Source organism: Pinus tabuliformis, chromosome J (genome assembly GCF_031772625.1).
Source record: "Pinus tabuliformis cultivar Carrire ecotype Pingquan chromosome J, CPIR1, whole genome shotgun sequence".
NCBI lineage: Eukaryota > Viridiplantae > Streptophyta > Pinopsida > Pinales > Pinaceae > Pinus > Pinus tabuliformis.
Window position 1 is genome coordinate 403,865,129 of NC_142295.1, and position 72,089 is coordinate 403,937,217.

The window sequence follows — 72,089 nt, forward strand, 5'->3', positions numbered from 1 at the left end:
AAGCAGAAGGGAAACTCGATCAAGAAGAAGAAGCTCCTACATTTATCTGTTGTGCAAAATTATACTTCCCTCTGAATCCCTTCATGTTCAAGAAGGAAATATATCCCTTCTCTTCTCAATCAATTTACTACTCTTAATGGAAACTCTTCTATGTTCGCCTTCCACTATCTGCACCACACTCTCCTAAGTGTTTCTTTTCTTTTATGAAAAGTCATTCTTTACCCATCCATTCGTAAAGCTTCGAGGAGAGATGGGCACCATCCTACCCCCTCACCACTCTTATCTAATCTCATAATTGTTTTCAAGTGGTGGTAGCCCGATTGGGCCAGAACTTACTCCAACCACAACTTCCAAGGAAATTTTGTGGCTTTTCAAACAAGCTATCTCCCTTTTCCCATATAATCATAGATCTATGTAATCCTCTCCTCAAGCGATCATCTAAGTTTACATTTAATTTTTGAGTTTGTAGTCTAGTTGCTCAAGTCAACTATGACTCTTACACTAGTAGTACACAACCATGTATACAAAATACAAGGGTAATGACCAAGGGATGTTACAAGCACATTTCTTTGATTTTGAATTTGAACCACAAATTTCCTAGGAGATTGAGGTAATTGTGGAAGTGTACAACAACAAAATCCATTGATTATGGAAAAATTTGGGAGGGGCATAGACCCGTGATGGAAAAAGGGTTTGAGACATTAATGGAGGGGGAATTTTTCCATTTGCACATGGAGAGATATGCCCACAAGGAATAGAGACACACTGGTACTTCAACAAGTGAAATCCATGAGTGGAATGTTGTCATTCTTTAGTGAAATGATGGTTGAAGCATTTCGAGTGATTAGAGTATGTTGATAAAAGTTCCAATCATGGATTGGAATGATGTTGGTGTGTCTTTGGATCCTTAAAAATGGATTTTTCTTGTCAAATGCTTACAAAATAACTCTTGACTCTTGCTAGGAAAAGTGGGCTACAATTTGATATGTGTTGGTTGAACATGACAAGAAAGATGTGGGGAAATCATCAAGGGATTGTAGAACATTGAAAGGATTCCCTTATTTTCTTTTCCAACCAAGTTGAGAGGTATCTGAATATCGTAAAGGCATACATTTAGTTTGGAAAGGAGATTTCCGACTTTATTTTACATGTGAAAGAGAGTTGCTTTCAACTAGCTTGTTACCAATGAGTTATCAATTTCCCCTTATGATATCATGGCCTAGATAGTGAATGGCCATTTATATAAAGTTGATGTGCAACTAAGACTATGGTTGTGTGAAAAAAACTCATTTCCAAGTTAGTTTTCAACTTGAAAAACTTAAAATAAGTGTTCCTTTTGTTCATATGATTATTTTTCATTTGCTCCTTTAATTCATGGATAAAATTAGAGATGAAATTTTTTTCATATGAATATGACACATAAACATATTTATGCAAAGATCGAAAGTGATATTTAAGTTTCATATCTCTTTGAAATAATGTATATTAATGTGATTTTACAAAATCTTTTGGGAGTAATTGATTTTTGAAGTGGAGAAATTAAATAACATAATCCTCTTATAATCATGCAAAAATATTTGCATAAATTTTGGTTCGAAATGATGTAACACATCCCTTAATGCCCAAATAAGGCTACAGGGTATTTATATCTAACCTCTTAGGTTACTTTAAGGAAGTGCAGATGTCAAATTTTAGCTTCCTTCAACCACCTCAAATGTCATTTCTGAGATTGACATTGTCATATGCTTGTTGATATATTTCTAACAATATAAATTTCATCTCATTCTGAGGTTTGGGCACAATTTTTTTCCCACTAAAATAGTTTCCTTCCATTTTCCATGTCAACATCTATATAGATCCATGTGGTAGACATGTGACGGAACCTACCCATGTGTCATCACGTATTGGTCCATGTCTATAGCCATATCAGCTAGTTGAACCCATTGTGGTCATGTCAACTCCCCTATCCACCAACGAAACATCATCAAGTAACTCTTAGGTTGTTAATTAAAGGAACCCAAACTTTGTGTCATTTTATATTTCTATTTATTAGACCCTTATGTCATTGAGACTCGTAGTGATTTCATATTTTCTTGGATTAACACTCGACGACCTATTCCAATGATTAATCGTCAATTAATAAAAACGTTGTTTCCACATCCTCTGTCACTTTTGTCTACCATGCCCTAGTCCCCCAGACATCAAAATCTCATCTCTAAATTAAATGATACATAATAACATGATTTGATGATAGATTATCATTGGAAAAAGGCAAACCTCTTATCATTTATCATTCGATCTATCAGGCTACTAGGCTCTTCCCCACCAAGACATACCACATTATATCACTTAGGGTTTAGTTGATATCTAACATCTAACATATCTACAAGTTAATAGCGAAGTCATTAGGCCACTAGGCCCCTAGAAAAAACTAAACAAGTTACCAACTCCTAATACGCATTGGTTTAATATCTTGAAATCCACATTACATGATATCTTGAGTGCCACCTAGTTGCCAACTTAGAACCATGTTAGTACTACCATTCCACTTTTGGTTTATTTGTCACTCGGACATTACCATAACATTGCTGCACACTTTGATCCCTATCATTTTTTCAAGTGCTCATTGGCTAGCCACGTTAGTTCCATGTCGATATGTCAGCTCAATGTAACCTGCTTTATGCTGTGTAACATCATCACACATTAACATGCCACATGGGATCCAGTTCAACAATACATCTGTGCACCATGTCTGATGTCGGTCCACATGTCATGTCAACCACCATGAGGCTGACACATAACCCCTTGATAATGCTCTTTACACCACATATCTCCATCTCACAAGTCTATGTATGCTAATCTAATATGCTGGCAGGAAACCAACCCCTTGAATCCCCAATAAGAATACACTTATTAACTCATGATTTTGTTTCCACTCAACTCAATAATGGGTCATTAACTAATGTAGCCCAACTTTCTATTGGGTGTGGAGTCTCACTGTATTCCTAATTCATAAGTCTTGTTTCAGCGATGATTGGATCATATTCCATAACAGGGAAGGAACACCCTTTTAACCCCCCAGGCAAAACCCTCGAAAAAAAAATGTAGAGAAAAATTGCCTTGTAAAATATTGTAATTTCGTAGTCAATCTGGGCTATTCATTAGGTGGAATATATGACATTAGAATTTATGTTAATTTACGGTTTTTTCCTTAGAAGGAAACCCTCAGTTTATATGATGGAATTGTATCACAACTATGTATTATTTTGTGAAAGAAAGAGAGGAGATTGCATGAGAGAAAAGAGGAAGTTACTGTGGATGTGCTATAGGTTGTATCCCTTTGGTTTTCTGGATAATATAAAAGGAAGGGTTAGTTGTTTCTATGTGGATGTAGCCCAAATTGGGTGAACCATGTATATTTGTGTCTCTCTTGTTTTATGTTTTTTTTTTGTTTGTGTTTCCACAATATTTTATGTGTTTCATTGCTCTGTTATTCAATTTCTAACACTTCCCATCAATTGTCATTCTACTTACTAGGTTATCAAGTCCTTGGCCATCAAGACACACAAAATTCCTCCAATGAGTTTGTCTCGATATGCCGATAGGATGCCATTCTCATATCTTGGTATTCGATATCTGATCACTTGATGCCTGATATGTTGGTACTTCCTAATAGTTGATAGTCAATAGTTGATAAGTGAATAGCATGTCATATATTGATGGGGTCAAGGGTCTACCTTCCCATTTACTAAAAAACTTATTAGGTTCCATCAATATTAGGATATTTTCTCCAACTATTTCCTACAGAATCTGTTGAAACCTTACTATTGAATGATGGGGAAGATCCTTGTTAACCGATGCATGTTTTTAGGGACTAGTTAATGCCAGGTGTTTGAGCTATCACTAATATGATGTCTCTTAATATTGGCAGCTTGATACCTGATAAATCCCAATTTTCAGATAGCTCTTGGTCATGACCCTTATGTCATCCATTTGATCAGGGGCTAAGAAAATCTTCCAATCCATAAATTTCCAAAATTTCAATGGAATTGACTTCTAGCCCAAATCAACAATCTAATAGTCCAAGATTGATAATATAGAATTTTGGGAATGTACTTTCCTCCAACAATGATATGTGATATCAGATCAAGGGTTTGGGATAGTGATTGGGTGTAGAAGTACTAGATATCTTGACACCCAATAACACATCTTCTAGGATTAGGCTCCTTCTTCTAAGCTCTAGGTCACACACTGTTGTATCTGCCATGTGACCAAGGACTAGGGATGAAACCTTCAAATCCCAAAAATTTTAAACATTTCAAAGACAAAAGTGGGGTGGGAGTTTAGTACCTAAATTTCTATTTAGCCAGAAGAAAATTCTATTTAGCGTGAATCAAAAGGAGTTAATCAACAAATTTATCCCAAGAAATCACAAATGTAGAGGGGATCCTTAACCTATCTTGAGAGTTAAAAATGAAACTGTGATAGGACAATGTACTGCCAGAAATACTTTTGAATTACAAATATCTCCACCAACCATGAAAACACTCAAACACTTCATCCTCACTGTGAGTAAAAAATCAAATTCTCAAGTAATACCAAAGAGGTTGTTGTTCACAGTCTGCCACATTTGAGGCATGCTGACTTTTTCTCCCAAAGCAGGGAAACCTTAGAACTTGTCATTATTCCCAACAGGTACACATCATAGCTACTAAATCGTCCAGCTATCCTAGCAAAGCCTGAATACATTCAACCACAGGCCACCTTATTCTCTATAACAGACTCCCAACTAGCTCAAGAGTTCTTTAATGGAATCTTTAACACTTTGCATCAAATTCTCTATGAAGACAACTTCATTCTAGGTATTCACCTAGTAATCCATGCTTTCAATCTTGCATCTAGGTCTAAATCATAAGAAGGACCTTCTAATACTTATAACTATCACAGAGCTTCTTTGGCATATCTAGAACAAACCAATATTATCGATTAAACCCACTGAGACTTCCTCACGACCAACCATCAGTCATGGCTATCCAAGCAACTAAGCATATTAATTTCCCTTGTATTCTCATCCCTACCTCTTACTTGATTATAATATTTAATAGCCAGGAAGATTGACAATAACTAGGATTAAAGGTTCATCAATCCTATTAATGATTTTGAACAACACATCATAAATCACATAGAGATATTCAAGGAGGAATGTGAATATCACATAGGCATCATAGACCCTAAAATAGACTTGTCGTCTCATATCACAAACAAGCAACACAAAGGCCATGATATCCATCCAATAGAAAAGTTCATAGACATTGAGTTTATCAAAATCATTTACTTATTTGATTATGATCAAATGCTACTTGCAACTGATGAAGGGCGTGATGTGTTCCACCTCATCATAGGCTTAGCTACACTATAATATTTTTCGCAATTGGTTGCACTGAATTGGACCATGAAGCTAGGAGGGAAGTTTTATTCAATGGTACTGGCCACATTCATGAAGTCCATTCTCCTTCATCTAGAAAATTTCACTATTTCTATTCCCATTTGTCTATCTTTTTCTTTATTCTTGGACTCCCACAAGTGCTAATCTCTAGTTTTCTCTCTGATTCTCTCTCTCTCTCTCTCTCTCTGGTATTTCACTTTTCACGAGTTTTTCTTCATTCCCCTCTCTTTGAATGCTCATTTCCATGAATGTTCCTTCTCGATTTCTCATGTTTCACACACACACCCATGCTTCTTCCTTTGAATGTTCATTCTCTTTGTTGCACATGAATGCTTCCTACACAATTTTTCATCCTTTCTTCTCTTTCATGGGTTAGCTTCTTTGACAGATTTCCTGTCAATGTTGTCCTTTAGTTATATCATAAGAATTTGTTCATACATTAGAATTCTTCTAGTGGTACATTGTCCATATCTTGGATAAGATAGTTGGGGTACATCTCCACTACTTCCATAAATATGGAAGTTATTTCCACACCTTCCCACCAAATATTTTCTTGCAAAAAAGTTTGATAATTTCACAAGTCATGATCCTTTGGCACAATTAGTAATTCATTGGCATTGATTAATTCTCCAAATACCCTTTTTTGGCCTCCTTCCCTCATGGCTTCTCATGGTCTGTATTAATGCTTCACCTCTTTGTCAACTAGTATTAAATTATAATTATAATTATTCGAGGTCTTTCGCCCATTTAATTTACATGCCCATAGAGGTATCAATAACATAATTAATTGCAATTTGTGTTGGAGTTATTACAATCCCCCTTTCTTAAAGGAACATCGTCTTCAGCGTTCACACCCTTTCAGATGTTATCTTCAATAACATTACACCATTTCAGGTGCTTTATTTCACCGCAACAATGTTCTACAATGATTCCTTTGTTGCACCATCAACATAGTCCTTTTCATTTATAGACCTTTGGCATTCCTACAACAATTATCAATGAATATGTGGATTAAAATCTATCTATATGCATAAGCATTTGCCTAAATTATCACAAACCTGGATAAGATAATTATTCAAACAAAACACTTATCTATATAGTTACCCTTCATCTCATTAGACTTCCAGAGGTTATAAGTTCAATGCATTATTTGCATTGGACACACATATCACACTCTTGATCTTGTGAGTCTGTGATATCCTCTTCCCAATGTTACTCGTTTGCATGTAATTAAAATGGAACCAAAAGATTAAGATTCTTTCTAAAATCAATTCATTTCATCGTGAAAAATAATATTTAAATACATGAAAAACATTATGGAGAATAAAAAACTACTCAACATGTTATTACAATAAACTATATGGTTATAAGGATTTTATTTTAATATTTCATATAAACCAAAAAAAGAGAATTACATTGCACATTGCTATCCAAAAAAGGAGAAATATTAGCTTATTGTAAATTGATCATGATAGTAGAAGGTTGTAATAGTTTCCCTATAAAATTTGTTTATGAGTGTTTAAGTTTGTTTATTAAAAATCATTAGTGTCAAAAGCAGGCCTTGAGCAACATTGTAGATAACTCCAATGAAGTTAGGTCCTTCTAATCATTTTATAGATTCCTAAAGGTTTGTAATAGGAACATTCCCTACTCAACATCCCCAAGCGAATGGAGTCTTCATTTCTAGTTTTCATCTATGGTGGACACATGAGGATTATTTTAGATCTTCAACTATAATGAAATCAATAATTATATTTAGAAAATAAATTTAAAGGGAAACGAATAGAAAAATGTAAAATAAAATAAAATATGATGAGAGTGCCTAAACACATAAAAAGAGAAACAATATTAACTTGAATGTAATAAAAATATATAATATAGAATAAATTCTTTTAGTGGTGCACTATCCATACCATGGATAAGATTGTTGGGTACATCTTTACTATTTCCATAAGTATAGAAGTTATTTCCACACCTTCCCACCAAATATTTCTTTTGGAAAAAGTTCGATAATCTCAAAACTCATGAGAGCTCATGATCCTCTCGCATAATTACTAATTCATTGGCAATGATAAATTTTTCAAATCCTCTTTAAAAGCTTCCCTCTTTCCTTGTAACTTCTCATAGTTTATGTCAAAACTTCACCTATTTATCAATTACTATAAAATTATAATTACAATTATTCTATATATTTTACTTATTTAATTTACATGTATAAATAACATAATTAATTACAATCACAATATCAAATATTAAAGTTATTACAATCTCCTCCCATTCAAAAAAAACATTGTCCTCATGTTCACACCCTTTCAAGTGTCATCTTCAAGTTAGGGCTTGTTTGAGAAATTGATTGCTAAGAAAGATCACAACGAGCTAATGATGATTTACCACAGGATGCTTCTAACCTATCAATTGAGAAATTGGTTAATAAGAAAAATCGTGACTAGCAAATGACACTTTACCACAAGCTCTTTCTAACATATTAATTGACAAATTAATTACTAAGTAAAATCGCAACTCGCAAATGATGGTTTACCATGAGTTAGTTCTAACTTGTTAGTAAAGTGACAAAACCTCAAATGCACGGGACATGTGAACATTCAAGTTTCAACATCTCCATCATTAAGGCCTTTGGAGTTTTCTGGAGTTCTTGCATATTTACTAATGAAGGTCTTTAATTCCATTTATGTGCTCTTCTATGCCCCCTCTAGATTTAGTTTTGAACTCCCTAGCCATGCTCATGCAGGTTAGATATTTTAGGGGATTGTGAATCACCAAGGATGATTATATTTGAAATTCATATTTAATATATATATATAAAATAAAAGGTTTTATTTTTTTATAAAAATATTAGTTATATTTATTTTAGTATAAAACTTTTAGAATTTTAATTTAATTAATAATAATTATGAAGTGGATAGTAATCATTTCAAAATATTTTTAGTAATTGTTAGAGATCAAATATTGGCGTTTATTATATACATATTGTTTTTTATTTTAGTGAAAAAGCTTAAACATTAATTAGTTTTGAATTATTTAAATAGATCATATGAAGTTTATTAAAATTTTGAAAAAAAAAATTATATATTAAATTAGACATTTTGAAAATTTAAAAATAATAATTAATTTCCAAAAATGTAATAATGATTGTTATTACAATTTTATCAATAAATTAAAATGGTTATCAATTCAACAATAAATAACTATGTAAATAAAATAATGCAGTTTTAGTATTTATATTTTTCATTGTTGAAAGCATTTTTCTATATGCAATTTGATTTTTTTATTGTTTTTACTTTAATTTAGTTATCATTCACTTTTTGCATAAAACACAGGTACTAAGCCTATTAGGCTTGGTTGAAAAGTAGTTATACATTGTGCTCTGAATTAAAAAAAATTAATTTAAAAAAATTGGCATATAAAGAGATGATTTTTTTGAAATGAGGTATTAGTAAACTATGATATTGACTAATGGTATTGTAACAAAGTCCATTTACAAGTTAAAAATCTCTATTACGAAATGAAGTAAACTAGCATTTGCACCAGATGTTGCAAAGGAAACGTCGTAAGGCATAAATTGAAGAACACAAATACAACACAAGAATACTTTGATAAAGAATAAAAATATATTGAACACTCAAATCAATGCCCCATTAACTGGAACCACTTAGTAGACATATCTATCAACATTAGGATTATACACAATGATCAAGAAATTTCCCATATACAAACAGCACCTTCCACAACAACATTTTGTCACATCCACATTTTAAAAATATATTGAACGCTCAAATCAATGCCCCATTAACTGGAACCACTTAGTAGACATATTTATCAACATTAGGATTATACACAATGACCAAGAAATTTCCCATATACAAACAACACCTTCCACAACAACCTTTTGTCACATCCACATTTTAAAAAATGCCTTGGAACATGATTGGAATCTCCCATATTGTCTTTTTCATTATGCAGATAAATCTTCCATATTGCTATTTTCATCATGAATATTGTTAGTTCATTGTTGTAAAGTGTTAGTGTGTTAAATTCAATACTATAAGTTCGACAAGTGAAAAACATTCCTCAATTAGCATAATATGTATTTTTCTCTCACCATGTATTTTTCAGTCATGCATTACAAAACTTCCATCAAAGAGCACAAGTAACAGATTAACATGTATTTTCCCTTCATTATTTTCATCATAGAGCCAAGAAATATACGCCTTATCTATAAAGTAACAAAAACATTTTGAAATAAGTTTAATATTTCAAGCGAGTGTCTAACCTATAAAGTAACAAAAACTTTTTGAAATAAATTTAATATTTTAAGCAATTGACTAACCTAATTTAATAATTGAAAAATTCTCAAAGATGAATTATACTCCATAATAAGAGAGCCAACATTGGAGCCCATACTTTCACTAAAACCAAAAGAAACACAACCACTTGTTAAGAAGAAATTCAAGTAATAATAAAACAAAAATAATAAACATTAAAGTATAAAATGGTATTTCCAACACACAAGTATAAATATACATGCTCTATGTCCATTGTTAGATTAAATGGGTGTGGAGAAAATTAGTAGAGAACCCAAAATTGTATTTCTAATTAGGAGAGGGGTGGAGAAATGCTTTAAATGCGAGTTGTTGTCATTCTAATGAAACCCTTTGCAAAGGGGATGTTAAGATTCTGAGAGAGAAGCTAGGCTTGGTAGAGAACACCTTCCTTGTGAAGACAGAATGTTAGTGTTTGGTTGCTCAGAGTTGTTCTCCTAAAAAAAGGGGCGGATGAGATTTCAAGAGGAGGGGCAGATGAGTTTTGAAGATTTGTAGGATTACTTATAGATCTATGAAAATTCCTTCCATATAGATGCTTGGCATCTTCTATTTCTGACCAATGTAAGTTTATGACATATTATATGAAAGTTGTGACCGATACCTCTCACATTGTGAGCCATTTATGATGGGAGATTCACATGCTAAGTAGGGAACATCTCTTGAGGAACGATTATTTGTTATATTGGCTATTGTTTCCTTTGACAAAGAGATATTTTTGTAATTTATGTTTCCTTTCTTGTCAAGTCAAGTTGGGAGAGCATTGTAGTTAGGCTTATATATAGCTAGAATGAGTAGAGTGAATCTACCTGGTAATAGCCTTGGGCCATTTCTGTGTCTCTGGCTCCATCCATGGATCATTGGTTCAGGTTGGCTAATCCTATGATAGCAGAACAGAAAACAACATTTTTCGGCATGTGTAAGAGAATCAGGCGAATTCAAAAATATTAAATGTAAATATAGGGGCTCTGTTAGGATAGTTCAAGTACATTTTCGAGATCATAAATTGACTTAAATATGACTTTTATATGCAGTGATACAGTTATAAGAGCCATACATATAATCTGACTAATAGACCAGCTATTCATACAATCCCCACCAGTCATGGAGCGGCTGTCTAGCATGGTTGCTGCCATTAGTAAAGGATATTGGAGTTTCCTCCAGCAATCTAAAAATTAAAAACTAAACATTTCATGCTGGTTAGCTTTACTGATATATTCATGACTGATCATCTTTGATGGGTGTGCCTTCTGCGGATAACCTGAGACTATCAAGCAATGCATTCCTTCCACTCAGAATAACATGAAAGAAGTCATTAACCTATTTAGAGAGAGGATCTAACCCCTGGGCAAGCAATTGTGCACTTTGTTGTAATTCCTATATAGCAATTCTGATATGTTCCACTTTCTCTGTTCCATCGACAATGTTAGCAGAAGATAATTTCTCAACTATAGGGTGAACATTTTCAATCGTCGCATCGAACAATTCTAATTCTTTCAAAACTAGATCTCGGTTGTTGGCAAAACATCTCTTGATTTCGTCATTGATCCCTCACTGCAAACTCATGAATGTTGTCGACCACAAAAACTGATCAGGAATATGCAATTCAATCAATGGGCCAGAGTGCCCAGCGAGAGCAAAGGCCACCACACTGCAGAGAAATATAGTTGTTGTCTTCACTCCATACATCGCTCTCAAGAAAACACTACCCTTTGACAATGACTTTACCTTTCCAAACTCAAGGCTTTTGCTCATATGTTGTAATATCACAATGCAATTTTCAATCCTACTATTCCTTTGGGTGTTTGCACCATTTTTCCCCTTCGAATCCATTTTTTCCTTCAACTCTTGGAGAGAACCTTTGACACAGAAGAGCTTGTCATTAGACCAAACGCCATCTAAAAAGTCCAGCAAATGCAAAGCATAATGAACAAGAAGCTGGAAATATTCAAGCTTTGAAATTTCGACATTTAATGCAAGGAAAATGTCTAAAAGCTTTACAGTGTCATCCAGGTATTCGTCCATCCATTACTCATCCCATTCTACTGTAAGGAAATTGGAGATCTGTAATAAGGGACTTGAGGTCCGCGTGTGTAGTAGATAAAACCGCCATGGCTTGCTGCATCCATGATAGATTTATCGTGTTTTTCAGAATCTTTGGCTCGAGTTGCTTTAATCTTCTTGTTAAGGAAATCCCAAAGGCATTCAATATCTCATTAAACTTTGAAGACTGATCAGACAATCGATTAGAAGCAACCATTCTGAAAGGATTTCCAAAGTTTAGGAACAGAGAATGGCCATCATGTGGGTGACTCATTGCTGAAGCAGTTCACAAACCAAATGACGAAAACAGGGGAAACGCTTGATAACAGAAACAAAATAGGAAGACAACCAAGAGCTTGCAAAGAAAGTGTGTGGCATTAATTTTTTAGGTGCAAGACACGGAAGCTCGTCCCACGATATTATCACTCGCAAAGATAGGCAGCACAACCTATGAAGCTCGAAACCTTATTCCACAGTTTTACACTGTTTTCTTATTGGTTCGCCGAGGGTTGTGTCCAAAGGCTCCCTGGCACAGAGGTTGCGTTGGATGTGTTGAGGTGTTATGTCGATACCCTACCAAACACGCACTGACGTATGGGATCTGTTAAGGTATTTCTGAACAAGAAAATCTGATTAATTCTCTCCTACTCAATGAAAGCTTATATACCAGCATCTAAAGACAAGTAAAATGGGTGAAGTAGAATTACAACCCATTTAGAAAACGAGATGAGAAAGAATTCCAAGGATGACAAGATCAACCGATGTTTTTAAAAGATGCAAAAGCCTACAAGCACATTATCCCCGAGTCTCTATACAAAACGTCATTGAGGAATGAAAATGACAATATTCACCAATTTATTTTCAAGAAAAATCCTAACTGCCTCAACACAAGGAAATGCCACAAAATTTGCATCATCCAAAACCAGCAAAGAAAAAGACAGCTGGAGCAGCCAACCTCTGTGAAGGAGGATTTTTTTAAAGCTGTTGCGAAAGGCAACTACAAGCATACTATCCCCGACTCTCTATACGACTTAAATAAACTGACTTAAACTGATTTTTTTCGAGATCATAAACTGGAAAAGCCCTTAAACTTTTCGAGTTCCATACCTAAACCAAGAAAATGAAAAACCCTAAGAAACCCTAAACCAAGAAACATTTCATGCTGGTCAGCTTTACTGATAAATTCATGATTGATCATCTCTGATGGGTGTGCCTTATGCGGATAACCTGAGACTATCAAGCAATGCATTCCTTCAACTCAGAATAACATGAAAGAAGTCATTAACCTATTTAGAGAGAATGATTCCTTTGACAGAGAGATATTTTTGTACTTTCTGTTTCCTTTCTTGTCAAGTCAAGTTGGGAGAGCATTGTAGTTAGGCTTATATATAGTTAGAATGAGTAGAGTGAATCTACCTGGTAACAGCCTTGGGCCATTTATGTGTCTCTAGCTCCGTCCATGGATCGTTGGTTTAGGTTGGCTGATCCTATGATAGCATAATAGAAAACAACATTTTTCGGCATGTGTAAGAGAATCAGGGGATTTCAAAAACATTAAAGGTAAATATAGCGGCTCTGTTAGGATAGTTCAAGTACATTTTCAAGATCATAAACTGACTTAAATATGAATTTTATATGCAGTGATATGGTTACAAGAGCCATACATATAATCTGACTAATAGACCAGATATTCATACAATCCCCACCAGTCATGGAGCAGCTTTCTAGCATGGTTGCTGCCATTAGTAAAGGATATTGGAGTTCCCTCCAGCAATCTAAAAGATAAAAACTAAACATTTCATGTTGGTCAGCTTTACTGATATATTCATGACTGATCATCTCTAATGGGTGTGCCTTCTGCGGATAACCTGAGACTATCAAGCAATGCATTCCTTCCACTCAGAATAACATGAAAGAAGTCATTAACCTGTTTAGAGAGAGGATCTAACCCCTGGGCAAGCAATTGTGCACTTTGTTGTATTTCCTATATAGAAATTCTGATATGTTCCACTTTCTCTGTTCCATCGAAAATGTTAGCAGAAGATAATTTCTAAACTATAGGGTGAACATTTTCAATCACTGCATCCAACAATTCTAGCTCTTTCAAAACTCGATCTCGGCCGTTGGAAAAACATCTCTTGATTTCGTCATTAATCCCTCGCTGCAAACTCATGAATGTTGTGGACCACAAAAATTGATCAGGAATATGCAATTCAATCAATGGGCCAGAGTGCCCAACGAGAGCAGAAGCCACCACACTGCAGAGAAATATAGTTGTTGCCTTCACTCCATACATCGCTCTCAAGAAAACACTACCCTTTGACGATGACTTTACCTTCCCAAACTGAAGGCTTGTCGATACCCTACCAAACACGCACTGACGTATGGGATCTGTTAAGGTATTTCTGAGCAAGAAAATCTGATTAATTCTCTCCGACTAAATGAAAGCTTATATACCTGTGTCCAAAGACAAGTAAAATGGGTGAAGTAGAATTACAGCCCATTCAGAAAACGAGATGAGAAAGAATTCCAGGGATGACAAGATCAACCGATGTTTTTAAAAGATGCAAAAGCCTACAAGCATATTATCCCCGAGTCTCTATACAAAACGTCATCGAGGAACGAAAATGACAATATTCACCAATTTATTTTCAAGAAAAATCCTAACTGCCTCAACACAAGGAAACACCACAAAATTTACATCATCCAAAATCAGCAAAGAAAAAAACAGTTGGAGCAGTCAACCTCTGTGAAGGAGGATTTTTTTAAAGGTGTTGCGAAAGGCAACTACAAGCATACTATCCCCGACTCTCTATACGACTTAAATAAACTGACTTAAACTGATTTTTTTCGAGATCATAAACTGGAAAAGCCCTCAAACTTTTTGAGTTCCATACCTAAACCAAGAAAATGAAAAACCCTAAGAAACCCTAAACCAAGAAAATGAAAAACCCTAAGAAACCCAAAACCAAGAAACATTTCATGCTAGTTAGCTTTACTAATATATTCATGATTGATCATCTCTGATGGGTGTGCCTTCTGCGGATAACCTGAGACTATCAAGCAATGCATTCCTTCCACTCAGAATAACATGAAGTCATTAACCTGTTTAGAGAGAGGATCTAACCCCTGGGCAAGCAATTGTGCACTTTGTTGTAATTCCAATGTAGCAATTCTGATATGTTCCACTTTCTCTGTTCCATCGACAATGTCAGCAGAAGATAATTTCTCAACTATAGGGTGAACATTTTCAATCGCTGCATCGAACAATTCTAACTCGATCTCGGTCGTTGGCAAAACATCTCTTGATTTCGTCATTAATCCCTCGCTGCAAACTCATGAATGTTGTGGACCACAAAAACTGATCAGGAATATGCAATTCAATCAATGGGCCAGAGTGCCCAGCAAGAGCAGAAGCCACCACACTACAGAGAAATATAGTTGTTGTCTTCACTCCATACATCGCTCTCAAGAAAACACTACCCTTTGACAATGACTTTACCTTTCCAAACTCAAGGCTTTTGCTCATATGTTGTAATATCACAATGCAATTTTCAATCCTACTATTCCTTTGGGTGTTTGCACCATTTTTTCCTTCAATTCTTGGAGAGAACCTTTGACACAGAAGAGCTTGTCGTTAGACCAAACGCCATCTGAAAAGTCCAGCAAATGCAAAGCATAATGAACAAGAAGCTGGAAATATTCAAGCTTTGAAATTTCGACATTTAATGCAAGGCAAATGTCTAAAAGCTTTACAGTGTCATCCAGGGATTTGTCCAACCATTTCTCATCCCATTCTGCTGTAGGAAATTGGAGATCTGTAATAAGGGATTTGAGGTCCGCGTGTGTAGCAGATAAAACCGCCATGGCTTGCTGCATCCACGACAGATTTATCGTGTTCTTCAGAATCTTTGGCTTGAGTTGCTTTAATCTTCTTGTTAAGGAAATCTCAAAGGCGTTCAATATCTCATTAAACTTTGCAGACTGATCAGACGATCGATTAGAAGCAACCATTCTGAAAGGATTTCCAAAGTTTAGGAACAGAGAATGGCCATCATGTGGGCGACTCATTGCTGAAGCAGTTCACAAACCAAATGATGAAAACAGGGGAAACGCTTAGTAACAGAAACAAAATAGCAAGACAACCAAGAGCTTGCAAAGAAAGTGTGTGCCGTTAATCTTTTAGGTGCAAGACACGGAAGCTCGTCCCACGATATTATCACCTGCAAAGACAGGTAGCAAAACCTATAAAGCTTGAAACCTTATTCCACAGTTTTACACTTTGTTTTCTTATTGGTCCGCCGAAGGTTTTTTCCAAAGGTTCCCTGGCACAGAGGTTGCGTTGGATGTGTTGAGGTGTTATGTCGATACCCTACCAAACACGCAATGACGTATGGGATATGTTAAGGTATTTCTGAGCAAGAAAATCTGATTAATTCTCTCCGACTCAATGAAAGCTTATATACCTGCGTCCAAAGACAAGTAAAATGGGTGAAGTAGAATTACAACCCATTCAGAAAACGAGATGAGAAAGAATTCCAGGGATGACAAGATCAACCGATGTTTTTAAAAGATGCAAAAGCCTACAAGCATATTATCCCCGAGTCTCTATACAAAACGTCATCGAGGAATGAAAATGACAATATTCACCAATTTATTTTCAAGAAAAATCCTAACTGCCTCAACACAAAGAAACGCCACAAAATTCACATCATCCGAAACCAACAAAGAAAGAAACAGCTGGAGCAGTCAACCTCCGTGAAGGAGGATTTTTTTTTTTAAAGCTATTGCGAAAGGCAACTACAAGCATACTATCCCTGACTCTCTATACGACTTAAATAAACTGACTTCAACTGATTTTTTTCGAGATCATAAACTGGAAAAGCCTTGAAACTTTTCGAGTTCCATACCTAAACCAAGAAAATGAAAAACCCTAAGAAACCCTAAACCAAGAAACATTTCATGCTGGTCAATTTTACTAATATATTCATGACTGATCATCTCTGATGGGTGTGCCTTCTGTGGATAACTTGAAATTTCGACATTTATTGCAAGGCAAATGTCTAAAAGCTTTACAGTGTCATCCAGGTATTCATCCATCCATTTCTCATCGCATTCTGCTGTAGGAAATTGGAGATCTGTAATAAGGGACTTGAGGTCTGCGTGTATAGCAGATAAAACCGCCATGGGTTGCTGCATCCACGACAGATTTATCGTGTTCTTCAAAATCTTTGGCTCGAGTTGCTTTAATCTTCTTGTTAAGGAAATCTCAAAGGCGTTCAATATCTCATTAAACTTTGCAGACTGATCAGACGATCGATTAGAAGCAACCATTCTGAAAGGATTTCCAAAGTTTAGGAACAGAGAATGGCCATCATGTGGGCGACTCATTGCTGAAGCAGTTCACAAACCAAATGACAAAAATAGGGGAAATGCTTGGTAACAGAAACAAAATAGCAAGACAACCAAGAGCTTGCAAAGAAAGTGTGTGCCGTTAATTTTTTAGGTGCAAGACACGGAAGCTCGGCGAACCGCTCCCGCGCTCTGATCTTGCTCACTACCTTTTCAAGATCATAAACTGACTTAAATATGACTTTTATATGCAGTGATACGGTTACAAGAGCCATACATATAATCTGACTAATAGACCAGATATTCATACAATCCCCACCAGTCATGGAGCAGCTTTCTAGCATGGTTGCTGCCATTAGTAAAGGATATTGGAGTTCCCTCCAGCAATCTAAAAAATAAAAACTAAACATTTCATGTTGGTCAGCTTTACTGATATATTCATGACTGATCATCTCTGATGGGTGTGCCTTCTGCGGATAACCTGAGACTATCAAGCAATGCATTCCTTCCACTCAGAATAACATGAAAGAAGTCATTAACCTGTTTAGAGAGAGGATCTAACCCCTGGGCAAGCAATTGTGCACTTTGTTGTATTTCCTATATAGAAATTCTGATATGTTCCACTTTCTCTGTTCCATCGACAATGTTAGCAGAAGATAATTTCTCAACTATAGGGTGAACATTTTCAATCGTTGCATCCAACAATTCTAGCTCTTTCAAAACTCGATCTCGGCCGTTGGCAAAACATCTCTTGATTTCGTCATTAATCCCTCGCTGCAAACTCATGAATGTTGTGGACCACAAAAACTGATCAGGAATATGCAATTCAATCAATGGGCCAGAGTGCCCAACGAGAGCAGAAGCCACCACACTGCAGAGAAATATAGTTGTTGCCTTCACTCCATACATCGCTCTCAAGAAAACACTACCCTTTGATGATGACTTTACCTTCCCAAACTGAAGGATTTTCGATACCCTACCAAACACGCACTGACGTATGGGATATGTTAAGGTATTTCTGAGCAAGAAAATCTGATTAATTCTCTCCGACTAAATGAAAGCTTATATACCTGTGTCCAAAGACAAGTAAAATGGGTGAAGTAGAATTACAGCCCATTCAGAAAACGAGATGAGAAAGAATTCCAGGGATGACAAGATCAACCGATGTTTTTAAAAGATGCAAAAGCCTACAAGCATATTATCCCCGAGTCTCTATACAAAACGTCATCGAGGAATGAAAATGACAATATTCACCAATTTATTTTCAAGAAAAATCCTAACTGCCTCAACACAAGGAAACGCCACAAAATTCACATCATCCAAAATCAGCAAAGAAAAAAACAGCTGGAGCAGTCAACCTCTGTGAAGGAGGATTTTTTTAAAGGTGTTGCGAAAGGCAACTACAAGCATACTATCCCCGACTCTCTATACGACTTAAATAAACTGACTTAAACTGATTTTTTTCGAGATCATAAACTGGAAAAGCCCTCAAACTTTTTGAGTTCCATACCTAAACCAAGAAAATTAAAAACCCTAAGAAACCCTAAACCAAGAAAATGAAAAACCCTAAGAAACCCAAAACCAAGAAACATTTCATGCTGGTTAGCTTTACTAATATATTCATGACTGATCATCTCTGATGGGTGTGCCTTCTGTGGATAACCTGAGACTATCAAGCAATGCATTCCTTCCACTCAGAATAACATGAAGTCATTAACCTGTTTAGAGAGAGGATCTAACCCCTGGGCAAGCAATTGTGCACTTTGTTGCAATTCCAATGTAGCAATTCTGATATGTTCCACTTTCTCTGTTCCATCGACAATGTTAGCAGAAGATAATTTCTCAACTATAGGGTGAACATTTTCAATCGTTGCATCGAACAATTCTAACTCTTTCAAAACTCGATCTCGGTCGTTGGCAAAACATCTCTTGATTTCGTCATTAATCCCTCACTGCAAACTCATGAATGTTGTCGACCACAAAAACTGATCAGGAATATGCAATTCAATCAATGGGCCAGAGTGCCCAGCGAGAGCAAAGGCCACCACACTGCAGAGAAATATAGTTGTTGTCTTCACTCCATATATCGCTCTCAAGAAAACACTACCCTTTGACAACGACTTTACCTTTCCAAACTCAAGGCTTTTGCTCATATGTTGTAATATCACAATGCAATTTTCAATCCTACTATTCCTTTGGGTGTTTGCACCATTTTTTCCTTCAACTCTTGGAGAGAACCTTTGACACAGAAGAGCTTGTCGTTAGACCAAACGCCATCTGAAAATTCCAGCAAATGCAAAGCATAATGAACAAGAAGCTAGAAATATTCAAGCTTTGAATTTTGCCATTTAATGCAAGGCAAATGTCTAAAAGCTTTATAGTGTCATCCAGGGATTTGTCCAACCATTTCTCATCCCATTCTGCTGTAGGAAATTAGAGATCTGTAATAAGGGATTTGAGGTCCGCGTGTGTAGCAGATAAAACCGCCATGGCTTGCTGCATCCACGACAGATTTATCGTGTTCTTCAGAATCTTTGGCTTGAGTTGCTTTAATCTTCTTGTTAAGGAAATCTCAAAGGCATTCAATATCTCATTAAACTTTGAAGACTGATCAGATGATCGATTAGAAGCAACCATTCTGCAAGGATTTCCAAAGTTTAGGAACAGAGAATGGCCATCATGTGGGCGACTCATTGCTGAAGCAATTCACAAACCAAATGATGAAAACAGGGGAAACGCTTAGTAACAGAAACAAAATAGCAAGACAACCAAGAGCTTGCAAAGAAAGTGTGTCGTTAATATTTTAGGTGCAAGACACGGAAGCTCGTCCCACGATATTATCACCTGCAAAGACAGGTAGCAAAACCTATAAAGCTCGAAACCTTATTCCACAGTTTTACACTTTGTTTTCTTATTGGTCCGCCGAGGGTTTTGTCCAAAGGCTCCCTGGCACAGAGGTTGCGTTGGATGTGTTGAGGTGTTATGTCGATACCCTACCAAACACGCAATGACATATGGGATCTGTTAAGATATTTCTGAGCAAGAAAATCTGATTAATTCTCTCCGACTCAATGAAAGCTTATATACCTGTGTCCAAAGACAAGTAAAATGGGTGAAGTAGAATTACAGCCCATTCAGAAAACGAGATGAGAAAGAATTCCAGGGATGACAAGATCAACCGATGTTTTTAAAAGATGCAAAAGCCTACAAGCATATTATCCCCGAGTCTCTATACAAAACGTCATCGAGGAATGAAAATGCCAATATTCACCAATTTATTTTCAAGAAAAATCCTAACTACCTCAACACAAAAAAACGCCACAAAATTCACATCATCTGAAACCAAAAAAGAAAGAAACAGCTGGAGCAGTCAACCTCCGTGAAGGAGGATTTTTTTTTTTTAAAGCTATTGCGAAAGGCAACTACAAGCATACTATCCCTGACTCTCTATACGACTTAAATAAACTGACTTCAACTGATTTTTTTCGAGATCATAAACTGGAAAAGCCTTGAAAATTTTCGAGTTCCATACCTAAACCAAGAAAAAGAAAAACCCTAAGAAACCCTAAACCAAGAAACATTTCATGCTAGTCAGTTTTACTGATATATTCATGATTGATCATCTTTGATGGGTGTGCCTTCTGTGGATAACTTGAAATTTCGACATTTATTGCAAGGAAAATGTCTAAAAGCTTTACAGTGTCATCCAGGCATTCATCCATCCATTTCTCATCCCATTCTTCTGTAGGAAATTGGAGATCTGTAATAAGGGACTTGAGGTCCGCGTGTATAGCAGATAAAACCACCATGGGTTGCTGCATCCACGACAGATTTATCGTGTTCTTCAAAATCTTTGGCTCGAGTTGCTTTAATCTTCTTGTTAAGGAAATCTCAAAGGCGTTCAATATCTCATTAAACTTTGCAGACTGATCAGACGATCGATTAGAAGCAACCATTCTGAAAGGATTTCCAAAGTTTAGGAACAGAGAATGGCCATCATGTGGGCGACTCATTGCTGAAGCAGTTCACAAACCAAATGACGAAAATAGGGGAAATGCTTGGTAACAGAAACAAAATAGCAAGACAACCAAGAGCTTGCAAAGAAAGTGTGTGCCGTTAATTTTTTAGGTGCAAGACACGGAAGCTCAGCGAACCGCTCCCGCGCTCTGATCTTGCTCACTACCTTCAGTGCAATTTCAATCGGTATCAGACGTAGGCATTCATAGTGCTAATCTCGGTCCCAAGAAGCGCAACTGCCGAAGAAGTGTTTCCCAACCTTCAATCGATGACGCGAAGCCGAAACCAGAAGCTAAGCCAAAACTATTAGGGAGTTGCAACTACCTCAGCATAATAGAACGACTCAACATGTTTCAATTGTCTGACATATCATTTAATGGTGTAAAGTAATGACACGTAGGCAGAGAGCAAAGTTTATTTCAGAGGGAACGCCTTACGGCTTAATAACATTATAGTGTACCTATGGTTTTATTTACATTATGTTTTTTTCCGGGGAAAATAGAGTTCGTAATTTCTATTAAAAAAGAGATAATAGAGATTACATGCTGTTGATGCCAAGGCATATGCAGTAGTGTGGCATAAAAACACTTACAATAACCAATACTTCAGGGAAGTATGCAGATAAAGCCCTCGGACAGGGCATCCAGAAACAGGGTATGTAAACCCCAACAGGAGTGTACGCCTACCCAACAAGCTAATAACTAATAATAACAGTAAATAAACGTTGACTCAAAAACCCTCAAAACAGGGCAGCAAGAAGAATGGATCTGTAAACCTCAACAGGAGGATACCACAACCCATCTCATTCTAAAAACAGAAAAATAACAAAGGCTCCTGTAGATAGAGCAGAAAATTCGAATGACCGCCAAGACAAAGAGGAGAGGCACGAAATGGAAAAAGGGCAGCCAGATAGCCACACCCCCCATCCCCTCAACTCTCCTGCTGTGAGGAAGCCAGAGGAAGATACCGCCCATGTCCAAAGAAGCCATAAGACATGGCCGTCCAGTACAAGCCATTGAAGAGACGGCACGAATCGGTGTAGAGACAGATCCACACCACAATCCCTCAACGCTTCCAATAACTGTCCAGGTAAGCCAGCGAAAAACCAAAAATAGAACCCCATAGCTCAGCAAGTGAACCCATCAGGGCCCATCAGGAGCTATGGAGATTCGGATCCGGGGGCAGAGGCGGCTGGGGCAGCCACCTCGCCCCCATAAGGCCAGACAAGCCCCCGCTCCCGCTCCAAGGATCAACACTGGTTAGGAGGAACCCTCAATATAGAGGTTCCGAAGAGAGCCGAAAACCCCGAAGACCAGAAAAGGATGAAAGCTGCTCCGCCGCCGCCCAAAAACGGAGCACTAAAAATCGGAACTCTGTTTTATAATATGCAAATACAGAATCTCAGAGGATGAGCCGAAAGCCGCCGAGATTGGTCTCACTCCGCCGCCGCCCAAATGCAGAGCGCTAGGCAAAACCGTAACCAGAGATGCGCTGTCCGCAGGAAAGAGGGTAGCGGTGACCGAGATTGAAACCTCGTCACAAGATACAGGAGCCGCAGAAACTTCGATACCCCACCAGGTGCAGCGAGCCTATCGGAGCACCAAGCCAGGAATTTCTATTTACATTATGTTATTTCCAATGGTTCCTTTGTTTATTATCTTGATGCAACCCTAATATTTAGTTTTGTTCTTTACATAGTGCTCCAACTTTGATATTTTAACTATTATTTACACAATGTTGCAAGCTTGACATTTAATTTGGTTATTTACATAATGTTGTAACTCTTTATCTTATACACAGTTGGAACTCATATAATTATAACTTGTGATTTGGTTATTGCTACAATTCAAGTTCACTTATAGTTGTAGGTCATAGTCTAGGTTATTACTGCAACTCACATTGTTACAATTTTACAATTAACATTATAGTTCTCTATTTTTTCATATTTAGCTAATTACATTGTTTTTAGATTTAACTTTTTCTTTACTTTATTTTCCAAAAATTGAAATTATTTTCATGATGTGATTCTTTACAACACAATGTGTTTCGAGTCTCTTACAACTTGTAACTTTTTACAAATTTGTTGGCCCCTGCATTTCATGTGAATTCCTGTTACATAATTCAAGATCATCTAAACAATTGAAAAAGTCACCCTTTATTACCAATGCATTTACTTTCCTACAAGTGTGTTTAATTTCCTACTAGTTCACTATTTAGTTCCTCGTAAGAGTGGTTTTGATTGCAAGTGTGGTGTCAGTTTTCACCTTGTGACTTGTGAAGGAATATTAATATCTTGCCTTGTGACATTCATTCAGAATACTATAACTATGATAACACATAATAAATTGTACTAACATATACTATGCATGATAGTTTGTAAGTTCCGTAAGAACCTCAGATTGATAATTAAATGTACAAATCTTCATTTGTCTTCTAAGTATTTAGAAGGTAAATAAAAGGACCATGATTTTTGGCACCATGTTTGTGGAACTATTAATAATATACTCACTATTTAGTTGTGTTTTTTGTTTTTTGCTTGCTTTAGTTAATGTGGACTCATATACAGTTACCAACATCCCATCCAATGAAGTTTCAAATCCAAATGAATGGGAGGTGAGGCACCTACAGACCTTGAGAGAGCATAAAATGCACCAATTTGTTCAACAAGTGACATTAAGGTTGCAGCTATCAGTGAAACAGTTTCTGCTGCATCAAAAACCAGTCAAAAGTAAGCTTCTTATCAGACATGATATGTGAAGCATACTGCAAAAAGAAAACCAAATCAATAGGTTTTGGAAGTACTACTTCTACGCATTATGCCTTCCTCTTGCATTCGGTTAAAAAGTTGGAGAGAATCCTCACCATACCCATGCATACCATAGCCTGCAATCATTGCAATCCATTAGACCACATTAGCTTGAGACATCTTATCAAAGACTTGGCATGCTAACTCTATACTTCCACACTTTGCATACATGTCTATGACAACAGTCTCAACAGAAATGTCAGAATCAAATCCATTTCTAAGTATGTAATTGTGGATCTCTTTACCCTTTTGTAGAGCTGCCAAGTAGGAAAATGTGGGGAGAATGCTCAAGATGGTAGTTGAGTTGGGTTTTACACCTACCAATTGCATCTTATGGAAATGTTTCAGGGCATCATTAGTGTACCCATTCTGAAAACATGCCTTAATCATTGCATTCCAGAAAGCCACATTTCTCTCAGGCATTTGCCCAAATACCCGATATGCAATCTCCATTTTTTCCACAGTTGGAATACAGATTTACTAGATCACTCCCTGCATAAACATCCTACTGGAAGGCGTGCCTTATTAAATAACCATGGGCTTCCTTACCCATTTGCAGAGCTGCTAAGTGGGGGCATACGAGAAGAATGGTTACCACCATGTATATGACAGGTTTCAAACCTCGTTGTTGCGATTATCGAAACAACTCCAAGACCTTGTTGGGTTGTCCATTCTGCTCATAACCTGAAACCATCGATGTATATAATACAGAGTTTCATTCAAAAATTTTGTCAAACACATGGCGGGCATACTCTATGTTCCCACATTCTGAATACATGTCCATCAGAGCACTACCCAAAAAAAACATCCACCTCACAACCCTTTCTAATAATGTAATTATGGATCTCCTTGGTAGTGCCATCAAAAAATTTCAATTTTCAAAATAGTGTTTCCTTGTTGTGATAAAAAAATGTCTTAGATGTAATACCTGTCTGTTGGATTTTTTTAGCTTTTATTCCCAAGAAATTCTATTAAAGATTCAAAATCATTTTTTTCAATTTTCAAAATAGTGTTTCCTTGTTGTGATAAAAAAAATGTCTTAAATGTAATACCTGTCTGTTGGATTTCTCTAGCTTTTATTCCCAAGAAATTCTATTAAAGATTCAAAATCATTTTTTTAATTTCTCTAGCACAACAATAAATGTTTGAGCTTAAAAAAATATTGCACTCAGCACAGAGCTCTTCTTTTTGCAAAAATGATAAATCCATAATCGCAACAAAATCTAGTTCGCATAATTGAGAAGAAGACAATTCTATACCTGTAATGGAAAACTTGTTAAAAGATCAGAAATAAAATAACCAGTTTCTAGATGTGGACAAACGTACAAGTGGAAGAGAATTGCATAAGTAAATAGATCATCCCATGTCATCAAACAATGAGCACAATATGTAAATGTCGTTTGCTTTTGTCAGTTATTTCAGAAAAATAATCCCACACCTTTTTTAATGATTTTAAATGATAAAAGTTCATAGTATTCTTGTGATCATGAAATATTTTTGTCCTGAACTCCATTAACATGATTCTCCAACCTGAGTTGACATTATTTACATGAGCACCCAACTCATGTCACTCCCACAAGTTTAACATTCCCAACTGGTAATGTGGACTCATATACAGTTACAAACATCCCATCCAATGAAGTTTCAAATCCAAATGAATGGGAGGTGAGGCACCTACAGACCTTGAGAGAGCATAAAATGCACCAATGCGTTCAGCAAGTGAAATTAAGGTTGCAGCGATCAGTGAAAAAAATTGTGCTGCATCAAAAACCAATCAAAAGTAAGCTTCTTATCAGACATGATATGTGAAGCATATTGTAAAAAGACAAACAGATCAATAGGTTTTGGAAGTATTACTTCTGCGCATTTACCCACTTGCTTTCTTCACAGACTTTTCTGAGCAAAAGAACTATTGCAACTGAGGTTCAAGAGAGAATGAGAATCTATCCTTGTTTTATATTGAAGACTTTGTCAAGAGAACCCCACATATGAACAACCAAAGCATTTATGATTCTTGACTAGATATAATGATAACATCCACTGCAATGCTTTGCACATCCTTTAGCAAATACTACTCAACATCTCTTAAACTGTCTCATTACAAATTCCCAAACTTCAGAAACTCGAAGTGAACACTATCCCATAATGAAATGTGACACCGAGTCATGTGCTACTAAGACAAAGCTCTAGAATGTGAAAGGAGTTTTTCCAAACTAGTGTGTTAAGATCATTTCAATCCGATTACCAATAATCCCCACAAGAACCGATCCCAACATTAAAATGGTGGAAACGGTTTGCATCCCTGACAATTATTTTTCACCCAACAATCTTGGAGATAAACTTTGTGGCATTATGGAAGTCACCACAAACACGAAGGTTTTTGGTGATCCGAACAGGTGTCCCAGGGAAGGTACTAATAATTCCAAAAGCAACTGCCAACTTTTGGCTGTGGCCACATAGGATGTATTCCCTTTCCTCCTCCTCTACATCATGCATTATAAATCTTGTGCCTGGTATATACCCTGCCTCTTCCATATGTAGACACAAACTCATCAATGTGGCATAAATTTTTTGAGATTGTGTATCTGATCTGTCTCCAGCAAGAAATGCATGAACCTTGTTGTTGAGTTCGATCCAACTGCATCATGGCATCATTTTCAAGCCAATGTCTTTCATCATCATTCTCATCTTTACTGCATCATCCACCTGCCAGCTGTAGCATAGACATTTGACAATAGAACATAATTTCCAGCATCTCTGGGTTCTACTTCAAGGAGTTGCACTGCCACATACTCTCCTAGCTCCAAGTTGTCATGGATTAAACATGCGTTAAGCAAGGTTGCCCATATACCAGCATCAGCTTTTAAATGCATTTTTTTATTCAAATTTTGCGCTTCATATAGTTTCCCGGTGTGGAAAAGAAGGTCAACCATGCATTCGTAGTGTTCCATCTGAGGTGTGATATGGTAAACTTGTTTCATGTATTCAAAGTATTGCAAGCCTTCATCCACTAAGCCTGCATGGCTGCAAGCAAATAGTACTGCAACAAAAGTGACATGGTCTAGCTTCATGCCTTCCTCTTTCATTCGGTTAAAAAGTTGGAGAGCATCCTCACCATACCCATGCATACCATAGCCTGTAATCATTGTAGTCCATGAGACCACATTAGCTTGAGACATCTTATCAAATATTTGGCATGCTAACTCCATACTTCCACACTTTGCATACATGTCTATGAAAACAGTCTCAACAGAAATGTCAGAATCAAATCCATTCTAAGTATGTAATTGTGGATCTCTTTACCCTTTTGTAGAGCTGCCAAGTAGGAAAATGTGGGGAGGACACTCAAGATGGTAGTTGAGTTGGGTTTTACACCTGAAAAATGCATCTTATGGAAATTTTTCAGGGCATCATTAGTGTACCCATTCTCAAAACATGCTTTGATCATTGCATTCCACAAAGCCACATTTCTCTCGGGCATTTGCCCAAATACCCGGTATCTCAATGGAAGGCGTGCCTTATTAAATAACCATGGGCAAGAATGGTTACCACCATGTATAATACAAGTATCAAACCTCGTTGTTGCGATTGCCGAAATAGCTCCAAGACCTCATTGGGTTGTCCATTCTGCTCATAACCTGAAACCATGGATGTATATAATACAGAGTTTCATTCAGACATTCTGTCAAACACATTTCGGGCATACTCTATGTTCCCGCATTTTGAATACATGTCCATCAGAGAACTACCCAAAAAACATCCACCTCATAACCCTTTCTAATAATGTAATTATGGATCTCCTTGGTGGTGCCATCAATAAATTTCAATTTTCAAAATATGGTTTCCTCGTTCTGATAAAAAAAATTAGATGTAATACCTATCTATTGGATTTCTCTAGCTTTTATTCCCAAGGAATTCTATTAAAGATTCGAAATTCATTTTTTTAATATCTCTGGCACAAAAATAAATGTTTTTCTCTCAGGCATTTGCCCAAATACCCGATATGCAATCTCCATTTTTTCCACAGTTGGAATACAGATTTACTAGATCACTCCCTGCATAAACATCCTACTGGAAGGCGTGCCTTATTAAGTAACCATGGGCTTCCTTACCGATTTGCAGAGCTGCTAAGTGGGGGCATACGAGAAGAATGGTTACCACCATGTATATGACAGGTTTCAAACCTCGTTGTTGCGATTATCGGAACAACTCCAAGGCCTCGTTGGGTTGTCCATTCTGCTCATAACTTGAAACCATCGATGTATATAATACAGAGTTCTCTCGAAGAAACACGCCACCGCGGCCCTGGGCAAGATTGAGCTCTGGGTCGACTTTGTCAGCGCCATCGATGGCGAGATCAATGTTGGGGTGATCATCAAGTTCCTAGAGTGGGATGCACAGAAACCTGGCCTTCCCAGCAAGATTTAACAGCAAGACTCTGACCACGACCTTGGCAGAGGCAGCCTCCACCATCTTCTCTCGAAGCAACGCACCACCATGGCCCTAGGCGAGATTGAGCTCTGTGTCGACTTCATCAGCGCCACTGATGGCGAGATCAATGTTGGGGTGATCATCAAGATTCCTAGAGTGGGATGCCCAGAGCCCTGGCCTGCTCAGCAAGATTTAACAAGAAGATTTGAAGCAGCAGGAAAAACGGTGTAGAAAGAACATACGAAACTACCCTAAACTAATTACTCATCCAACGGTCTAGAAATTTTCAATCATCTAACATCTGATCGAATGGTTCAGACAATTACTCACTCTTCCAACGCTCTAGAAATTTTCAATCATCTAACATCTGATAGAATGGTTCAGACAATTACACAGTGGCGATGGGGTTGATTTCACAGGAGAGCGCCTTACCGCGTAATTATTCTGGTTAAGAATAATGTTACATATTTATATAAATAATTAATTAATTCATAAGAAATTAAAATATAAATAAATTTTTAATAATAAAAAATTAAAATATAAAGATATTTTTTATATTTTTTGTATTGTGAAATATATTATAGAATAAGTATTTTCATACTTATTAATATTCATTTGATTATATAATTACATTAGTATATTTTATGTCGAATATTTATATAAAATGATATAAAATTTATAGGAAAGGGATTTTGTTAATAGCTCTTATTTTCAGCTAAACCTATTAAAAATAATCTAATATTGGGCATTAATGTTAGATGATATAAAAATTGGGAATTGCAAATTTACAAGGGATTCGAGATGTTGACGGAGCTCTGAAACATATTGAAAATAAAATTATGGGAAAAAAAATGATTGAATGGATGTGCTATACTGTTTTTCAAAAGAAAAAAGACTGCATATACAGGGCGGGACGCATCTACAGGCATCGTCGATGCCCCTTCTCCGATTCCTAAAAGATAGCTGTGTTCTTTTCTTCCCGTAAAAAAGGTAGCTGTGTTTTTGCGTTGTTGAAAAAAAGTATGGGGAAAATGAAACAGTAGGTACCGGGAAAATTTTATGTGAAACAGATTGAAATTTTGGTAGACAACTCCCATTTTTTCTCTGAAACAAACAAATTGACAAAATAGGTAGTGGGAAAATTTTAAGTGAAACAGATTGAAAGAATGTGTTATAATATATTTTCAAAAGAATAAAAGAATGCATATACAGGACGGGACGCATCTACAGGCATGGTGGATGCCCCTTCTTCCTACGCCTAAATGTAGGCGTGCAATTATAATTACAAAAAAGATTATACCAAAGGCTGGCAAGATTTGGTAGTGGGATCCCACATAGCCGGCAGCAGAAATGCCCGTCCATTAACTCCGCGGGCATTGTAGCTCGCCCCACTTATTTTATCCATCAGAAGCTCCCCAGGGAAGCCCGGGTAAGCCCCCTTTCCATATATTCCGGAGCAGGCGGAGACGGCCTCTAAAGGTGCAGCGGCATCCCCTTGGAAGTAGCCGGTGTCGAATGGATTGGTGGTTGTTCCTGCCAGAACGGTGGCCATGTTGATGATCATGCCATCAATGCCCACGTCTCCGTTTGGTGCCACCAGGGGAGGAGTCTGGGGTCCGTACATGGGCTGATGAAATGGCCACGCACACTGTCCAGGGCACTGAGTCGCAGAATTCCCAACCCACGCGTATGGAATTGGAAGCTTCTCGGCCTCCTTCCCCTGCATCATTGGGCTTCCTGTACTTGATACTACATTGAGATTGAGACTGGCATGGAATCCGCAGGAGCTCAAGCAGAAACCCTCCACAGTGACATCCTCGGAGGTGAGCACCAAGTACACAGCATTGGCATTTCCCGGTGATTTCCGAGGAGGCAGAGCCCCCGACTTGAGGGCAGCTTCAACCAGAGCAGCAATGTCAGTCCTCTTGAGTGACTTGCCGAGGGAGTACTGTTGGTCCACCTTCTGCTTTCCAAGCATCACAACACTGGATGTGGATGTGGATGTGGCGGCCTTGTTAGAGTGGGTGCCTTCATACTTGTGCGTGGTCTTCCACCAAGTGGAGGCTGAGGGCTGATTTTCTTTTCCCTCTGACGTCTTTGCCCCAAGAGATTGTACAAAATCCCCCATAATGGAGCGTTGAACAGGGGTGAACTGCCCATACCAAATCAGATGGAGAGGGATCACCCCACTGGCAGAGAGCAGAGGACCATCATGGTAAGTCAAAACAACAGATGGCTCTTCCACCAAAGCAGCAAGTTTCCTAGACTGTCCAGCAGCAGCGGCGGATGCCCACAATACCGCCATACAAAACACACCCATTTGCAGGATCACAGTCAGTCGAAGCCGCGAACCACAAGCAGCCATTTGAAGGCAAGCTGATAAAATACCCTGCAACCTTCACTATCACTATGGATCGATCAGAAGAGATGCAAAGGAATGGAACTCGCTTATAAAAACAATCAAGAAAGAATGAAGCTACAAAAACTGGTAGTGGGATAGAGCAGGGAAGAAAAGATGGTTGTGAGATTGAAGAGCAGAGTAGAGGGATGAGGCTTAAGTAGGGGGCGTTGTGGAGGACGCGGTTACGCAGAAGGAGGTGGGGACAGCAATGGACAGAGGGGTGCCATGCTGGCCGGCATTACAGAAATAATTAATATTCACCGCGTAGGTAAAGTAGTTCCAAATGCCAAATCCTCACTTAGAAAAAGTGATGTGGTGCGTGCAGGTGAGGGGAGAGGATGGAGATATTCTTAATTTCCTCTTCCTCTTCCCAATTTCCTCTTCCTCATGGATGCGCGTGCGTCTCCACTATCCTTCAGTGGAGACAACTATCCCGCCGCTAACGATGAGGAGTGTCTCTTGTGGAGACGACTATTATTAATTATAATGAACGCATCTTCTCATCATAATGTAAAATAACGGTCACTGTAGAAAAGAACATAGGTATATTATCCATGTCATTATCTTGTATTAAATTAATGTGTATTTATACCGATGGCTTCCAAATCTTCTATTTAAATGAATGAATGTAAATTGATTTTGTTTATCCATTTAAGATCCAATAAAACTAAAAAAATATTGTCACAATAATGGTATACTTTTGTAAATTTTTTATAATTTATAATTTTATGTAACGTTGATGTCTCCTCGATTTATAATTTATAATTTTATGTAATGTTGATATAATTTTTTTATAATTTTATGGACGCGCATGCGTGTTGACTAGCCTTTAATGGAAGAGTGGCTCTTGTGGTGAGATTGAGTGTAAGGGACGCATTTTCTTCAGTGGTCATGGGTTCCCTACAGCTGGAGGCGCTGGCCTAACTTGTCATCATAATATACCATAACTGCCACTAAAGAAAAGAACATAGTATCTTATTACTCAAAACATAAATATATTAAACATAATGGTGTTTGAAATGTATTATCCATGTGCATATTTTTAGGCTTCGATTTTATTCACATTAATTGCTACCAAATAATATGTACATGTTTAGTTTCTTAATTTGATTTAAAGATTAAGTAATATTTTATTTTGTTTGATTTTAATCCTTTTAATTTTAATTTTATAATTTTCCCAAATTTTTAAATTCAAATATAGAAATTATTTAAATATTAAGTAATATTGTAATTTTTTGTTTTCTATTTTCATTTTCAGTTTAAATTTTTCCCAAATTTTTAAAATTCAATATAATTTTAATGACTATTTTTATGAAATTTATCACTATGTGATGATTCCTCTTCATGAGATGAGATTCTTTGGTCCTCCACCTCCTAAAATAATTTATGAAGCTATGTAAGGTTTCAATGGGATTGGGGATTAGTACATAGAGGAATCATTCTCTTATGTTTGAATCTATGGTTTTATGTTTCCTCCTCATGCTTTACCCATAACTATTCCTAATAGACTTATATGTAGGGAAATTGCATACAAAACCATTTCCATAAGTGTAGCAGGAGACCTACACCTTGCTTCCAAATATATTTTGCATTCTTTAACTATGCAAGTCGATTTCTATGGATTAGTCAATATACCTCAAGTTAGGTTAAACACTAAAGCTTTACAAAACAATAAGGTGTCTTATATTGAGTTGAAAAAACATGATCCCAACTTACCAACCATAAATAGTGTGGAGAAGTAAAGGTCACATTGAATACTATTACTCAATTTTTATTTTTGTTCTACTCATAATATGACTAACTTAGCTATCATGTAATCATGTTCCTTCAGCTATTTCAATGTAAGAATATAACATAACAATTAGGGGATAACTTTCTCTTAATATCAAAACATATATTGACCCAACAAAATTTCCAAATTTATCAATTAAAATTCTCATTCCCAATTATTAAGCTAATGCTTCAATCATGTGAATTGTATAATGAATGTTGCAGCAAGAGAAACTAATGTTACCAATTCAAAAGCATATTATTCTTCAAAATGTGTCAAGTAAAACAATGGACCTGCATAAATTGGGCAACAAGTAGTTGTTTTCTACAATCATTGAAGCACAAGAATGCACCCATGAATACATGCAGCTCATATGAAATTTATTATGCTCATTTGCACAAATTCCTACAGAATTAGTCACAATAAAATTGTTTCCAACAACAACCATTTTTTTAAATCAAAGCTTTAGATAATAAAAGTAACAATTGTCTTATTCTCTATTCACAATTCAACAAGTTATTAAATTCATTTTCACATTCATACAAAAACTTGCAGACATAGGAAGCTACATGCAAGCATTGAAGACTTTTGACAAACACTTTGCAAGCATGCAATCTACAACCATTGAAGCCCTTTAACAAACACTTTGCAAACATGCAATCTATAGCCATTAAGCCATTTTGTCAAACACTTGGAAGCCACAATCTCTTAAGGAAATTTGACATAAATATAAGATTCTCACTCAACCTATTTAGATCATAAAATTTATATATTAATTCTTCAAATGAAAAAATATTAAAACAATGACTAAATCATCTTATTCTTTCACCCAAAACTTGACAACAGACGCACACAGTTGGCAGCAGCAATCTGCAAAATTGCCCATATTTATGATCTGGGTTTTGAAAAGTTTTTTTTTGGAATCAAATTGGGGGTTACAGGGCCATAAGGCACGGATACCCCCTGATGTTGTCCTGAATCGATACGAAACCATGCATAGATTCATTTTTAAAAACTAGCAAATATGTTGACTCTGAAATTTCATTTACAATTTTTGTCAAACAGATGGCATGCAAGATTGAATCTACAACTATGCAAAACAAATAACAACCTATAATTAAATTATAATTACTTATGTATTGTCTAAATGCCTTTCAAAATCATTTCATCCATTGTAAGTGAATTGAAGGGTTTTGATATTCATCAAACATTATTTTCATTCAATCATTCCTACAAACCCATGGAAAGCATCTTGAACTATTGCAATACATAATGATTGAAACTTACCTCAATGATTCTCTTTAAAACTCTTGTCTTCCATCTTGTTTTTTTTTAACATTTTTATTTCAATGACTAATCTAGTGAATCCTCCTAGTATATTTTAGATATGCATCCATTTCCTGCTCTGGTAGGCTGCAAGTTAACACTTATTCATGCATAATGATAAAAATAACAATAGCATTTCTCATTCACGGATTTTGACAAACACTTTGCAAAATATCCTGAAACCCTTTCTAAAACATGTCTCTAATTACATGAAATAGAACCATAACTCATGAACTCTTACCCAAGTCCTTTGGAATTTCTTTATTGCCATTACCTTCAATGATATTTGTCTTTCCTTTCTCAAATGCTACAATACCAATGTTAGTACAATAGAATACACCAATAATAATTCCATAACATCTTGAGATCTAAACATCCATTCATATAGACCACTCTTAGTCTTCATTTTCAAGTATCCAATAAGATTCCAAATAACATAAGCTTAAACCAAAATTAGATTCTTACAACAATTTAAATTTCTACATTTTATTTTATGCTAAAGCTATACTATAATTTTAGGACAATAAAAATTATACCTGAAGAGATATTCAACTCCAATCACTGAGAATATGATCCATCTTTGATCCCTTAACCAACTCATTTGAACCATCCGGTTTTCCACCCAACCATATCCAGGGAGAACTTCTCTCCTGGAACCCCCGAGTTGTAAGAGCTCACAAACAGTACCAAATTATAGCAGCAGAGAGATATCCATGGTCAGCTCCACCAGGTAGAGCTACTTAGTAATCTAGTTTAGGAATTTCAAAATCATTTCGAAAGCAATTGGCTACTCTCCAAGTATCTCACTCTCATAATATTTTTCAAATCTCTCCAACTCTTGGTATAACAATGCACCTCACTCTCCCTCCAAGTGAGAATACATGAGACACATATAATATGAGGAGCAACAAATTCTTGTCATAAAGGAGGAGTAATATGCATGCCTTCTATTCCATTTAGAGGAGTGTAACTCATGCCATTAGGGAGAGGTGTGCATGCCTTAGTTAAGAAGAGTGTAACTTATGCATTAAATAGAGCGTAAGAAGAATCTTTTATGACATGTCTTTAATGAGTATAAGAGGAATATTCCATTCTTTGATGAGTGCATAAAATAGAGTGTAATGTATTATTAAAAGAGAGATATTTACATAGAGCCATGAGAGTCATCAAGGAGAGAGGTGTGAAGTGATTGAGGAGATAAAGGTGACTTGTAATTCCCTTTTAATAATAATATCATAGTCTCATAAAAGATAATAATAATATTAATAATATTTAGGATTAAGTTGAGATTGAACTATTATGATTGATTAATGATAAGTTAAGTGATTTTCATTCAACTATACTTGATTTCCAATTTATGCAAGGTGATTTAATATTTTTGCAAAATCATGCTTGAGATGCTAGACATGACTTTCTATTTTTAGAAAGTCACTCTAAGATTGTTAGAAAAGAGGTTTTATTAAGGAAATTCATCTTTGAGTTGCCCATGAGTGGTATTTTTCTTCAGAAGAATAGGGATTCCGCACTCCTATAGCATGCATCTCCGTGCCTTTGTAGATTGAGGACTGTGCACCCTCATCTACTCTAAAGATCCAAGATTCCACACCTTGATCTTTTTAAATATTTAGGACTTTGTGCCTTAAACATTTTATTATGGATATAAGACTCCATGTCTTTATCTTTTATGGATTTAGGATTCCGCGCCCTAATTTCGATGTCTTCTCATCTACTCTGCTTTGAAACTCCAAGCTTCACCTTAAGGTATTGATTGTGAGCTCATACCCATCTGATGGTTCGTTGGTAAGGCCTTGTTCCAAGACTTGCACACATCAAAATATCATAGATCAAAGGAATCAATGAATTTCATAATTAACTTATTGACATTTTACCAAAGATTGTGCATGACTTCCACAACCATTCTGGTTCTAGAGAAATGACTTCCGCAGCCATTTAGAATTTGAATATCCTTGTTTGACAATAATCACATTCCATATCACATCTTGCTCAATACAAGATTAAGCATATAAAATCATAAAAATCATGTATCATGACTTCCACAGTCATTTATAATTTGAGCATCCTTGTTTGCAAATAACCATGTCCCCTGTCACATCCTGCTCAATACAAGATTAAGCATATATAATCATAAAAATCATGTATCATGACTTCCACAGTCATTATAATTTGAGCATCCTTGTTTGCAAATAACTAAGTCCCCTGTCACATCCTGCTCAATACAATATTAAGCATATATAATCATAAAAATAATGTATCATCCATAAATCATAATTAACCATATGTTCCACATAACCATGATCATCCATGGATCTATGTGTCTCAATCCTGAATCACCATCCATGTCATACAGTCATGCCCAAGCTAGGATATGAAAAGAGAAAACATTGATAATATGCTCTTAACCAAAATCAATTCTTATACACACAACCATAGACATTATCCTAGGCACACAACAACAAGGTGACCCAAACTAGGTCTATAGCATATAAGCATGTACATAAGTCTTTCATGCATAATATTATATCATTATATCAAAATCACCCTCTCTAAGTGTCATCAAATCTATCTCACCAAGAAGGGACACTACAAAACACTACTTGCATATAGGAGCTAAAAGGTATAGTCATGAGGAATAATTTTATGATGATCTTTTCTATGGAGTTCAAACATTTCAGTTAGTTCTTGAAAATTTTCAGTAGCTTCTTTTACCTTAGCAAGTTGAAATCCAGAATTTTAGAAATACAAGAAGAAGTTGCTTTTCACTTATCTTGCAAGCAGATACTGAATTGCAAGCTATAGAGACACTAGTCCAACATACTAGTCTCCCTCCACCATAGTCAATGTAAGCAAAGCTCCAATAGATGGAAACTAATCCTCCTCAATAGGAATCTAAAACAAGCACTAACATCGTAATATATATTATTTCCTTAGACGAAGAGGAAAAGAAGATGCAGGAGAGTGGAAGTTGTTCAAAAATGTGTAGAATGAATTAGCTAAAAGCAAAGGAAAAAAACCATCGAATATTTCACAAGAGTTCTAAAATAGTACATCTAGGTTTTGAAACTCTTAGAAAATAGACTCGCATTGTAGAATTCACCACCCTAAAATAGTGGAAATGTATGGATCTAATCATCTTTTGGTTAATCACTGAATGTACGATGATTATATGTCTTAATAAATGGTAATCTAGTTATTGTGATGAGGCATCAATGCTTCGTAGTGATTCTTATATAAGTATGAGACCCCTATGCCCAAATTTGTTGTTTAAACATGTAGATTGCATCTTTGTGAGATGTTTGACGAAATGCCAGTCATGGCTAGCAGGGGTCAAGTCAAGTCCTTCAAGTAATTACATTTGTATCAATATTCCATTATTATCTTTCATTTTTGGAAGTGTCATGGAGTTCTAGGCAATGACCTAAGCCCTAGACTTGAAAAAGTGGCACAAAATTCAGAGTCACAAGCACATAACTGCTTAGGAAAGTCCCCAGTCGTAGGCATACCCATGTTGTGGGAGTGGCTAGAGGGTCCCTGTCGCACTCATGCCCATGTCATGGGAGTGACTAAGGGATTAATGTAGTAAAAATTTAGTTTGTCTCAGGGACTAGTCACTTGGAAGGTTTGGATGGCTCCTAGGGGGTTATACAATAGGTCTGGAAGGTATTTGTTGTTGTGTTCGATCGGCTCCACTTCCTTAACTGACACATAGGGAGTTGAATCATATCATAGTAACTCTTCGTCACACATTTACCTCGGTTGGCCGATTACATGGTTAGATGTGGGAGGAGGGATGTTACAGAGTGGTATAAGAGCATTGTTCACCCCTTGGACTGGGTGACCATGTGTTAGTCATGCATTCATTTCGGTTGCATATGTGTTACTCATACGTTGGTCTATGTGCTTGTTGCATATGTGTGGTGTTGGTCATGGTTGTAGCGATGTCTTCATGTAAAGTTTGATGGTGTTGTTGTGGGATGTGTTGTCATGAGTATGATTGGTTATGTGTTGTTTATGCATGTCAAGTGCTTACGGGTTGTCAAGTGTACATTGGTATGGTTGTCATTGTCATGCATAAGGTCAAAGTATGTGATTGATATGGCCGTGCATTGATGATTGAACTATAGTAAGAATTATGTCTATATGTTGTTTTATATATATATATATATATATATATATATATATATATAGATAGATAGATAGATAGATAGATAGATATATATATATATCTATCTATCTATATATATATATATATATAGATATATCTATCTATCTATCTATCTATCTATCTATCTATATATATATATATATCTATATATATATATCTATATATAGATAGATATATATATATATATATATATATATATATATATATATATATATATATATATATATATATATATATATATATATATGTTGTTATGATTATGTATCACGCTAAATTAGTTTATCTTGCGTATGAGGTATCCTCCCCGAATTATACTAAGGTATGGTTGTTTGTTTTTGATTTGGTTTAGATGGCATAAGATGCCTTGCATGAAAGAGATCAAGATAACTAGTAAGATGGTAGACTAAAGTTCATGAGATTCTCCTTATGGATCAAATGGGCAGCGTGGTGTTGGGAATTCTTCTGACCTAGTAGACACACTAAGAAGCTTGAAGGAAGACATAAGGAGTTGCAAAGAAGATAATGAAAGAATCATGTACGCACAGGAGAAATAAGCTGAGGTCAATGCAGTAATCCTTCAATATTTGTCAGATTTGCAGAGACAAGGACCACTTCGGATCATCCATGAACAAGAGGACATAACTAATGGGGCATATGGAAATAGGTATCCTGGTGGGTACAAGTCGGATAGAGTTGACACAATCAGAGATGGAAGATTCTTGGACACTCCGGATAGGAGAGGTGATAGACACAAGTACTATTCTAGTTCTTGTTATGACAAGTATCATGATCATCATCATTATCATCCTTACAAAAGGAGTGAAAAGGGATATTTGCTGGATGAGTTTAAGAAAGGAAAGCCACCTACGTTTGATGGAGATATGAAGAATTCACAAGATTCAGAAGCATGGTTTCTTGGAATGAATAAGTTCATTAGATTGCATGATTACTCAGAGAACATGAAGGCCAGAATAACTACATTCAGTCTTAAAGGTAGAGAAAATATCTGGTGGGAAGATGTAAATAACTTCAAAGATATTTATGAGGAGGAGTTGGCTTGGAGTGAGTTCAAGATGCTATTCCGGAAGAAGTATCTATCAGAGAGATACTATGATAATAGTGCAAAAGAATTTCATGACCTGAAGATGGGATCTATGACTGATGAGGAGTACACTAGCATATTTCTAGAGTTGTTGAGATATGTTCCTTACCTTAAGGAGGAGAAGGCAAAGATTTAGAGATTCATCAGTGGGTTTTTGATAACATTCAAAGTCATTGTTGAATTTGATGAGCCTAGATAATTGGAGGAGACCATCTGGAAGCTAAAGCATTGTTACGAGAAATCAAAGCGCAGATCTAAGACTAAGTCAAAATGGAAAGGTAATGCATAGAACAAAGAAAAATGGGACAAGAAGTGAGCAAGACCTAAGGGGTACATGTAATAAAGAGAAGGCATCACCATCCAAGAAGTTCAATGCATCTGAAAAAGGACAAGGACTATGAACTGAGGAGCAGAATAATGATGAAGGTTGGAAGCCTTTGCAATGTTGGACTTGTGGAGGATAGCATTGCAGGAGAAATTATACACATCATTAGGGTGGTAAATCGTAGATCTACAGTGCTCAGGAGGCATAGGCAATGGGAGATGTTGCAAAAAGTATTCCTAGGATCTATGTAGCGCTGGATAACACACAGGAAGATCACCAAGCATCTATTATCGAGATGGACGATAATATTTGTGATCAAGTTGTTTCTATTTTGACTGACCCTGGATCTAATTATAGTTATGTTAATCCTGACCTGGTGGATAAGTGTGGTTTGAATAAAGAAGTACATGCAGAGTCTTGGTTAGTGTAGTTGGCTATAGGTACAAAGAAGCGAGTTCATCATTAGGTAAGAGCTTGTGCATTTGAGTTGAATGGTATGTCTACATAAGCACATTTGAATGTATTACCGTTGGGATCATACAATATGTTGTTGGGTATCGACTGGTTGTATCTTCATAAGACCAAGGTGGATTGTTATGAAAAGGCTATTGAGTGTCTGGATGACATTTGGGAACAAAGAGTCTTGCAAGGTAAGAAGAAAGAAACACCAGTAAGAATGGTGGAATCCATGTAGGCCAAGTATAGTTGCAGGAAAGGGTGTCTGTTATTTGTAGTGCATATGTCTAGTGACAAAGGTAAGGAAGTTGAGGATGTAGATGTCCTGAGAAGCTACACAATTCTACAACAGTTTCAGGATGTATTTCCCACAAATATTTCAAAATTTCCACCTCACAGGGAAGTAGATTTTTCTATTGAGTTGGTACCAGGGGCAACACCAACATCTAAGACACCTTACAGGATGAGCACTCTAGAGTTGGTAGAGTTGAAGTTGTAGTTGAAAAAAATGTTGGACAAAGGACACATTAAGCCAAGTGTATAACAATGGGGCACAACAGTATTGTTTGTGAAGAAGAAGGATGGTACTCTGAGGTTGTGCATTGATTATAGGCATTTAACAAAGCGATCATCAAGAACAGGTATCCATTGTCGAGGATTGATTATTTTTTTGATTAGTTGAAGGGAGAAGAAATGTTCTCGAAGATTTATCTGAGATTAGGATATCATCAGGTACGCATTAAAGAAGATAAAATTCACAAAACAACTTTCCGGACCCTGTACAGACATTATGAGTTTGTTGTAGTTTCGTTTGGCTTGACTAATGATATATCTAATTTTATGTGCTTGATGAATAGTGTGTTGTGTCCTTATTTGGACAAATTTGTTATTGTGTTCATTGATGTTATATTGGTATATTCTAAAAATGATGAAGAGCATGTTGAACACTTGGTAGAAGTATTGAGATTGTTGAGAGAGAATATGTTGTATGCTAAGCTTAGAAAGTGTAGTTTATTTCATACTGAGTTACATTACTTGGGACATATGGTTTACCCAAAAAAGGTACGAGTTATCATGGAGTGGTCAGCTCCTAGGAATGTGGATAAGGTGAGATCCTTCATGGGGTTAGCAGGGTATTACATGACGTTAATCAGGAACTTCTCACAGATTGCTTATCCTATCATGTCATTGCAAAGGAAAGGACAAAAGTTTGAATGGTCAGAGGAATGTGTAGCCATTTTTTAGCAGTTAACGTAGTTGTTAACACATGCTCCAATGTTAAAGATCCTAGATCCTAGCAAAGAGTTGTTGGTATATACATATGCTTGCAAGAGAGGGCTTGGTGGAGTCGTTGTTTAGGAAGGATAGGTAGTGTGTTATAAGTCACAGAAACTAAATGAGCATGAGTAGAAATATATGACACATGAACTTGAGTTGGCATCAATCATTCATGCATTGAAGATGTGGAGGCACTATCTTCTTAGAAAATGATTTGTATTGATGAGTGATCATAGTGGATTGCAGTATCTATTTGACCAACCAAATCTGAATGTTAAACAAGCTAGATGGTTGGCCACGATCAGTGAGTTCGACTTTGAGATCAAGTATATTAAAGGTAAGGAGAACAGGGTTGCAGATGCTCTTAGCATGTGGATACAAGTGAACCACATAGCAACTATGAGTTCTTATTGGATAGATTTATAAGATAGGATCTTGTGGGAAGGTCAGCAGGATGTCAGGTATATGGAGCTTACACAAAGATTGTAGCAGAGTATAGGTATAAGTATAATTACAGGTACAGGTCGGGTGTAGGTACCTATATATAGGATGTGGACTATCATCTCACAACAGAATGATTGGTCATGTTTAGAGACATGATATATGTGCCAAACACAGTGAGCTCAAGAAAGTGATCTTGAGGGAGTTTCATGTGAAACCATATTCAGGTCACTGAGGCTATCAGAAGACATTGATAGTAGTGAAGTAGTTTTACTATTGGTCAAATTTGAAGAAAGAAGTGCTAGAGTTTGTGGCAAGATTCTTGTATTGGTAATAGGTAAAGGCAGAGTGTAAGAATCTAGGTGGACTACTACAACCGATTTTGATTCTAGAGTGGAAATGGGAGGTCATTTCCATGGAATTTATCACAGGTTTGCCGAGGACATCTAGGAAGAATTATTCCATCATGGTTGTGGTGGACATGTTGACAAAGGTTACAGAATTAATTCCAGTGAAGTCTACATACTCAACGAATGATGTAGAACTGGTCTTCATCGGAGATGTGTTGATATTGCATGGCGTTCCATAGAATATTGTGGCAGATAGGGCTGTGAATTTCACTTCAAAGTTTTGGAGGGAGTTGTTTGCAGGTTTAGGTATAGAGTTGGCCTTCAGTACAACGTATCATCCACTGACAGGTGGAAAAACAAAGAGGGTCAACAAGATATTAGAGGACATGTTGAGGATGTATGTGATGCATCAACAACCAAAGTGGGAAGAGTATCTTCCACTAGTTGGGTTTTCTTACAACAATGGGTATCATGAATCTTTGAGGATGAGTCTGTTTGAGGCATTGTATGGATGGATTTGTAGTACTCCCATCAGTTGGATTGATCCAATGAATAGGGTGTTGATTGGACTAGACATGTTGGTGGAAATGGAACAAGAAATGCAAGTAATCAAGAAGAATATGAAAGTAGCATAAGATAGGTGGAAGAGCTATGCAGATCAGAACAAGTTGTTTAAGGAGTTTTAGGTTGGGGAGAAGGTGTACATGCGCATCAAGATGAAGAAGAGCTCCTTGTGGATTGGATCATGTGCCAAGTTGGCACCTTGGTTTGACCTTTTAGGATTCTTGAGAAGATTGGACCAGTAGCCTATCAACTTGCTCTGCCTCTGACAGTGAAAGTCAATGATATTTTCCATGTGTCATTTCTTAAGAAGTATGTTAAAGATATTGATCATGTGATTGAATGGTTTGTATTGCAGGTGGAGACAGAAGGAGAATTCCAGCTAAAACCTCAGTGTATATTGCAAAGAAAGATGTTATGCTCCGGAACCGAGTAATCGAGTAGGTTAAACTGCAGTGGAAGCAATTTTGGTCCGATGAAGCTACATGGGATATGGCAGATTAGATGCGGGCTATGTATCCTTATCTATTCGCTCATTGAACGAATGTTTTGGGTATATGTCTTTTGTATATGTTTCGATATATGTTTTAGTATATGTTTTGGTGTATGTACATATGTATATGGATGTAAATAACACCATGAGGTATGTTATAAAGCTCCAATAAGCGGTATGGGTGTCATGTCAATATGGTTGTCATGTTGTTATGTTGCCATGTTGGTTTTCTTCTCATCAGGTTGATTATTGTAAATAATGCAATGAGCTAAGTTATAAAGTTCCATGGTTAGTATGTTTTGTTTACAACAATTTTGTGGTTGTAGTTGTCGTTGAACACCAAGGACGGTGTTCTACCAAATGGGCAGGGTCCTATAACAACCCTGGTAAAAAATCCATGTAAAAAATAACAAGCATAAAATAAGACCTTGGTCACGGGACACGTATTCTAAGTTAAATGTTAGGAAAAAATATAGTGATGGGGATCACTTGTGATTAGTTAATGGTTAAGGAATTTGGCAAAGGTAGTGGAAAAGGATTTGGAAAGGCAAGAGGCATTTATTCGTATTTTATTTATGAAAATAATGGAAATTAGGAGAAAAGGGAGGTGAAAGGTCACAGGTTTCATGTGAGGAGGAAAATGAAGGAAAAAAATGGAAAATATAGAAAATAGATGCCTCTTTAATAAAAATGTTTTTGAGGATCAAATCACAAACTTTTTTGAGTTCATTTTTGGAGCTCTCTCTATAATCTCTCTCTCATACTCTTGGACACTTCACATTTTCTTGGAGCACTCTTGAAAGAGTGTGGCATACTTAGAGTTTTGGAGAAAGAAGGAAAATGAAGATCAAAAAAGAGCAAGAGGACATGAGGATCAGTAGCTACAACATATTTTTCTTGCAGGTATCGAGTTGCATGTTTTTCGTCACTAGTTTTGGCATATGCATATGGTTTCTTGGTTATGATCTATCATTGGCATGGAGGATTGCCTAGATTGACAGTGGATTTACCTAGCCTCGCCATTTGCCATGGTGTTGTGGGTTTTACTTTTGTTTTATGGTTGGTTTTCTTGTGCCTTTGGCTGTGGGTTGAGTTACTAGTTCCTGGAAGCCTTGCTTGGACAAATGCTCTAGAAGCCCTGTAACAGCTTGGGTTGAGTTACTAGTCCTAGAAGCCTTGGTTAGACAAATGCTCTAGAAGCCCTGTAACAGCTTGGGTTGAGTTACTAGTCCTGTAAGCCTTGGTTAGACAAATTCTTTGGAAGCCCTTGGTGGGTTGAGTTACTAGTCATGGAAGCCCTAGTTGGGCAAATGCCTTGGAAGCACGACAATAGTTGTGGATTGAGTTACTAGTCCTCGAAGCCCTAGTTAGAAAAAACGTTATGTGGCCCTAGACAGCTTGGGTAGAGACCAATCTGGTGATTGTTTGTGATGCTTGAATGTCAGGTGGAATCGCTGGTTGAGGATGGAGGTGGTTTGGCCTCTTGAAACCTTGGATGGTTTTGATTTATGTGTTTTATGAGATCCTACATTCATGCTTGGAATATGGCACGGGGGTGACTGGATGAAATAAAGATTTGGTTTAGCATAGTTTATGGTCAGGTGGTTCGTGGAAGTCCCATACATAGCCAGCCTATGAAATCATCAATAAGAGCTCTTTTCTCCTTGGTATTTTATGGGTAAATATATTTGTTTATATGTGGTTTATATGGTTGTTATACTCTTGATATTTATGTTGGTTATATGTTGGTTATGAATGAGTTTTATGACAGTGGGAATGTATGGATCTCATAATATTTTGGTTAATCACTGAATGTAAAATGATTATATGGATTAATAGATGGTAATGTAGGTATTGTGATTAGGCATCAATGCTTCTTAGTGATTCTCAGATAAGTAGGATACCTTTATGCTCAGATCTGTTGTTTAAAACTGTAGATTGCATCTTTGTGACATGTTTGATGAAATGTCAGTCATGGCTAGTAGGGTTCCAGTCAAGTCCTTGTTCAAGTAATTACATTTGTATCATTATTCCACTGTTATATTTCATTTTTGGAAGTGTCTTGGAGTTTTGGGCAGTGACCTAAGCCCTAGGCCTGAAAACATGACACAAAATTCGGAGTAATGGGCACATAATTGCTTGGGTAAATCACTAGTCGCTGGCATACCCATGATGTGGGAGTGAGTGGAGGGTCTCAGTCGCACTCATTCCCCTATCATGGGAGCGACTTGGGGATTAATGTAGTAAAAAGTTATTTTTTCTTAGAGGCTAGTCATGTGGAAGGTTTGGATTGTAGGTTTTAACCCCATACATAAATTACCTGCATACAAATTCTAAAACAGGAAAATGAACAATGGCGAGAGCATAAAACATAAAACAAATATACACAGAGATTTTCTCTTGGATCCCAAAATCGGGACTACTAGATTGATTTTTCATTATGTTCCTTTCAAAGTTACAATACATATATATACATGTCGAAGCATACATAAAACCCAATCCATTAACCCTGGATTAGAACATAACTGTAGTTCCCTTGACCGGATCTATAAAATACCATGGACCGAAAACCATCGCGCCAAAAACCATGTGCGAAATCCATGCACAAAACCATAAGTAGGTCCGCCCACCTAATATAGGGTCCATTTTTTATTTTATTTATTTATTTATTTATTATTATTATTATTAAAATTTTTTTTTCGGGGCGCTGGGCCGGGTGCAATGAAGGGGGGGCTCACCGCCCCCCCTCTAACCCCCCGACGTAACTACTTAGGCTAGTCATAGAAAGAATATAACACAACCCAACATTCTACCACTTGCTGTTTTCTTTCCACAAGTTATCTTAGTCATTGATCCAGCCCTGCAACACCCATTGTTTCTCTACACCAAGAGAACTTCTCAGTGCTCACAGACTTTGTCAATGCATCTATAGTATTCTTCAAAGTGTCCACCTTTACCAGAAACACCTTTTTGTCTTCTACCATATCCCTCACAAAGTGATATTGAACATCAATGTGCTTTGTCTTTGAATGATAAGCAGGGTTCTTTTCCAAGAAAATTGCACTTTGGCTGTCACAGTCTATCCTTATAGCTCATTGTACTAACCCCATAATTGAACACAATATCTACAACCAAATTGCTTCCATGCTTGCATGAGTGGCTGGCGTGTATTTTTCCTCTATAGTTGACGATGCCACTACAGATTGTCTCTTACTTGTCCAACTGACTGCACCCCGAAATAGATTAAACACATACCCACTTGTAGATATTCTCTGATCCAAATCTCTAGCCCAGTCTGCATCAACAAAGCCACAGATGTCCAAAACTCTATCCAATCCTAGTCTTCCTTGGTAGCACAAACCATAATCACTAGTACCACGCAAATACCTGAAAACCCACTTCACTGTTGTCCAATGCTCCTTCCCTGGTTTTGACATAAACCTTCTCAATACTCCCACTCCATGTGCAATGTCTAGTCTAGTACAGACCATTGCATACATCAGACTAGTGACAACACTTGCATATGCAACATGAGACATGTTCTCTTCCTCTTCTTGTGTCATGGGACACTGTTCATTGGATAACTTTACACCTACAAGAATAGGAACCTTCACTGGTTTACTATCATGCATATTAAACCTCTGCAATATTGTCTCAACATACTTCCTCTGGTTTAACCAGAGCTTCCTCTTTGCCCAATCTCATTTAATTTCCATGCCCAAAATATAGTTTGCAGCACCAAGATCTTTCATGTTGAATTTGGAGGACAATTGGGTCTTTAAATCCTCGATAATTTCTTTGTCATTTCCAACCAACAACATATCATCCACATACAAGACTAGATAAATAACATGGTCACCAATTAATTTAAAATATACTCAGTGATTTTCTTTACTTCTGGTGAAGCCAAGTCCCCATATAAATGTATCAAATTTCTGATACCACATCTTTGGTGATTGTTTTAACCCATACAGAGACTTTTTTAACTTGCATACTAGATCTTTCTTACCCTTCACCACAAAGCCTTTAGGTTGCTTCATGTAGATCTGTTCTTCTAGACCTCTGTGAAGAAATGATGTCTTCAAATCCATTTGTTCTACCTCAAAATCAAAAGCAACAACAACAAATAAAAGTAATCTAATAGAAGCTACCTTGGAAACAGGAGGAAAAATATTACCAAAATCAATTACCGACACCTGGGAATAACCTTTTGCTACCAACCGAGCTTTGTATTTCTCCAACTTTCCTTCTTCATTCATCTTCTTCTTGAACACCCATTTCCTGCCAATGGGTTTCCTTCCATCCGACAACTCCACCAGATCCCAAGCCTCATTTTTGTGCAAAAGATGCCATTTCATCAACCATGGCCTCTTTCCAAAGTTTGTCATCCTCTGAATCTACTAATTCCTTCACAGTTCCGGGATCATCATTAGTAATAGATAAAGAAAAATTTTAGTAGAAAGTAGATGGACTATACCTTTCTGGATACCTTCTTTCTCGAATTGATCTTCTCACAACCGGAGTTTGTGGCTCTTCATCTTCTGATTCCTCTTCTGTTGTAGAGTTTGATTCTTCCTCCTTTAGCTCAAACTCTATCTTATCAAGTTCCTTTGATAGGAATTCATGTTTAATAACATCTTTCACCTCTCTAAACACCACATCACAGTTGTACACAACCTTCCTTGTTACTAGATTCCAAAGCTTATAACCTTTTAAACCATCCTTATACCCAATAAAGATGGACTTTTCAGATTTACTATCCAACTTTGTTCTTTTCTCCTTTGGAACATGTACATATGCATCACATCCAAATACCCTCATATGTGAAAGAGAAGGTTTCTTACCAGTCCATACCTCTTGTGGAGCCTTATCCTCCAACCCTGATGAAGGTGATCTGTTGACCAAGTAACATGCAGTCTCCACCGCCTATGCCCATAATTCATGTCCTAACCTGACACCACTCAGCATGCTCCATAGACACAATTTTCATAGAAATCAAAATCCAGAGAGCTATTAGACACACCTTCTACCATACCTTTACCATGAAGTATTTGAAGGCCTGTCTCTCCAATATGTCCAAGCCTTTGATGCCATAGCATGGTATTTTCTCTAGAGACCACTAGATTTTCTGCTCCACTTTTAGGAACCAGAGAACTATTGCACCCATCAATAAAATTGCTACCTTGCATCTTGTACAGAGTTCTAATCCGAACTCCCCAGATCAATACCAGTTCTCCCCGAACCATCTTGCAGGTGTCTTTCTCGAACACTGTTTTTACACCTGCATCATCCATATTGCTTACAGAAATCAGATTTCTGGCTAATGTAGGAATATGCAGAAAACCTGGAAGTGTTCTAATCCTTCCACCTTGCAACTTCAACTTGACTTTTTTGCAACCAATGATTCTAGCCTTCCTGTCATCCCCTAAGAAGACATCACCACCATCATATTTCTCATACTCGTAGAACCACTCTCTATGGGGGGTGAAGTGAAAGGATGCGCCTGAGTAGTTCCCTTCATTTTCACATTTCTAGCACACCTTTATAGGTTTTCTTGGAGATTTAGATCTCCCTCTAGATTTAGATCTCCCACTTGAGGGATTATTTTTGTTTTTGTTATGCGACTGTCCTCATACAAACAAGGCATCATCATTCCAGCTCTCCAAATTTTTCCATCTCATCTCCTCCGTCATCAAGGATGAGACTATTTCATCAAACTACAAGGCAATTGCATTGCTACCTATTGCAACAACCAGACTATCCCACGAATCTAGTAGAGAACACAACAAACTCATGCACTTATCTTCATCTGAAATTTTAATATCAACATATAATAACTAGCTTACTACAGTATTAAATGCGTTCAAATGCTCAATCACCAAGTCTCAATCTTTCATCCTCAGGTTATACAAATTTTTCCATAGGAACAATTTATTCACTAGAGACTTAGATTGTTACAAATGTTGGTCACTTTATTTGTTTATTAATAAAACAGTCAAGTGCCACAAAAATTATCAACCCGGGAAAGTCTGATTATTCCAAAGGTGACTACGTACTGTATGTACTCAATCTTAATGGTATTAAAAGTTGTAGTATAAATAGTCTACTATCTATTAAATCCCTACTCTGTGTTACAACAGTTACAATAGTTACAGCCTACTGCAGAAAATGAAGTAAGAACAAATAACTTAAAGGAAACAAATCTGCAAAAGGAAGTGATGGCTGTCCTGCAACAAAGGATCAAGATCCTATCCTCAGAGTAAGGACTTTCAGCACCTGCCGCTGTTGTCCAGTTCACCCATACACTCTGTAAATCCTAATCACCGGTGAGGCACTCATATACAACATCAATCAGTTTAAAAGGAAAACAGAGTTTTAGCAAAAGTAAATATCATTAGAAGCAGTAACTGTGATATAAACAGAAATCACACACACACCACACAACAAAAATAAGATGGGTGAATCTTGTGATGAAGGTGGGCCCTGTCCCTCTCACAAGATTCCCCAGAACACAGGAATTAAGATAAAATACTCAGAATAGGATTGTATTCATCTGCCAATAAACCATATTACAAAAAGAGATTCAGTCTCATCCCTTCACTATAGTTTCTGTGTTACAACTCGTTTCCCTCCTTTCTGCCCTCCTCTCTAATGTAGATGTCTCCTCTTTATAGAGAAGACATCTATTACAAAAGATTTTCATACATTCTGATTCAACCCCTTTGTACCAGAAATAGGAAAGTCAGCTCTTGATAACAAAATACTATTACAAACATGAGGATCATGATCATTACGACCAATATAGTAATCGGTCAGACTCCTTTGTCGATGCAGATTTGTTACGCAAAACTCAACTGTTCCTCAAAGTGCGTGTTCTGTTCGTGCTGTTTCAACTTCGAGGTTCATGTTGTTCTTGTTGTTTCAGCTTCATGGTTTGCGTTGTTTCCGCTGTTTCAGAAACGGAAAAATGTGATCCTACCAGTTAGGCAGTTTTAGCAATTGGTCAACACTTTAATCAACTTCAGGGAACAATTATAAAGATAGCATTATTACGTGTTGAATAATTAAACATATAGCAATGAGGAAAGTTACTCTGTACCTTTTGGAGTGATTAAGCCAAAACACTAGCAAAGGATTTCAACTAAGGGTTGAAGAGGATAATATAATGGCAAAATATACAGTCAGAAATAGACAATATGGGAACCTAACATCCCCCCCAACTGAAAAATGTTGCATGTCCGCATGCAACGTCTAATCTGAATCGGAATAAAAAATACTGGGTTGAACAATGTAGATTGCTTATGCAGTAACTCTAGAAAGTGCTGTCAACCATGTCTCTGAACCCTTGGGCATTCTGAAGTCTTTTCCATGCTGCCAATTCTTCCTTTTTAGTCAATGTAAATTAAGCCTTGTACTGTTCTCTAGGAAGCCATAAGAGAGGGAAATGAAAACGGTAACCAATCCACCGTTCAACACATTGTCTCATGCATTTTACATAATCAGGTATCCGTGAGATTGCTGCTTGGAGATTGAGGGGATTGTAGGGATGGTATTCCCGTCTTTCTTTGGGACAGTGTTCCCAGAATAATTCATTTGCTTTTATGGCCAGAGGTCCTTTAGCTTTGACATAATGTTGGCAGTCTTCCAAGACTGCTGCTTGCAGATTCCTAATGTGATCGGCCATCCCTGGTTCTCGTAGATTCCGTTGATGTTCCATAAGGAAGATGGTTGCATTCTGTGGTTCCGGACGAATCCAGAGAAGACAGTTCTCCTCATTGTGTTTTGCAGACATGAAAGCATTCTGCCAAGTAAGCTAGTTGGCCAAAAAGGAAATAAAAGCTCTTATTTGAATATCACCACAATTAGGAAGTAAATTAATCTTTCTATCTTCAGGCATAGCCTCATTGTGAAGATAGAGTTCGCAAAACAAATTCTGGTCATTATTTGGTGCTTCTGCAAAAGTTTTAATGAATTGTTGTGGTGTAGAGACCTGGTGTGGTCTTCCATCCTTTATTGCTTTTAATTGGAGGAACGCTAAGCGTTCTCTCAAGAATACAGAATAATTAAAAGAAGTATTTCTTGTAGCCAGTAAGCGTTGGACCAAATCGAAGATAAGGGACAGTCTGGCTTTTAATTGCTTATTTTCTTTGTGTTGTGTATGAGACTATTCCATTGCTTCCCAATTCCTATAGGCATAGTTAAACCATAATGACTTCTGTTGTTGAAATGCCTTTCCTTGGGAGAGCTCGTATTCTTCTTTCCATGTGTTGCTTAATTCTTGAAAACTAGAAGTCTGTGCATGAGCATTGCTAACACAGGGAGGTTCAGTTTGTATATGCACAGTTGTAAAAGATTTTGATTCTGGTTTCTGCTCATCAATAACTTGGGTAGGCCGGGGTGGTTCTATTTCTTCTTCTGAAATCCTTGAAGACCCTGCTGGTTCTTGTGTAACAACAGGGTGTTCCTTTTTGAATATAACAGCGCTGGCTCCAGTCAATGGGACTGCAATTATCTCATATCCTGCCTCAGTATAGATATCCCCACATTCACTGCACATGTATTCACTGTATTGTTCTTTCTCTACACTCTTTTCAGCTTGAGATGCTACCTGAGCTAACATGTACAGATTGAGTTCTTCTTTATAGGCTTCCCTAGCCATTGCTAACTCTTTCTGATAGGCCTTAATTTATGATTTTAAGAACTCATTTTCTTCTTGTAGGGAGGCTAGAGTAACCGGGGCTTCTATAGTTATAGATTCCAAAGGAGAAAAAAATTTGTTGTTCAGCATTAACTTCATCATATGCGTCCCCAACAGGTGGTTCTTATGTTTCACCTATTGGGTCAGTTTGTGTATCAGTTTCACCTAGGGCATCTTCTTCTTGCTCCCCAACAGGTGGTTCTTGTGTGGCACCTATTGGGTCAGTGGCTGGTTTTTGTGTAATAGCCACATGCAAGTCGTCTTCTTTTTGCTCCCCAACAGGTGGTTCTTGTGTGGCACCTATTGGGTCAGTGGCTGGTTCTTGTATAACAGCCACATGCAGGTCGTCTTCTTTTTGCTCCCCAACAGGTGGTTCTTGTGTGGCACCTATTGGGTCATTGGTTGGTTCTTGTGTAACAACCACATGTCCTATATCAGCTTGGATATGTCTAGTTTGAATTTGTCGGCAGTTGGTTCTTGTGGAGCAGCTGCCTCTGCTGAGAAAAATGATGTCACAAAATCATGAACACTTTGTATTTCAGCATCTGAGGGTGAAGGAGGTGAAGGTTCAGGGCTATGCGGAATACGGAGATTTAAAATGATAGGAGGGACAATTGGAATAACGGCCTCGGTTGCTGCAAACAACCTTGTTCGTTGCCGAGGTAGCGAACCGGGAGAGACAATAGTTTTCCTCTTGCGAGGACTTTTACTCAGGGTAAGGGAATCATCAGAAATAGTAGCTGCCTTTACTGAGGCTCTGGTTCTTCTTTTTAACGGGGTTGCAGTTTTCTGTTGCTTTTTCCTTTTAAGGAAAGTGATGAGGGTATCCTCATCTGAATCATCGGTAGGGATATGAACTATGGGGGTGGATGGTTCGGCTTCATCAGGGGGTGAGGACTGCTGCATATTTTCAGTGCTGAATTGAGGAGTTCCTGCTGTTGGTTGTTGAGTTTCAGCATCTTGCTGGGAATTTTCTTCATTTTGCTGAGGATTTTCCTTAGCTTGCTGGGGAGGGTTAATGAGGGGAGGTGGATTATGTGGGCGAAGCCTATATTTATCAGGATTTGGACCAAACGATGGTGTGTGAAGCATAGGAGTGGGTGCCTTGCATTCACAATATAGTGTGCCATATTTTTTAGACATCCAAGGAGATAATAAGGCATATTTACTAAACGACCATGCCGCAAATGATTTAATAAAACAAAGTCATGTTGGTAGACTACATGATAGAAGCCCTCAAAAGTGAAGTAATGCTTGAATAATTCTATAACTTTTGGCCAAGGTGGTGGTAGTGATCGAAGCGCAACACCCCTGCCTTTGGCTTCCACCTGCTCCCCAGGTAACAAGAAATCTTGCTGTGCATTGAGGATAAGATGCTTCCTGCTGAACCAGGGAATACCGTTGGTTGGAAGCCCCGAAACTTGCGCGATGTCTTCTTCTGTTACTGGGATTCTCACCCCTTGGACAGTAGAGTAACCCTCCCTCAAATTGCATGCAAATTCGAGAACCTGCTGCAAATCAAATTCTGGAAGTCTTCTGAAATAGTCCACCCATCCTGCTTGTAGGAAGATTTGAAATAGTCCACCCATCCTGCTTGTAGGAAGATTTGGTATGCGTCTGGGTAAAGTTCCAGTAATGCCGTCGAGCCCAGTTCATGTCTAACAACATCTCCTCCCATGGTTACTGTTTTAGGCAGAATACAAAGTGCAGAGTCGAGTTGCCGAGGTCGAAACAGAGCAGAACGTTGCAAAATGAAATTATGACGTGGTAAGGCATAAACGAGGTGGATTAGACACAACCGCGAGGAATAGGGATGGCGGTGATGGGTGTGTTATGTAATGATTACGATATTTCGGTAATCCCCCCCCCCCCCCCCCCCCCAACTGCGGCTGAATGATATGGTTGGCAATACGACGCTTTTAGCGGTCATGCCAACTATCTCCTCATTAACTACAATTTAATATTCACACATAACATGCATACCTTTACAATTACCTTTGGTTGTTGCGCCAAAAAGTGTTATCTCGTCCTTAATAGGTCAATGATCATTATATAAAGGGTTTGTAAGGTGTGAGGGTTTTTATACACGAGGTTTTTATTATTCACAAGAGGCAGTAGTGAAGGGGTATTATTAACAGGATAAATGGCTGATTCCTTTGAATAAAGAATGATATGTTTCTATTGAAGTAATAGTTCATTCTCGGGAGTAAAAATGGGGATATTTAGGAAAACAGAAAAGATTGGTGTTTAAGCAGTGGGATTTGATGTTTCGACACTGGAAAGTGGTGTATCAGCAACGGGAAACGGTGTATCAACAACGAGAATGAATTATGATCTGGAATGACATGGCAATGCTTTTCCAATTTGCAGATTAATTCTTCCTATATTGGAATTTTTCTTTTCAGCCACCATCAAAAGCTAAGATTTGCAAAATAATTAATTGTAACATGGAAACCCTTGATAGGGATTATTAGTTAAGAAATCTAATCTAAAAATAAATGCATAAACAGGAAATTAAGTTCATTGAGGGATAGCTGGTTCCACCAAAAAAACATAGTGTATGTATGTCATGCAAGTAGCTTTGAAATCCTCTTTAGAAACAAGCCGTTGATACAAATGGAGTCGATACCCGTTCACTAATAATGGTGTTCTATTGTCATCAATCTTTAGGAGTCTGACTGTTCCATTTGGAAAAACAATATCTACTTCATAAGGTCCTAGCCACCTTGTTCTTAATTTCCCCTGAAAATTTTCAAAACAGGAGTCATACAGTAAGGCCCAATTACCTTTTTGGAATTGCTTGTGCTTAATAGTTTTTTCATGCCACCTGGTTCTTTTTTGTTGTATCATGGTTGTTTGATGGATGGCATCCAAACTCTTTTCATCCAATTCCTGAAGCTGCTGCAACCTAGCTGTCTGTGCATCAGTCAAATCAAGGTTAACAGCTAAAGCAGTCCTTAAGGTTTTGATTTCAAATTCCACAGGAAAAACAACACTTTTACCATAAACTAATTCATAAGGTGAAAAACCCGTAGTGTTCCTCCAAGTAGTTCTGTAAGCCCATATTGCTTTAGGCAACCTTTGAAACCAGTCCCTTCTATTCTCCTTGACTTTCTTTGTTAAAATGGCTTCTATGACTTTATTTGTACTTTCCACTTGCCCATTTTCCTGGGGGTGATAAGGTGTAGTCATTTTATGCTTAATGTGATATTTCTGGAGTGTATCTTTGAAGCCATGAGAATTAAAATGAGGTCCTCCATCTGTAACTAGCTCTCTAGGCAAACCAAACCTAACAAAGATTTCTTCAAATATAAAAGTTAACACTGATTCTTCATTAGCTTTGATGAGTGACTTAGCTTCTACCCACTTAGTCATATAATCTGTGCAAACCAGTATATAAAATCTTTGATTGGATGGAGGATTGATGGGACCTATAAAATCTAGCGCCCATCTTTCAAAAGGTTCAAGTATTACCTGGGGGTTAAGTGGCATTTCATCCCTGTGATTAGGCTGGCCCATTCTCTGACAGCTATCGCAGGCCCTAACATATTTCTTTGCGTCCCTGAAAAGTGAGGGCCAATAGTAACCCATTCTAAGAACTTTGTGTGATGTTCTTTTATCCACAAAATGCCCTCCACAAGGGCCATCGTGGCAAGCCTTCAATATATCATAAACTTCATCTTCTCTGATGCATCTTCGAATTTCCTGATCGAGTCCTGTGTGAAAGAGACACCCACTTATCCAGCTGTACCTAGCACTTTGCTGAATGATCTTTATTTTCTCTCTGTGTGATAGGTGTGATGGTAGTTTCCCTACAACTAAGTAATTGGCAATGTTTGCATACCAAGGTGAGTGAGTAGATACTGCAAATAAATATTCATCAGGAAAAGAATCATCCACTGGAATGTTTTCATCAGTTTTTAACCGAGAAATAAAATCAACAACTACATTTTCTTTACCTGGTCGATCTACAATTGTGATATCAAATTCTTGTAATAATAATAACCATCTGGTAACTCGAGCATTTGTAACTGATTTGTTCATTAAATATTTAATGGCCGAGTGATAAGTATGCACAAAAGTAGTGTAACCAGTAATATAATGTCGAAACTTATTAATAGCATAAATAACTGCTAAGAATTCTTCCTCGGTGACTGTATAATTAAGTTCAGCAGGGGTCATATTTTTACTAATGAAATAGATAGCATAGGGAAGATTGTTTTCTTCTTGACCAAAGACAACTCCAATTGCAGTATCTGAAGCATCACAAGATATATGAAAGGGGAGTGCCCAGTCAGGTCCTCTTAAAATGGGAGCTGTAGACAGTTGATGTTTAAGTTTATTGAATGCTTTTTGACAACCATCAGTCCACTTAAATTCAACATTTTTCATAAGTAACACAAACAAAGGAGAAGCTATTTTAGAAAAATCCTTGATAAATCTTCTATAATATCCAGCATGTTCTAAAAAAATTCTTACATCAGTTTGTGTTTTAGGGATAGGTAGAGTCTGAATCACTTGTACTTTAGCTGGATCAACTTGAATTCCTAGGAATGAAATGAAGTGTCCCAAAACAATACCTTGATTCATCATCATATGATATTTTTCAGTGCTTAAGGCAAGATGTGCTTCTATACACCGTTTAAGTACTTTTTCCATGTTTTGTAAAGCATCTTCAAAAGTCACATCATAAGGAGTAAAGTCATCCATCAATATTTCTAAGGAATCATTAAGCATATCAGAAAAAATTCCTATCACTGCTCTTTGAAATGTTGCTGGGGCATTACATAGTCCAAATGGGAGAACTCTATAGGCAAAAGTCCCCCATGGACTAGTAAAAGTGGTCTTGTCTTGATCTTGGGGTGCAATCTTGATCTGATGATATCCACTAAATCCATCCAAAAAGGAAAAGAATCTCTTACCTGATCAATAAATGGTAAGGGAAAATGATCTTTCTGAGTAGCCTTATTTAGAGCTCTGTAATCAACACACACACTCTCCATTTCCCATTTTTCTTAGGTACTATTACTAATGGTGAAACCCATTCACTATCAGATATAGGATATATAAATCCTGCATTCAACAGTTTTTGAAGTTCTTCCTTCACAATTTCCCTTAAATTGGGATTCATTCGTCGTTGGGATTGGCAGACTGGGCGGGATCCTTCTTTAATATAAATACGGTGAGTACATAATTCGGAAGAAATTCCCTTCATATCTGTGTAATCCCATGTGAATGCTTGTTTATTCTCGTGGAGTAACTTCATTAGCTGTTGTGTTTCAACATCTGTTAGGTTAGGGTTTATATTTAATGTTTTGCCAGGCTCGATTTCGATTGTTATACTTTTGGAGGAGGTGTCAGCTGATGTCTGAGATGAGTCTTCAGTTCTAAGATTTTGCTGTGATTCAAATTCCAAGATTGTAGTCAAGTGATCATGTATTTGAGAGTTAACCGAAGAAGGTTTAGAAATAAAGCTACTAATTAATTCATCTTCGGTTGAATCTTTAAAATTTAGGGCTTGTCCGACAGTCAAGATGGGTTGAGTCTCATCATCCTCATAATCTAACCACATAGGGTTATCATTATTAATCATAGGTGTAGCATGAGGGTACAGAGTAAGTTGTTTGGTTTCACATCCATTAGAAATTGTCATTGAACCTGACCTACAGCTGATGAAGGCATCTGCTGTGGCCAGCCAAGGTCTCCCTAAAATCAATGGATGACCCCCCAACTTTGTTTTGGTCTGTAACACCACAAAATCAGCTGGGTAGTTCCAAGATTCGACTGAAATTATCAGGTCTTCAATGACTCCTTCAGGTTTGATTATGGAGCGGTCAGCTAGCTCTAGAATGGTTGGGGTTTCCATAATTAAATCCTTTAACTGTAATAACTGTGTTGTTTCAAGTATCATGATGTTTATTGTAGCACCCAAATCTACTAGAACTCTAGAAACAAAGGTTTTACCAACCTGAACTGTGATTGTAGGGTGACCAGGGTCACCATATTTCACAGGGGGGTTTTTTTCTGACATTAGAGCAGCTAGATCACCCATCACATGAACTGTGAGGGGGTCCTTAGCTTTCTTCCAGGTTTCTTAATACAAATATCTCTAACAGTTCTAGCATAAATCGGTACATCTCTCAGTGCTTGTAAGAGTGGAATTTTAACATATCAATTCTGCAGTTCTCCTAACAGATTAAAAGCAGGTGGCTCAAGTGTTTTGGTAAGAGCCAAACGTTCAGAGAATGGTGGCTCTGCTGATTCAGCATTCTTTTTAGAGGATGTTTCAACTGTTTCAGCATTGTTATTAGAGGATGATCCAACTGTTTCAGCATTGTTATTAGAGGATGATCCAACTGTTTCAGCATTAGATGACTTTTCTTTTTCGATTTCTTCTTTATCAGAATCGGAAGTAATGTCATCAATAATGGGTTCAACTATTCTTCCAGAGCATAAATGAATGTCATTACATTACATAGGGGAAACCAGTTGGTTTTGAACATCAATTACTTGTAGAGCTTTATTATTATTCGGGTTGGGGTTAGGTTGTACAGGCAGTTGGGTTCTTATTGTCTGATTATTTGGTGGGGAATTTGATGGTAAGGAGAGAGATTGCCGATACTTAGGTAATTGGTTTGGAAATGGGATCTGTGGAGCTATCCAATTCAGGTTCCATTGATTAAAATAGGTTTGCTGTAGAGCCCAGGGATTCCACATCGTAGGATCAACAAAGGGAGGGTTTGGTTGCTGCATGGGTGGGAAATTCATTTGATTAAGGTGTGGGTACTGCATTTGATTGAAGGGTGGGTAATTTGTTTGAAAAGGAGGATGATTATTCCAACGATTAAACGACATGTTAGAATTGGTACCTTGTCCTTGTGGTTGCCATTGCCTTCTCTGTGTGAGGAGGTACACTACTTCAACTTCTTCTTCAGTTGGCTACAGTGCTGCTTTTATTCCTAGCAAAGAAGGGCATTGTTGAGTCTCGTGGTCTTTTTCACAGATAGTGCAGATTGGTACTTTGTCCAGGGGGCATTCCCTTAGTGGGTGTTTTTTCTGCATTTAGAGCAGAAAATAGCCAGAGCATCTTCTGCTTCTGCCTGCTTCTTTTTAACCTGCAAAGTATCAATTTGTGAAGCAAAAGAGCTTAACATTTCAGTTTTAAATTCTTCAAGTAAGTTACCTATTTCAGCCCGTGTTGCTCCTCCACTTGCTGATTTCTGGACTCTTGAGTATGTACTGTCTTTGCTCTTTGGTCTGCTTGCTGCTCCTCTCGAACATCTTTTACAGAGATTGATAATCTCATCATAGGATTCCTTAGATATGTCTCCTTTTCCAAGCATATTCAACATATCCAAACAATCATCTCATACCCCTTTTAGTAATATTGACTTGAGAATATCCTTACTCATATCAGGATGATCAGATCACTGTAAGTTATACTGTAGCATTTCCACGAAGTCCTCCAGACTTTCGTCCTCCTTCTGAGTCATCTTGAATAATTCCTCCTTCCTTTATCTTGTTCGACAATAATCTTGGTATTTAGCCAAAAATTTCTCCTTCATCTGGTCCCATGTTGTAATCACATGAGCTCCCAAGCTCATGAACCATCTTAATGCATTCCCTTTTAATGTAGCTCGAAACAACTTCAATTTCTGAGCAGCATTAACAAAGTCATAGCTTCTACACAATATATAAAATTCAAAAAGAAATTCATCGGGATCTTTTGTGGATAACCCATGGAAATTGGGTAATGCTGAAAGTGGGATATTCTTCATAGGAGTTGCTCCTCTGGGGAGATCTCCAATGGGGAATTCCAGGGTGGAGAGAGAATTTTCTCCCCTTCCCTCTATTCTGCGACCTCCACCAAAAATTCCTTCATTGTTATCCTCCATTGGTTGTTTTCCTGATGCGCTTGCCCGGTCTTCGGAGTTTTCTGTTGGAATTTCAATGTCCTGCACTGGTTCCTCCACCTTAACTTCCTCTATTGGTTCTTCTACTGGTCGTTCGTCTTCTTCCACCGGTTCCTCAGTATATTCTGATGGTTCTATAACCCTCTCTAGTCCCACTACTTCCTCTGTCTGATAATCTGTCTAGGAAGAGTGTTGGGTCTGTGGCCTTCGAGAGCTTCACCTCTGGGATGTCTCCGCTTTTGAAATAATATCATCAATAAAACTTTTTCTTCCTCCTCCTTTGCCTTTTCCGCCTGAATGGTTAACCTTCTTGCGCCCTCTCATGCATCCTGCATTTCTAAAGAAAAATGTTAATACCCGTAAAATATTCAGTCGCCTTCCCCGACAACGGCGGCAAAATGTTGGTTACTTTATTTGTTTATTAATAAAACAGTCAAGTGCCACATAAATTATCAACCCGGGAAAGTCTGATTATTCCAAAGGTGACTACGTGTTGTATGTACTCAATCTTAATGGTATTAAAAGTTGTAGTATAAATAGTCTACTATCTATTAAATCCCTACTCTATGTTACAGCGGTTACAGTAGTTACAGCCTATTGCAGAAAATGAAGTAAGAACAAATAACTTAAAGGAAACAAATCTGCAAAAGGAAGTGATGGTTGTCCTGCAACAAAGGATGAGGACCCTATCCTCAGAGTAAGGACTTTCAGCACCTGCCTCTATTGTCCAGTTCACCCATACACTCTGTAAATCCTAATCGCCGGTGAGGCACTCATATGCAACATCAATAAGTTAAAAAGGAAAACAGAGTTTTAGCAAAAGTAAATATCATTAGAAGCAGTAACTGTGATATAAACATAAATCACACACACACCACACAACAGAAAGAAGATGGGTGAATCTTGTGATGAAGGTGGGCCCTGTCCCTCTCACAAGATTCCCCAGAACAGAGGAATTAAGATAAAATACTCAGAACAGGATTGTATTCATCTACCAATAAACCATATTACAAAAAGAGATTCAGTCTCATCCCTTCACTATAGTTTCTGTGTTACAGCTTGTTTCCCTCCTTTCTGCCCTCTATTACAAAAGATTTTCATACATTCTGATTCAACCATTTTGTACCAAAAATAGGAAAGCCAGTTCTTGATAACAAAATATTGTTATAGTCATGAGGATCATGATCATTACGACCAATATAGTAATCGGTCAGACTCCTTTGCCAATGCAGATTTGTTACGCAAATCTCAACTATTCCTCAAAGTGCGCGTGTTGTTTCAGCTTCGAGGTTCATGCTATTCTTGTTGTTTCAACTTCATGATTTGCGTTGTTTCTGCTGTTTCAGCAATGACAAAATGTGATCCTGCCAGTTAGGCAGTTTCAGCAATTGGTCAGCACTTTAATCAACTTCAGGGAACAATTATAAAGATAGCATGATTACGTGTTGAATAATTAAACATACAGCAATGAGGAAAGTTACTCCGTATCTTTTGGAGTGATTAAGCCAAAACACTAGCAAAGGCTTTCAACTACGGGTTGAAGAGGGTAATATAATGGCAAAATATACAGTAAAAAATAGACAATATGGGAACCTAAAAACAAAGTCCCTAACTTGTTCCACAAAGCTTTTGTCGTAGCTTCCCCTGATACATTCATCAATACTGAATCTGAGACACACAATCGTATTGTGGTTTTACCTCCCAATCCAACTTCTTCCATTCTTCATCGGACACTACCATTGGTTGAGTACCTGGATCTACCATTATCCATTGATATTTATCCACCAACAGATCCTCCATCTTGAGTTTCCACAACTCAAAACTCTAACCATTAAATTTCTCGATCTCTAACTTTCCACTGCTTGCCATCTTCTTTCACCACAAGAATTGATCCCGTAGATCTCCCATTGAACAGGGTCTACCACAAGCCCGAGCAAAACCCCTCAACAGCAAAGGTGTCCCCTTAAAGCCAAAACAACTCCGATACCAAATGTAGGTTTTAACCTCGTACATAAATTACCTGCATACGAATTCTAAAAATAGGAAATGAACAATGGCGAGAGAATAACACATAAATAAATATACACAAAGATTTTCCCCTAGATCCCAAAACCAGGACTACCAGATTATTTTTTCATTATGTTCCTTTCAATGTTACAATATATATATATATATATACATGTTGAAGCATACATAAACCCTAATCCCTTAACCCTAGATTAGAACATAATCGTAGTTCTCTTGACCAGATCTACAAAACACCATGGACTACATACCATCGCACCTGAAACCATGAGCGAAATCCATGCACAAAACCATAGGTAGGTCTGCACACCTAATATAGGGTCCCAAAAAAAAAAATTCCCGGGGTGCTGCCCCAGTCCCGTAAAGGGGGACTATTGTCCCCCTCAAACTCCCCGACAAGGGGGGCTCACCCCCCCCCGCCCTCTAACCCCCCTGGCTTAACTACTGGCGCTTAATTAATGTAGTAAAAAGTTATTTTATCTCAGAGTTTAGTCACGTGGAAGGTTTGGATGACTTCTAAGGGAATAAGTAGTAGGTCTGGAAGGTATTTGTTGTTGTGTTCCGTCGGTTCCACCTCCTTAACTGACACATAGGGAGTTGAATCATATCATAGTAACTCTTTGTCGCACTTTTACCTTGTTTTCCCGGTTACCTGGGTAGATGTGGGAGGAGGAAGGTTACGAAGAAATTCAAAAAAAGATAGAGAAATTGAAAAAAATAGACCTTGAGGTTATCTCATAGTTTTTGGTCAAACCGCAATATTGCTAACAGTCAATCCACTTCAAGAATTTTGGAGGAGTTTCTAGCCTTGGATAATTAAGTCTTTGGATTTCATATCAACATTCATTCGAATACACTAGGATGGATCTCTCACATCCTCAAAATTCACTTGCAATAGAAGCTGCACATTGGCGGCTTTCGGGTCAACAACTCTCCACAAATAATTCACTTGCTCTGCCTGCAGTTTCAACAAACATATCTCTTATTTTCTATTTTATATTTTATAAATCCTCTTAGTCGTAAAAAAAATGTACATTTATTTATTTGAATTTTTTTTAATGGTATTTAAATAGATCCTTGTAGACCTAGTCAGGGTTCGAAATTTTTTGAAAAAAGAGGCTATTGCACTATTATAAGGACTTATTTTGAAGAAAGAAATGGACACAAAATAAATTCTATTTTCCTGTTGTTTGCAACAAATTTGCTACTATTACCTTATTTGTTTTTATGTTTTAAGGAAATATTATTTATTTTGCTTGATTAATTAATATGATTATTTAATATATGATTAGTGATTATACTATTGTTATTCATTGATCATTGTAGAAACTTTGTAATTATTGAGTAAAACTATCATGTATGAATGTTTTCATCATATGTTTATTTCCAATTAACTGTTTGCTTTGGTTTGTAAATTGCTTTCAGTTAGATTTAAATAATTTTGTAGTTCAATGATCTCTATGTCAACTTGTATCAGTTCAATTCATTTACACATACTGTTAGATACGTCTTGAGATAGATTAGATTTAGAATAATTATTTTTATTTACACTTTCTATAGCTATAATAGAGCTACCCATATTATTTCATTGCACTCGTCATCCATTTGCATCATGTTTTAATAGGTCTCCTTTCTACGAGAAATTTTTTCAAGTGGCAACTGGGCCCACTTACCGATGAGGATTTCCATCCCAAACAAGTAAAGGTCTAATTATGACCTTGATTGAGTGATTTATCCTAATGTTGGCTTGGTAAGTTCCAAGCATCAATAATTTTGGAACTAGAAGAAGGGCCATCTAATGATGAATGGAACAAGAAATTCCCACAACTAATATCCATTCACTAAGATCATCATTGCCTTCAACCCATGAATCCGCTATAAGCACTCCACATAGTCAAACCCTACGATTTTTGAATTTGATCAATCAGAGGTAGGACCTTTAATATCAGAACAAAAAACTAATCTCCCCCAATATCAAGCTACTAATTCCAAGGTCATTTCTAAATCTCTTGATTCTGACCTTCCATGAGGATACTATCAGAAGTATTCCTTAGTAGTAAAGGCATTTCATAAAATTCAAGCTATTAGGATACAAATCAATCAAATTTTTTGAGAAACCTCTTCTTAAGCAGTTGGGTGCACCAAGCTAGTCACTTTATTACCCCATTAACAGTTCTTTTAAGGGCGTAGAATAATAAAAGTGGATGAAAACCACTAGAATACCCCTTGTCAACTAAATGGAAGCATCCTTTGACTAAAGTAGAGATAGAAGAATCTGTATAAGAAGGAGAAACTACTACTCTTGTTAACACTTCTACATCACTTGAAAGCCCTACCTACCAACCAATCCCTTCACATTCCTCAAATACTTGCAAATCACCTACACCACCACCATTCATGGCCAGATTCAAAGGTAGAGGGAAATAGCCAAGAAGACCCTGACTAACATTAGGAGCAATGAATATCCCAACAGTATAACATGATTTATCTAAGCATCCTGAAAAATTCCTCAAAATCAATCCTAATGATAGTGAAGCCCCTAAAGATCACATTAGATAGTTCATGTTAGCATTGAATCTTATGGGTTTATGAAAAGAGGATGCTTTATATAGGCTATTATGTTACAAATTCAAAGGAAAGGCCTCCTTTTGGTGCTTTGCTTTACCAGATAGCTCAATTCATAGTTGGGATCAATTTGAGAACATCTTCATCAAAAAGTATCGTGATTGATAAACTCCTACATCTTTAGTCATGCAATTATCAAGAATAAAAATGCATATTAGAGAAAATATTAAGGATTTTAATCGAAGTTTTGTACCCTTATTAAATAAAATTCCTGAAAACTCTAGACTTAGTACAAATGTTTAAAATTAATTTTACACCACTACATTGTCATCTTCCATTGCAATATTTGTGAAAATATCTTATAAGGTTGTTTCGATAAAAGCAATGTAGGAAGTTATAAAGATTGAAAAAAAATGTCGAGTATCACTACAAAAGCACTGGTTAAAGAGAAAATATTAGTATTTGTGACAAAAAATGTAACTTTCAAAGAGGACGAAAAACTATAAGGATGCTTTTTGTATGGAGAGTCTGCATTGATAGGTAAGGAACCTTGCCAACAATATTACTAATATCAAGAAAAATGTGGGAGAAGATTCATCATTTAAAAGGCCTTATAGGCTAGTCTATAAAGGGAACCCTCACCCCTCTCATAATGGATGTCAAATATCTTATGCAGATGATGAATAAGATGAAGAGGGAGAACAAGCACTTGAAGAAGATGAAGATTACATTCTAGAGGCCAATTTTATTTAGGATGTAATCGAGAGGGTTGCCATTGCAGATGAAAAATATCTCTATGACGATGCCAACGTTGTAAAAATTAGAAACAAAGGATCACCTACATCTTCTTCAACCCCTTTACCTTCTCCCTCAACCCCTAATGTCCTACAAATATATCTTCAAATAAGTCTCCTCCACAACACAAGTTAGTTTCTAAAACTTTAATTGTATCCAAACTCCTTGAAGATGATGTGGTGGAGGACCTGAAGAAGACTAGAGCCAATATTTGACTATTTTACTTGTTGAAATTAAAGAAATATATAAGCATCTTTCTAAGAGCTCTTTACATTGCTAATAAGAAAGTACCTATGACCAAAAAATCTCTTGTTGCCAAAGATAAATGGAAAAATACTTCTACATCTTCTTTTGATAAAAGTAAATTAGCAAAAATGGCATTACGATAGGTGAAAAATCTAACTCTTATACCCCTCCATTCTTATTGACTTCTGATTTTTTCAATGGAAATGTACATAACTATTTAATTGATTTTGGGGTCTCTTCCAATATTATTTCATATTCAATGTGTATAAAGATCAATGCTCAACCCCATAACTCAACCACACATATTGTAAAACTAGATAGGTCAAAAGTAAAGGTATTAGGAGAATTCAAAAATGGCCTTATTAGATTAGCATCAAATCCCAAAGTTAATCATATCATTGATACATTCATCAATGATATTTCATAGTCCTATGATTTACTTCTCAATCAAGTTTGGTGAGAAAACTGAATACATATTTTTCTACTAATTGGTCTCATCTCTGGCTTTCATACAATGGTAAGCCCAATTAGATCAAAGTGGAAAGGGAAAAATACATTAAACATATAGTGACTGATATGAATGATGACAATACTATAATTGGAAATTATTATACTAATACCTTTTTTAGGATTTTTTTTGTATATACTTCCCCTTTTCTTTTATCCATTGTTTAATCAAACATTGAGAATTTTTGTCAAATCAAGTATTCCATATGTGTAAATATTGAGCATATTCATGTACAAAAGTATATAAATGAGCAATTTTGTTTTGTATTCTTTGATGAATCCAGATCTAATAATGGAACTGGAGCAAGATGTATACAACAAAGTTCAATTGGAGATTGAACCATGCTTTCTTGTAGGCTCAAGTTCCATTATACAAATAATATATAAGAATAAAAGGCTCTAATGCAAGGTTTAAAAAAGGAAATTAGCATGAAGACACAATATATCAAGGTATTTGGGGATTCAAATATAGTCTTTGGACAGGAAAGAAACACTATCCATTTTGTTTCCAATCATTTAAGAATTATCAACATATTTTTCATGACTTGATTTGTCAATTTGCTACCTTTAATATAAACGTGATCCCTAGAGTAAAAAATGTTGATGCAAACCTCTTAGCCATTGTTAGCTCTAAATGAATTCCTTTGGAAGAATTTTCTCCATATAAATTTTCCATTAAGCTACATTTTAGGCCTTTAGTGATCGACAACATAACTGGCAAGGATATCCTAAATTTCCTTAATTTAGTGGAAACCTACTCAAATTATATCATTGATAAAGATATCCATGAAAAATAAGTCAATTAACCATCTTTAGATCGAAATGGAAAAACAACAAATGTTATTCCTAGATTTATAGTTAAATTGGAAGTTACAACCTTAAATATTGTTCCAAGAGACCACCAAACTGTAAATTCAATAGCTCTACTTTACAATGTATGTTGTTAAATGTAGACTTTAAGATAAACCCTCAGAATATCAACATCGACCTGGGATGTTCACCCTATTAGAAAATTACATTCATCCAAATATTAAGACAATATATGGATGTATTTGCTTGCTCCTATAATGATTTGAAAACCTATGACAACTCAATAATTCATCATTCGATTCCTTTGTTGCCTAAATCAAAACCCATCCAATAGAAACTAAGGAAAATCCATTTGAATTTAGAACCAAAATTAAAGAGGATTTAAATAAACTACTACTAGCTAAAATAATTTTAGGTATTCCGAGAGGGTTTCCTATCTAGTTCCAGTGAGGAAGAAAAATGGAGATATGAGTATTTGCATCGAGTTTAGAAACAAGAATAAGGCTTCTGAGAAAGATAATTTAACCCTTCTCCGCATGGAAAATTACTACATTATGTATTTGGATTTGAAATTATGTCATTTTTACATGGAATTTTTGGTTACAACCAACTATTGGCATCTCCTATTGACGGTTTGAAAATTACATTTAGAACAAAATGGGGCACTTATACTTACCAAAAAATTCCATTAGTTTTGATTAATGTGGGTGCCATATTTTAAAGAGAAATGGATATAAATTTTAGAGTGCTTATCAATAAGTCAATGGTTGTCTATTTGGATGATGTAACTACATATTTTAACAAGAGGTATGATCACCTTCACTATCTTAAAAAATAATTGATAGATGTAGAAAATATGGAATTTATCTTAATCGTAAGAATTTTTTTGCTTTAAATGAAGGGAAACTTCTTGGATTCACTCTCTCCAAAGTTGGAATAATAATTGAACTATCGAGAGTTAAAGCCATATTCAAGGTTCCTTTCCCACAATTAAAAACCCATGCAATCCTTCTTAGGGAAGATCAAATTTGTAAGGTGTTTTCTGCCCAACTTTACTCAAATTGTATCTCCCTTGCAAAATAAGATTAAGAATAATGTTATATTCAAATGGAATGCTTGAGAACATGAAGCCATTAAGTCAATAAAGGTATCTATTATACAGGCTCATGCCCTTATATCAACATATTTTAAGGACTTCATCGTTTACACATTTGCAGCTAATTTATCCCATGTAATAGTGCTCACATAGAAGAACAACCAGAATGTCGAAGTTCCAATTTATTTCATAAGCATTACCTTCCAAGGAGATGAATTAAATTATTTTAATGTTAAAAACCAGGCTTACATTAAATTTAAAGCATTCAAGCATTTCAAAACGTTTTTAATAAAATATCATGCTAGGGTCATAGTTCCATATTCTTTTGTTAGAAATTTACTAGTAGAAAGATATTTAGTAAAGAAAAGAATACATTGCGTTATATTACTCCAATAATATGACTTGTAATTCAAACCTTCAAAAATAATTATAGGTCAAGGTATTTGTTGGTTGGAGATTAAATCTATAGATTCTGAATCCAATAACTTCCAAGAGGATAACGATAAAACAGATGTCCAGGAAAAATTACAACAAATAAATACTCCTCGCAATTCATGGTATTCATATTTGTTTAACTTTCTATCTTATGACTTTTCCCCTCTCATTTAAAACCAAAGAAACATAGAGCTTTAAGACTCAAAGGAAGCTAATAGTGATAAATAAATAAATAAAAAGTGGTTTTTTTGTTTTGTTTTTTGTTTTTTTTTTTCTCTCTGAAAAAATTATAATTTGGCTTTATTTATGTTTTTTGAAAATTCTAAAACTAATCAAGTGTTATCTGATTTACATGATGGTCTTGCAAGTAGTCACTTTGGTGGTAATGCCATCACCCATAAAATTTTACATGTAAGATACTACAACCCTACCTTCTTCAAAGATACCCATGCATATGCTAGAAGGTGAAAAATTTTCTATACTATAGCTGGAAGCGAGAAGAAACCAGCATCTCACTATATCTCTAGTTTTACCCTTTTAACTATTGTTTTATTACTTTCCTTAGGAGGCCCCTTTTAGACCTCAAAATTTCCTTAATGTCAATTCCAAACATCAATAGGTCCTAACCTCTATAACCACTAAATTAGTTGGAATATTATGTATTCTTATGTAATGGAAGCCATGATTAGTAAATAAGGACTATGTAGTAATGTGAACAAAACTATTTTAAGAAGGCTCACATAAAGTTTCTACCTACTATAAATTTTTCTCTCTAGAATGTTCTAAGGGGATAGAATCATTATATCTATATATATAATCATTGTATACTATGCTTGGTGACATAAATTGTAATCAAATCTCTACTCTATTCATATTTTTCCCCTTGAAGAGGCAAGTGAATAGTGTTTCCATATTACTAAGGGTATCATGTCTTAGATCATATCCTAATAATATTTTCTAATATGTTTCTTTCTGAAATATGTTTGGATAATAGTTGTTCTCTTGATTTGATTATTTCTATTTGGTTTCTTACAAGCTAAATATACCTTTTGAGGTGAGGGATGTTGCGATGAGAATGTTGATAATGCTATTTTAAAGTTTATAAACACCAAGGGCTAGTTAGAAGGTATTAACTTTAATATAGGAGTTAGGAAAGTCTATCCCCTATTTTGTACCCTTTCTTACATATATATTGATAAGTTAGAATTGTTTTTGGAAGAAGCAAGTTGTGTTAGTCCAATTCTTACTAATATTGTCATCATTTTTCTTCTTTAAACAAAATACATCATTCTTATGGTATGGATTCTTTTTGGTCTTAGAAATAAACGAAGAATCCTTAAGTATGTATGCTATATTGCACCTATGACTATTAATAATGGCACAATGAAAGTTATGATAATCAAAGCCAAAAGATCACTTATGATACATTTTTTTTTATGAAAAACGACTTTGAGGAAGTTCCTTCCTACAAATATCTTGGAAGTGATATTCATCACGAGATCAAAAAGAAATATAGAAATGGGAAAAGGATAAATGGAGGGTGGAAAGCTTATTATGGGTTGGAAACAATTGAAAATTAGCAAACCTTTGGATATGAGATAAGAAGAAACTCCTCTTTCAAACTCTTATCGCTTCTACTATTCTATATGTATGTGAATTTTTAGATGTAGTATCTACAAAGAATAATGAAGAAAGATAGAGAAAATTCAAAAGAGTTTTATAACGACTCATCCCAAAATTAAAGGCAATACATCATATCTTGTACTCCTCATAGAAAAAGTGTTTCCCCATTGATAGCATGGATATGACTAGGTATCTAATGTACAAGAACATGTTAAATGATATTGAAGGTAAGAGTATTCACAAAACAACTTCAAACTACAACCAAACTAACTTTTGGCTCAAGTTGGGATGGAATAAAGATGCCCATTCTTGGAAAAATTGTTGGGGAATAAAGAAAGAGAACACTCTACAAGATAATGAAAACATTGAAAACACTATTACATATAAATTTAAGGATAATTTTTGGCACTATAATGGATTAGAAGGAAAAATAAAATTAAGATACTATAAGGAGTGATGAATTCTAATCTACAATACCAAAAGCATATCCTTGTTCTAGCTAATGTAAAGAAGAAAAACAATATTTCTAAAACAAGAATAAATTCTCATGAGCTCCATAATGAAATTGGGCGTTGGACAATTTCCAAAACATCTCAAGATGATATAATATGTCATAATTGTGACACTAAGAGAATTAAATATGGGAATGAGTTTTTCTTAGAATGTCTATTGCACACCCATATCATATCTCAATTTCAAAATACTTATCCAACTACCAACCTTCCTAACCTTCTTACTTAAAAAAACTATGATGACATTGGAATCCTTCTCTTAATGCATTTTGAGTACAAAAATACACTTCTAAATATATACAAGTAGTCCCTTAACTTCTTAATGTCTGATAGGCCAAATTTGGTCTCAATGGGCATTCACCATTATCATCGACAACATTACCAGCTAACAACATCATTCGTGTCAACATAAACATAATTGTTACCATCAAAATATCAACACATCATCTTCATCAACTAATTTATATAACATTTAATTTGTTTCTTATATCTTTCTTAAGTTTGTGAAAATAAAACTTTCCATACAATGACCATATCAATTAAGATCCAACTTTTTTAGTCCAACAACTTATTAATGTTTCAATAATATTGAGTGTTTTTTTAATGATTTCTAAATACATATTGATAAAATGTATTATATGGATGCTTTCATTAGAAACCAATAAAAAGAAAATGTATATTTGTGTAGATTTGATCCATAAATTGTTGTGGATGTTCCATTGGAAAATTAGTCACAAAATAATTGATAAATTTATAATGAAAACTCAAAATATATACTATGAGGGTTATTTTTCTTAGACTTGTGGATTTATTAAGTTAGTGTTGTATTCAAGTAATATATATAATGAATAAAATAGAAGAAAGACACAAATACAATGATTCACAACCATAAGAACACAAGATATGACCCAGGAAACCCTTTTAGGAGTAAAACCAACTATGGCATATGGGCTACTACAATGTACAAACCATATTTGCTCTCTCTCTCTCTCTCTCTCTCTCTCTCTACTCCCAGATACTTTTCTCATCTACAGAATAAAAAAGAAAAATGCACTCCAATATAAAATGGAACCCCTTTTCTTTCTAATGCTTTAGTTATAACACATCTCGATATCGTACTAGTGGTCAAGTTTGACTCCTTCAACTTTTAACTAGAGTTACAACATGGAATATTTTGTAGTCTTATTAGTCATGATCATGTGGGATTACATGGCATCCTCTCAAATAATGGTGGTCAAAATAAGAAGATGAACTTTTAGGTGGCATAACTTTTGCATATATACTCTGATTAAGGTGATTCTTACATCGTTGAAAAGTTATCCATGTGTATAATAGCACTATGGGGTGCGACACTTGGGAAACAATTTTTTTCCTAAAAAAATGTCATTTAAAGCCTCAAAATACATCTATAAGGTTTCAAACCCTGATTCACCAAATTGGAACCCATCGGTAAAAATGATCCTATGATATTATTCCTCCTATTTTCCACTCTGAGTGCATCAAAATGGGTGAAAAGTAATATAATGATCCAATTCAGGTCATATTTCAACATTTTAGGAGGATTTTGGTTCCCAAAGTCTTCTATTGAATGAGGCGATCAAATTTTTCCTCCATCTTCTCTCAGTTGTACCTTTTAGCCTTGCTTGGAAGATATCCTTTCAACCCAGTCCTCCAAAGGTCATGCTACCCTTGTATTTTAGTTTTGGATATCTTCAATTTTTTCGTCTGTCAACTTTTTTAGA

At 36.4% G+C, this 72,089-nt stretch overlaps 1 protein-coding gene and 5 pseudogenes across 2 annotated transcripts; all 6 read right to left on the reverse strand.

The window, feature by feature from the left end:
* Positions 1-10,903: 10,903 nt before the first annotated feature.
* On the reverse strand, positions 10,904-12,103 carry LOC149227513 (protein BPS1, chloroplastic-like; annotated as a pseudogene).
* Positions 12,104-14,827: 2,724 nt separating this feature from the next.
* On the reverse strand, positions 14,828-15,919 carry LOC149227514 (protein BPS1, chloroplastic-like; annotated as a pseudogene).
* Positions 15,920-17,604: 1,685 nt separating this feature from the next.
* LOC149227515 (protein BPS1, chloroplastic-like) lies at positions 17,605-19,875 on the reverse strand (annotated as a pseudogene).
* An 893-nt stretch (positions 19,876-20,768) lies between these two features.
* Positions 20,769-21,194, reverse strand: LOC149227516 (protein BPS1, chloroplastic-like). Its single transcript, XM_089380528.1, has one exon. The coding sequence runs from the start codon at positions 21,192-21,194 to the stop codon at positions 20,769-20,771; it is 426 nt and encodes a 141-aa protein (XP_089236654.1).
* A 4,125-nt stretch (positions 21,195-25,319) lies between these two features.
* LOC149227517 (pentatricopeptide repeat-containing protein At2g03880, mitochondrial pseudogene) lies at positions 25,320-28,788 on the reverse strand (annotated as a pseudogene). The gene is made up of 2 exons (XR_016247145.1): positions 25,862-28,788; positions 25,320-25,762 (listed from the first exon to the last, which is right to left on the reverse strand). The product of XR_016247145.1 is annotated as a pentatricopeptide repeat-containing protein At2g03880, mitochondrial pseudogene (transcript).
* Positions 28,789-29,593: 805 nt separating this feature from the next.
* Positions 29,594-30,962, reverse strand: LOC149227518 (protein EXORDIUM-like 2 pseudogene; annotated as a pseudogene).
* Between the last annotated feature and the right edge of the window lie 41,127 nt (positions 30,963-72,089).

What these genes read in the sequence shown, in the direction of transcription:
- LOC149227516 (XM_089380528.1), bottom strand. Translation starts at nt 21,194, where the DNA reads ATGAGTCGCCCACATGATGGCCATTCTCTGTTCCTAAACTTTGGAAAT.